The following is a 72089-nucleotide window of genomic DNA, read 5'->3' on the forward strand; positions in this document are numbered from 1 at the left end:
ATTATTTATCAGAACACAAACTACCTAAGTAGGATTTCATATTTACTCTTTGATCATTAAAGAAAAACAAGTCACCATTAATGAAATAAATCAAATTTTGCTAAGCTATTTTCCCAAGTGAGTAAAAGATTATTTTCAGCTAACTTCATGGTTGGCTGCATTTTCTGTACATAAAGAATGCCTAGAAAAATGACAGGAACTTATGATTAACAATTCGAGTTTTATTTATCATTAACTGAAAATCTCATTTTCTACCAGTTTATTCTTAAAACTACGTATATATTTTTTAAATAACTAAACACCTGTTTCCAAGAATACTGTTACCCAAACCTTCAGCTTGTTTACAGTGGTCATTTTCTTTGAATAAAATTAATTTCTATAAAGTGACATTCTTTTTAAGAGCTATTGGTACACAAATATAAAACAAAAAAGCTTACTTGTGTTTTGTTTTGCTTCACATTTGCTTTTAGATAGAGTTTCTTTTCATAGCCCTGGATGTCCTAGAACTCAAGTCTGTAAAGCCAGCTGGCTTTGAACTCAAAGATCTACCTGTCTCTGCCTCTCAAGTGCTGAGACTAAAGGTATGAACCACTATCACCCCCCGTTTTTTTTTAAACATTTTTATTCATTTAATTAATGAGTGCTCTGATGCAAATAGATTTGCAAGCTAGAAGACTGTATCAGATCCCCTTATAGATGTTTGTGAGCCACCATGTGGTTGCTCAGAACTGAACACAAGATCTCTGGAAGAAAGCACAGTGCTTGTAACCGCTGAGCTATTTCTCCTGCCCATAAAAAGCTTCCTTAAACACGGCCTATGAGTCAAAATAAGCACTATCTCTGCATTTCTCATTTCACTGATTTAAAATCCATAATTAGATAGCCATCTGGTTAACATTTACAAACACAAGGCAGTGGTTTGAAAATAGAGTGTCAAAGCCAGAGTTCACCAATTCTAAGCAATCACAAATACACCCGATTGAATTTTCGTCATGTATCAAAATAAGAATTCTCAGCTATTTTTCTGGCAAAGTTAATGATTTTTCAACTGGTATAAGCTTTTCAATACAACTGTGGTACTACTATGTATGTGTGTGTGTATACGTAGGTGTAAACATGTATATGTTATTAATAATATATATAAACATATCTATATATGAACATACATTCAGATATATGAATAACATGCATGCTCAGCCTAAAATAGAAAATCCTATGAGTAAAGACACAATTTGTTGTTTAATTAATAATCTACACAAATAATTATATTTACATATATATTCGTCTGACTATGATAGTTTTCTGAAGTAAACTCTTGTTTTAATGAATAAAACTGTCATTATTTTAAGAAGTTATGTTAGAATTTTCTAACAAAAGCAATGACCTCATCTCTATTTTAAAAATTATATTCATTGCCCTAGAATTATAAATTCATTGTATGACACTGTAATGAGGAAACAAACAATCTTCTTGGCTGCTAAATTTTTTCAAAGGGAACAATAATGTAGATTACAGAGAACAGAAATCCCAGCAGTAAATAATTCAACCCATTTCTACCTTCTCAACTACCTCCATTTCTTGGGCCACCAGACATGCTTCAAAGGCAGCTTCAAGCCTATGTGGCAAGTGTATAGTTTTATGCCATTGCTTTGAATAAGAGTATGGTATGTAAATAAATAGGTTTTTGGCCCAACACTGCCCTCTTGCCTTCCTCCATATATGCATTCAACAAGAACACACACACACACACACACAAACCACACACATATAATGTAGGTATTAATAAATTCAAAGAAATTAAAGAGTGCAGAAGAGGAAAAAGGAGGTAGATACTATAAAATGATTATAAATGTATAAAGTGATAAGTTAGGACAAGGATAAAAAAGATTAGCTACTGCCAGGGTCCAGCCTTGACACAGGATCAGTGATCTCAACTGGAAACAGGGATATCTGGAAGGTGCATAATAAATGTACACAGACTACTTTTGGGGGGTACAAACTGACAGGCAAATTTTCAAGTCTTAAAGTTTCTCTCTCCTCTCTCATTCTCTGTTCTTTCTCTCTCGCTCATTCTCTCACAGCTTGAGGGTACACACACTCTGCATTCTCTTGTGCTTTCCGTTTTTCTCCTGTGCTCTTCTCTTTCTTGAACTTTCATGCTCATACACACCTCTGTGAATTCCCCTTTTACTCTCACCACACAATTCAAACATCTCACACACACACCACATGTACTCTTTCACTCACACACACACTCTCCATACACACCTCACACTCTTCACTCACTTTTCACATTCTCTCTTTACTCACTCTTCACATGCTCTTCTCATGTTCTCTCTCTCCTTCCCTCCCCTCTCCTTCCCTCCCTCTCTCATACTTCATTCACTCTCCACATTCACCTCACATACTCCTCACTCGCTCTCTTCATGCTCTCTACTCACTCCCCTGCCTTTCTCTTGCCTCAGTCTTTTATTGATACTCCAAAGGAAGGAAAAAAATATACAATCATTGCCATATCAAACTCAAAAGAATAACCATGTCCCACAAAAAAAAAAAATATCAAGAATTGTAATTGTTCCCCATTTCCAAGACCTATAGTCAAAACAATAATAATTGCAAACTTATCATTATTTAAACTTTAACTTGTTATACTTCAGAGCTCAGAGCTCCAAGGACAGCTACTTGCATTTTCTTGTAAAACTCTAATGATAAATGACATGGGCAAAGCTACCAGGCAGTGGCAAGAAAGAATCAAGTTAACCCTTAGGTCAATAGTTCTGCTAGCTTTCTGCTTCTGCACATTACACACAATGACTCTCCTAAGAGTTCCAGTGTTTTAACGTAATTTAACTAATATGAGATTTTACATATTCTATTCTAGCTTATCCAGGAACCACTCTTAAATGTTATGCAAAACTTACTTCATAATTTTAATAATTTTTCCTTTGGCTTCCGTTCGGTGCCAGCTCCAGGCCACCTCAGGTGCGAACTCGTGGACAGTCCCATGGTCCCCAGAGGACTCTCCACACCACAGGCACCCTAGCACGCACAGGACCTTAGGGTCACTGGTGAGTGGAACACAAAGCCTGTTCCAAACCAATCGTAATGGGCCTGTGCCAGCAGCAGGGACACAGGAAACCTGCCTGACCAGTGGCTTGGGTTCTTTCTGGTCAGTGCTGGTATACCTTGGTTTCCAACACACCACAAAGCACCACAGTGCCCAGAGGAGACACCATTTCCAGGCTCTGTAACATGCCCAGGATCTTAGGATTTCAGGATACCAGGACCTTGGTCACACCAGGATCTCAGGGTCTCAGAGGAAGCTTGACTGCAAAAAACTCTGACACACCCAGAATCTCAGGTTCACAGGAGCCTGGAATCACAGAATCACAGAGAAAGCTGGACTCTGAGGAGTCCTGAATCATCCAGGATTATAGGAAGGACAGGCTCCAATCAGATATATTGAGGGCAACAAGCACTTGAGATAATCAGATGGCAGGAGGCAAGCGTAAGAAAAGAAGCAACAGAAACTAAGGTTACTTGGCATCATCAGAACCAAACTCCCCCACCATAATAAGTCCTGGATATACCATCACATCAGAAAAGCAAGATATGGTCAGGCAGTGGTGGCACACGCCTTTAATCCTAGCAATTGGGAGGCAGAGACAAGCAGCTCTCTCAGTTCGAGGCCATCCTGGTCTACAGAGTGAGTTCCAGGACAGCCAGGGCTAAAAAAAGAAACCCTGTCTCGAAAAAAAACAAACAAAAAAACAAACAAAAAAAGAAGAGCAATATATGGATCTAACGTCATTTTTCATGATGATAGGGGAAGACTTTAAGAAGGAAATAAATAACTCCCTTAAAGAAATACAGGAGAACACAGGTAAATAGCGAGAAGTGCTTAAAGAGGAAAAAAAAAATCCCTTAAAGAGTTACAGGAAAACACTACAAACAGGTAAAAGAATTGAATACAACCATCCAGGATATAAAAATGGAATTAGAAACAATAAGAAATCACAAAGGGAGACAACTCTGGAGATAGAAATACTAGGAAAGAATTCAGGAAACATAGATGCTAGCAGCAGCAACATAATACAAGAGATGGAAAAGAGAATCTTAGGTGTAGAAGATTCCATAGAAATCATGGACATAACAATAAAAAAATGCAAAATGCAAAGAGACCCTAACTCAAAACATCCAAGAAATCTAGGACACAATGAGAAGACCAAACCTAAAGATAACAGGTATAGATGAGAATGAAGACCAGTAAATATTTTCAAAAAAATTATAGAAGAAAACTTGCCTAACCTAAAAAGAGAGACGCCCATGAACATACAAGGAGCCTACAGAACTCCAAGTAGACTGGACCATAAAAGAAATTCCTCCCGACTCATAGTGATCAGAACAACAAATGCACTAAATAAAGATACAATATTAAAAGCAGTAAGGGAAAAAAAGTCAAGTAACATAAAAAGGCAGGCCTATTAGAATTACACCAGACTTCTCATCAGACACTATGAAAACCAGAAGATCCTGGACAGATGTTATACAGACCCTAATAGAAAAATCTCAATTACTATAGGTGGAGAAACCAAAGTATTCCATGATAAAAACCAAATTAACATAATATCTTTCCACAAATCCAGCCCTTCAAAGGATAATAAAGGGGAAACACCAACACAAGGACAGAAACTACACCCTAGAAAAAGCAAGAAAGTAATCCTTCAACAAACTTAAAAGAAGCCAGCCTCAAGAACAGAATCCCAACTTTAACAACAAAAATAACAGGAAGCAACAATTACTTTTCTTTAATATCTTTTAACATCAATGGACTCAATTCCCCCAATAAAAAGACATAGACTAATAGACTGGCTACACAAACAGGACCCAACATTTTGCTGCTTACAAGATGGAATATTAAAAGCAGTAAGGGAAAAAGGTCAAGTAACATATAAAGGAAGACCTATTAGAATTACATCAGACATCTCACCAGACTATGAAAGCCTTAAGATCCTAGACAGAAGTTATACAGACTCTAAGAGAACACAAATGCCAGCCCAGGCTACTATATCCAATAAAACTCTCAATTACCATAGATGGAGAAACCAAAGTATTCCATTACAAAACCAAATTCACAAAATATCTTTCCATGAATCCAGCCCTTCAAAGGGAAAACTCCAATATAAGCAAGAAGTAATTCTTCAACAAACCTAAAAGAAGATAGCCCCAAGAACAGAATCCTAACTCGAAAAACAAAGATAACAGGAAGTAACAAATAATTTTCCTTAATATCTCTCAATATCAATGGGCTCAATACCCCAATAAAAAGACATACAATAACAGACAGGCTACATAAATAGGACCCAACATTTTGCTACATACAGGAAACCCACCTCAGGGACAAAAACAGACATTACCTCAGAGTAAAAGGCTGGAAAACAATTTTCCAAGCAAACGGTCCAAAGAAACAAGCTGGAGTAGCCATTCTAATATCGAATAAAATCAACTTCCAACCCAAAATTATCAAAAAAGACAAGGAAGGGCACTTCATACTCATCAAAGGTAAAATCTTTCAAGAGGAACTCACAATTCTGAATATCTATGCTCCAAATACAAGGACAGCCACATTCATTAAAGAAACTTTAGTATAGCCCAAAGCACACATTGCACCGCACACAGTAATACTGGGAGACTTCAACACCCCACTCTAATCAATAGACAGATCCTGGAAAAAAAACTAAACAAAGGCACAGTGAAACTAACGGAAGTTATGAAACAAATGGATTTAACAGATATCTACAGAACAAATTACACTAAAACAAAAAGGATATACCATCTTTTCAGCACGTCATGGTTGGTACCATCTCCAAAACTGGCCACATAATCAGTCACAAAACATGCCTCAACAGATACAAAAATATTGAAATTATCCCATGCATCCTACCAGATCACCACGGACTAAGACTGACCTTCAAAAACAACATAAATAATAGAAAGCCAAGGTTGACCTGGAAGCTGAACAACACTCTATTTAATGATGACTTGGTCAAGAATGAAATAAAGAAATTAATGACTTTTTAGAGTTTAATGAAAATGAAGCCACAATATACCCAAACTTATGGAACACAATGAAAGCAGGCCTAAGAGGAAAATTCATAGCTGAGTGCCACCAAAAAGAAACTAGAGAAAACACACACTAGCAGCTTTACAGCACATCTAAAAGCACTAGAACAAAAGGAAGCAAATTCACCCAAAATGAGTAGGAGGCAGGAAATAAACTCAGGGCTGAAATCAACCAAGTAGAAACAAAAAGAACTATACAAAGAATCAATCCAACCAGGAGCTTGTTCTTTGAGAAAATCAACAATATAGATAAACCCTTAACCAGACTAACTAAACGGCACAGGGACAGTATCCTAGTTAACAAAATCAGAAATGAAAGGGGAGACATAGCAACAGAACATGAGGAAATCCAAAGATTCATCAGATCCTACTACAAAAGGCTATACTCAACAAAACTGGAAAACCTGGATGAAATGAACAATTTCCTAGACAGATACCAGGTACCAAAGTTAAGTCCAAGTCAGATTAATGATTTAAACAGTCCCATATACCCTAAAGAAATAGAAGCAGACATTAATAGTCTCCCAACCAAAAAAATCCCAGGACCAGATGGGTTTAGTGCAGAGTTCTATCAGACCTTCAGAGAAGACCTAATTCCAATTCTCAAACTATATCAAAAAACAGAAACACAAGGTACTGTACCCAACACATTCTATGAAGGCACAATTACTCGAATACCTAAACCACGTAAAGACCCAATAAAGAAAGAGAACTCCAGACAATTTCCCTTATGAATATCGATGCAAAAATACTCAAAATTCTGTCAAACTGAATCCAAGGACACATCAAAACAATCATCCATCACAATCAAGTAGGCTTCATTCCAGGGATGCAGGGATGGTTTAATAAACAGAAATCCATCAATGTAATCCACTATAAAAACAAACTCAAAGACAAAAGCCACATGATCATCTCGTTAGATGCTGAGAAAACATTTGACCAAATCCAACAGCCATTCATGATAAAAGTCTTTGATAGATTAGGAATTCAAGGCCCGTACCTAAACATAATAAAAGGAATATACAACAAACCAGTAGCCAACATCAAAGCAAATGGAGAGAAACTTAAAGCAATCCCACTAAAATCAGGGACAAGAACAGGCTGCCCACTTTCTCCCTACCTATTCAATATAGTACTTGAAGTCCTAGCCAGAGCAATTAGACAACAAAAGGAGGTCAAGGGATACAAATTGAAAAGCAAGAGGTCAAAACTATCACTATTTGCAGATGATATGATAATATATATGTGACCCCAAAAATTCCACCAGAGAACTCCTAAACCTGATAATCAGCTTCAGTGCAGTAGCTGGATATAAAATTAACTCAAACGAATAAGTGGCCTTTTTCAACACAAAGGATAAACAGGCTGAGAAAGAAATTAGGGAAACCATTCACAATAGTCACAAATAATATAAAATAACTTGGTGTAACTCTAACTTAGGAAGTGAAAGATCTGTATAGTAAGATCTTCAAGTCTCTGAAGAAAGAAATCAAAGAAAATCTCAGAAGATGGAATGATCTCCCATGCTCATACATTGGCAGGATTAATATAGTAAAAATGACCATCTTGATGAAAGTAATGTACAGATTCAATGCAATCCCCATCAAAATTCCAACTCAATTCTACACACAGTTAGAAAGGGTAATTTGCAAATTCATCTGGAATAACAAAAACCCTAGGATAGCAAAAACTATTCTCAACAATAAAAGAACCTCTGGTCAATCTCCATGACGGACCTCAAGGTATACTACTGCGCAATTGTAATAAAAACTGCAAGGTACTGGTACAATGACAGGAAGGTAGATCAATGGAATAGAATTGAAGACCCAGAAATGAACCTACACACCGATGGTCACTTGAACTTTGACAAGGAAGCTAAAACCATCCAGTGGAAAAAAAGACAGCATTTTCAACAAACGGTGCTGGCACAACTGAAGGTCATCATGTAGAAGAATGTGAATTGATCCATACTAATCTCCTTGTACAAAGCTCAAGTCTAAGTGGATCATGGAACTCCACATAAAACCAGAGACACTAAAACTTACAGAGGAGAAAGTGGGGAAAAGCCTCAAAGATATGGGCACAGGGGAAAAAATCCTGAACAGAACACCAATGGCTTGTGCTGGAAGATCAAGAATGGACAAATGGGACCTCATAAAATTGCAAAGCTTCTATAAGGCAAAAGACACTGTCAATAAAACAGAAAGGCCACCAACAGATTGGGAGAGGATCTTAACCAATCCTAAATCAGATAGGGAGCTAATATCTAATATCTAGAAGAAGTTGGACTCCAGAAAATCAAATACCCCTATTAAAAAATGGGGTACAGAGCTAAACACGAATTCTCCACTGAGGAATACCAAATGGCTGAGAAGTACCTGAAAAAATATGCAATATTAGGGAAATACAAATCAAAACAACCCTGAGATTCCACCTCACACCAGTAAGAATGGCTAAGATAAAAAATTCAGGTGACATCTAATGCTGGTGAGGATGTAGAGAAAGAGGGACACTCCTCCATTGTTGGTGGGATTGCAAGCTGGTACAACCACTCTGGAAATCACTCTGGCAGATCCTCAGAAAATTGGACATAGTACTACCGGAGGATCCAGCAATACCTCTCCTGGGCATATACCCAGAAGATGTTCCAACTTGTAATAAAGACACATGCTACACTATGTTCATAGAAGCCTCATTTATAATAGCCAGAAACTGGAAAGAACCCAGATGTCCCTCAACAGAAGAATGGATACAGAAAATGTTGTACATTTACACAATGGTGTACTACTCTGCTATTAAAAACAACGAATTTATGAAATTCTTAGGCAAATGAATGGATCTGGATGATAGCATCCTGAGTGGGGTAACCTAATCACAAAAGAACATACATGTTATACACTCACTGATAAGAGGATATTAGCTCAGAAGCTTAGAATACCCAAGATACAATCTGCAAAACACATGAAACTCAAGAAAAAGTAAGACCAAGTGTGGATTCTTCGTTCCTTGTTAGAATGGGGGACAAAATACCCATGGAAGGAGTTATAAAGTTCGGAGCAGAGCCTGAAGGAATGACCATCCAGAGACTGCCCCACTTGGGGATCTATCTTATAAACAACCACCAAACCCAGACACTAGGCAGATGCCAACATGCTGACAGGAGCCTGATATAGCTGTCTCTTGTGAGGCTATGCCAGTGCCTGGCAAATACAGAAGTGGATGCTCACAGTCATCCATTGGATGAAGCACAAGGTCCCCAATGAAGGAGCCAGAGAAAATACCCAGGGGTCTGAAGGGGTCTGAAGCCCCACAGGAGGCACATCAATATGAACTAACCAGTACCCTCAGAGCTCCTTGAAACTAAACCACCAATCAAAGAAAACACATGGTGTAACTTGTGGCTCTAGCTATATATGTAGCAGAGAATGGCCTAGTCGGTCATCAATGGGAGGAGAGGCTCTTGGTCCTGTGAAGGCTCTATGCCCCAGTATAGGGGAATGCCACGACCATGAATGGGAGTGGGTGGGTTGGGGAGTGGGTAGGGGGGATAGGGGATGTTCGGATGGGAAATTAGGAAAGGGGATAACATTTGTAATTTAAATAAAGAAAATATATAATAGTAATAGTAATAATAATAATAATTTTTCCTTTCTTGGGATCCTGTTAGCTCCATTTCATTTTCTAAAGTTTCTTCAAACTTTCTTTGCAAGTCAAGCATTAATCTGCAACTACCATTGTGCAGCTCTTCCATTGTTTCCAAGATAAGAACACACAGCATGCACCTGGGCCATTAAGATTTTACTGTGCAGTGTCTCATGCCTCAATTTTTAATTCTTTAAAAATCATTACATCAAGGAACACCCAAATTCACAGAATTCACCAGAGCAGAAAGAAAAAGAAGTAAGAAAGTCAGATATAATAGAATTATCCATAGCAAGGACAATTGAAAAGCAGTCACACACAAATAAATCCATGCAGTCTAGGGCTAAGGTTAGGAGAAACCCTGTCTTCAAACACACACATACACACACACACCCGCAAAAAAAAAAAAAAAAAAGAGCTGCCGCAGGCTACTGAGATGTCTCCATCCCAGCCTACTGCAGGCAGTCCCCTATTTCAGATGGCAGGTCCCCCGAAGGGATGTGTTTCCTGCTTCTCAGGGTTTCAGAAGCCATCCTTTTCTACAAGGAGCTGCTGCGGGCTTCTAAGATGCCTCCATCCTGGCCTACTGCAGGTAGGCCCTGTCATTGTATGTTGTCCCCAGCAAGCTACAAAAAATTATGTGATCAAATAATGGAGAACAAATTTCAGGAGAAAGAATCAGAGGAAGTATCAACAAGAATTAGAAGCATGTTATATGTTTATATATTATTCATTCAATTCTTATATTAACAATACAAGATTTGCATGGGTGTTTCAGTGCACACAGATACACTTTTTTTTTTTTCTGAAAAATCAAAACAAAACAAGAGTCCATGGCTTTATCAGATTCACAAGGAGCGCCCTACAGTCCAGAAGAGATCCGCACACCTGCATGCCAGTGACACATTGACATGTGGGTTCCACAGGAACCACAAGAAACAGCAGCTGTTTCCAGTCTTGTCCAATGAAGTAGTCAGAGCTTTTCTCATAAGATTAGAATGGCATGGTAAGCCTCCTCCTCTCACCAGCTAAGAAGCTATTAGAAAAATCTGCAAGTGACTATATTATGTAACTCTTGTGTATCTGGGAGTATATAAGGAGATTGGGCAATGTAACCTCCCCCACCATGAAGCAGGCTGGGTCAGACTCCATTGCCACTGAGAATTAGACCACCTGGGGTGGAGCCTTCCTGCCTAGACGGCTCTATTGTTCTTCCACCCGCCACTTCACCTCCAAGACACTGCTACCTGCTGAGAGGCCGCTGAGATACTCCAGAGGAACATCCTATCCTGTACCTCCCCAAAAGGCTGGCTCCAGACACCAAGAATGGACTGGTGGGGGATGGGCCTTCCCCCTTATAAGCATACTCTCTTAGTAAACTGGCCTTGAACAGAACCTGTCTTGGTCTCCATTAATTTCTCTCGCACTCTAGTCTCTTTCAGCCCCAGCCTGCCTCCCAGGTGTACCCGGTTCAAGTAGGCCGCGGGCCAGCTTACAACAGGGCAATTCAATGTTAATTAAGTTCACTAGAACAGGCTATCATTATGTAGGTCTAGCATCCCTCTCACAGTTTGATTGGGAAATACCCCTTTCCCCAACTCTTATGGTGGCACTATTTGGAGAAGGTGTCATCTTTAGGAGACAGAGACTGGCCGAAAAAAACAGACCTTGTCTAGAGAAACCTCTTCTTACTTCCTGTCCCTTAGGAATAATTGCTACTCTTTCTTTTCCTTGATTTCTCCATGATGTCTACCAACCATGAACTGAATCCCCTGAAACCATGAGGTAAAATAAAGCTTTCTTCCTTTTTTCCCTTTTAAATCACAGTGATGAGAAGACCTAATAGTCCCTATAAAAAACAAAAAACAAACAAACAAAAAAACGGAACTAGTGCATGCCAGGTGGTGGTGTCAAATGCCTTTTGGCCCAGAACTCAGGAGACAGAGTCAAACAAATCTCTGAGTTCATGGCCAGTTTGGTCTACAGAGCAAGTTCCAGGGCAGGGCTGCGCAGAGAACCTGTCTCAAAAGACAAAACAAACAAACAAACAAACAAAAAAGAGGAAAAACTATTTGGGAACACAAGGATAAGGTTAGATCTATGAGTCAGTGGGAGGAGGTGTCTCAAAAATCAACCCTACTACAGGCTTGATCTCAAAATTCCATTCTTCATCAATGAGCAAAGTTTTCTGCTGTGAATGAACTGCCTTTAGTGTTTTGTTTTGTCCCCCTCTCCCCTGCCCCGACAGCCCTAGAAAACCAATAAAGAACCCCAATAATTACTCATTCAACAGTTACTGAACTTCTGGATACAGGAAAGTAGAAGTAAACAAAAGCATTCCAGAGCCCTAAATGGAATAGAGCAATTAATAGGGAAGAAAGTAACATGTGCCACTTTATAGTGTTAAGTAACAGGAATAAAAGTAGAGGCAAGATCATAAATGTTGGCAATTATAAAGATGGTAGTGTACAAACTTTGACAGAATGTGACACACTTAAAAGATGATATTTGAATGAAGACAACGAAATTAACAGTGGACCATGTAAACAAGTATATAGAGCATTATATACAGGGGGTAAGAGTGTGAATGAAAATTCAAAAAGTGAATTGATGAGTAACTAGAGAGATCATGAAGCAAAGCAATAAGAAGTTGGGTCAAGGAAGTAAGCAAACCCAATCCACCCGAAGTTCAGGTAGGGAGATCCTGGATTTTCCTACAGATGAGGAGACAGTCCTGAGGAGTCTGTGGTGATCATCCAAGTAAGAAAGCTTAGATGAGGATGGCAGTAAATGTGGTTTGACAGACTTGTTTGAATATTATGTGTCTACATGTTGTATTACAGGTCAGAAAGGTCTTCAATTTGTGTCAATCCTTTTGACTTCATCCCTTGATTGGCAGGACTGCAGATCTGAGCCACTATTCTGGGCCAAACCTTATGCTCTTCTTTTTTTTTTTTTTTTTTTTTTGTACATATTCATTGTACAGTTGTGAGTTTCCTAACTTTCATGGCATTTTCATTAGTCCATAATGTAGTACTCCCAAGCTTCTATTTTTATTTTGTTCACATACCCACACTTCAGTGTGCATACACATCTCCCCCTCCCTCTCTGTGGGAAGCCACATGTGCCGTTGCAGGGTGGCGCTGGCCACCACGCATACATAGGCAGTAAAGTTGTTTTTGCCAAGATGAGGTTTTGAGAATTAACCAAAATTAACCAATCAGATGAGAGACAAGTTAACCCATCAGATGAGAGAGAAGTTAACCAATCAGATGTAGGCATGCAAATAAGGTGGTAAGCATAACCCAAGCACAACCAATCCGGGTGTGAGACACGCCTCTCCTAGGCCTATATAAGCAGCACCAATTCTGGGCTTGGGGTCACTTCGCCTCTGCAATCAAGCTCTCCCAATAAACGTGTGCGGAAGGATCCTGTTGCAGCATCGTTCTTCCTGGCCAATCGGGAGCACGCAAGACCTCCCCACCCCCGCACACACACAAAATCTAGGCTCTATGAACAAGAATAAAATACTTATATGTTATGCAATTTCCTGTGAAGACATGAACAAATATCTATTCATCCCACAAAGGGCAGATCAAATAAATTACTCCATCCAAGTGTAGGTTAGTGGACCAGGAAGTTTATTAGTTGTAAGAGTGTTCATGTTTGAAGGCAGCTGCCTCACTGTAGAGTTACAGACTTGAAAGCTACAACTTTCAGGTAGGTGGGCTGGTTGAAAGTCTCTACATCCCAGAAAGTTTTTACTGTTATGTAACAGTAACTATTACATAATCAGTATATGTGTGAATCTTGTATGTTTCAGCTTTCTGGGACATTTTAAGCTTTGCTTAGTTCCCCAGTCTCATAAACCTGTCTCCTCCCTCCAGGATGGTTTCAATTCAAAGGAAACTGCTACACAACACTGGGAATATGATTTCTAGGTTCATTACATTTTTCTTGCAGTGACAATTTCATTGTTTATGGCTAAATAAAACTTTACTGAATACATATATACCACATTTTCTATACACCTATCAGTTGATGGACATATGCCAAATCCATAACTTGTCTACTATGAATAGTTTAAAAAACATTAAAAAAAAACCCATAGCATGTTTAAATTCACAGAAGTGGTATAGCTAATACATATTTTTTTTTTGAGGAATATCATTTTGATTTCCATAGACTGATTCACATTGTCTGATTACCAATGTGTAATGGCCAGCACCCCTTCCCAGCATTTATTTGTCTTAAACTACTTTTAGAAATAATTTAACTCGTGGCTAGAGATATTTAATACAATAATGATCAAACAGAACATGTATAAATATTCAAGTTTTTAACATAATTTGATTGGCATCTGGCCATATTATTTATCTATTGAAATGATACTTGAGGAATGTTTCCAGAGGGCAGGGCAAATTCTCTCAAGCTATATCCATAATAAATGTCCAAGTTATGCTGGATGAATGCCTTTAATGTTGTTGACCTACATGCCACCAGTAACTATGTCTTGCCTATTCAATTCAAAAAGTCCTCTGATTAACCCTTGAAAAGACAATATAGTCAGAATGAGTTTTAAAGACACTTTTGATAAAGTATCAATAACATAGCAGTATTTTAAGCAATATAGTTTACTTTTATTCCAACAGATAGTTCTTTTAAAATGCAATCATGGAGATATTATGTTTTCTAGGAAATAATCTAATGATGTATGCCTACAATAATGACTTGTAACTTTACTTTTGATGGTTTCACACAAATATAGAATATATTGTGACCATATTTACCCTCTCCCATTATTCTTACTCCTGTTCATTCCATTCTTCCCAAATAAGTCCCATTCTGTGTTCATATCTTATGTGCAGGAGTGTATATTTATTTAAATAACCACAGATACTGTGTTCATGGCTACAATGGCCATGCAACATCAAGAAGACTGTATTTCATGGTATTTCTCTCTCCAACTTCAAGCTCATGCAATCTTTTCACTCCATTTTTATGCAATGTTTCCTAGGCCTTGAAGGTGGTGACATAGAGATCTTATTTAGGCATGAGCTTTCAACAGTTATTCTCAGGACTTCAAACAGTTTCAAGTCTCTGCATTAACTATTACCCTCTGCAAAACAAAACAAAACATTTCTGACTCAGAGTAGCATTATATATCTAGGAGGCATTTTGGTTATGTGTCTATTTGGCAATACATCAGTAGTACATTCTCCTTAGGGTCTGTGATCTCACCAGTCACATATTTTTACAGTACCAGGCATGAATTCATTCTCAGAAAATCAGTCTCATATGCAATTAGAAAGTGGTTGATTACACTTAGTAATTACTAATGTGATTATATTATTAGTATTGCAAAAGAAGGTACATCTTGTCTGGCACAGTGGACCTGTAGCACATAGAACTCACAGTTCAGAAAGATCATTCATGATTTTTCTCACCCACCAACCTGCATAGTTCTCTCTTGCACTCAGTTCTAATTGGATTTCTCTGAACCCTGTCTCCAAACTGTACTATGTCTTGATCTTAAAACCATTTAGTTCTAGTAGATAACCTAAAGCAATGGCAATATTATCTGAGGAGTTTCTGGGGGCTCTGTGGCCAATAATTCACAGGGAGGTATCTCATAATTGGTAAGTTACCCATACTCCAGTAAATAGCCCTTATCACAAATGTACAAAAGCAAAAATAAGTAAAAAGAAAAAAGAAAAAAAAAGATAGCAAGGGTTCATTAGGAGTGGAAAAAGAGGGTAATATGGAAAGGAAATATGGTTAAAATACATTGTATATCTGTATAAAATTGCCACAAAAAATTTTAAAAGTCTGTATGTCAGCCATGAAACTAGAAAGGAGATTATGAGAGAACAGATATTCACTGCATCTTTCTTATCCCTCAAATAAATATAAAACAGAATCTGAAATCAATATGGCACTATGTGCTGTTTAAAAACAATGCATAAGTCTTCCACATTTTAACATGCCTACCCCAATATTCTTGGTTGTTCAATATATATATAAACACAAAACTAAGCTTAGAACAGTTCTTCAGTTTAGACCTTGGCTATATGCTGAGCAGATCTGAACAGTAAATCTACCACCAGTCAATGGACATATAGTTGTACTGGCTATAATTTATGTCAACTTGACACAAGCTATAGTTATCAGAGAATAGAACCTCACATGAGAAAATGTCTCTATAGGGTCAGGCTGTAGACAACCCCATAGGACATTTACTTAATTAATGATTGATGTGGGATGGGTTATTGTGGGTAGGGCCACCCGTGGGCTGGTAGTCTAAAGCACTATATATAAAAACAAGCAAACAAACAAACACCAAGCTAAGTAAACCATGGAGAGCAAGTACTACCTCCCATGGCCTCTGCATCAACTCTTGCCTCCAAGTTCCTGCCCTGCTTGAGCTCGTCCCTCACTACTTTTGATGATTAAACTGTTACATGGAACTATAGACCCTTTCCCTATCAACGTTGCTTTTGGTCATGGTCTTTTATCATAATAACAGTGACCATAACTAAGTCAATAATCATTACTAAGTTGTTCTCCATTACAGTTTTTTACCTCCCCATGATGCAAATAAAAGTAACAGTACTCCTTAAATCTACAATAATCAAATGAGCTGATAAATGTAAAGTACCAAATGGACCTAGGAAATATTTATAAATATTTAATCCTAAAGCAAGATGGTATCTTCTCCAAAACAGGACTCAACTGATACAAGAAGACTGAAATTTAATCCCATGCACCCTTTTAGATCACCACGGACTAAGGCTGGTCTTAAATTCCAACAGTAACACAGATACAAATGGAAGCTGAACAACTCTACTCAATGATAACTTGGTCAAGGAAGAAATAAAAAAGAAATTAAAGAATTTTTAGAATTTAATGAAAATGAAGACACATCATAGCAAAACTTGTACGACACAATGAAAGCAGTGGTAAGTGGGAAACCCATAGCTCTAAGTGCCTCCAAAAATAAACTGGAGAGAGCTTACACTAGTAGTTTGACAGCAAACATGAAAGCTCTAGAACAAAAAGAAGCAAATACATCCAAGGGGAGTAGATGGCAGGAAATAATAGGACACAGGGTTGAAATCAACCAAAGAGAAACAAAAAAAGAACTGTATAAAGAATCAACAAAACCAGGAGCAGGTTCTTTGAGAAAACAAGATAGATAAATCCTTAGCCAGAGTAACCAGAAGACAGAGAGACAGTATCCAAATTAATAAAATCAGAAATGAAAAGGGATACATAACAACAGAAACCGTGGATATTAAAAACATCTTCAGATCCAACTACAAAAGTTTATACTCAACAAAACTGAAAAATCTAGATAAAATGGTCAATTTTTTAGACACCTAACAGGTGCCAAATTAAATCTGGATTATGAATACATCTAAACAGTCCCATAACCCCTAAAGAAAAAAAGCAGCAGTCATTAATAGTATTCCAACCAAAAAAAAAAAAAGCCCAGAATTAGAAGGGTTTAGTGCAGAATTCTATCAGACCTTCAAACAAGACCTAATACCAATACTCTTCAAATTATTCCACAAAATAGAAACAGAAGGAACACTACCCAATTCATTCTAAGAAGCCACAGTTATGCTTATACCTAAAACACACAAAGATCAAACAGGGAAAGAAAACTTCAGACCAATCTCCTCTAGAAACATTGATGCAAAAATAATAAAATTCTTGCCAACCAAATTAAAAAACAAATCAAAACAAGCATTCACCATGATTAAGTAGGCTTCATACCCAGGATGCAGGGATGGTTGAATATACGGAAATCCTTCAACATAACCTACTACATAAACAAAGTCAAAGAAAAAAAAATCAACATTTTATTAGATGCTGAAAAAGCATTTGACAAAAGTCAGCATCCCTTCATGTTAAGTCTTGGAAAGATAAGAAATTCAAGGCCCATACCTAAACATAGTAAAAGCAATATACAGCAAACCAGTAGCCAACATCAAACTAAACGGAGAGAAACTTGAAGCAATCCCACAAAAACCAGTGACTAGACAAAGCTGCACACTCTCTCCCTAACTATTCAATATATTACTCGAAGTCCTAGTCAGAGCAATTAGACAACAAAAGGAGGCCAAAGGAATACAAACTAGGAAGGAAGAAATCCAAATATCACTACTTCCAGATGATATGATACTATACTTGTGACCACAAAACTTCCACCAGAGAACTCCTAAAGCTGATAAACAATTTCAGCAAAGTGGCTGGATATAAAATTAACTCAAACAAATCAGTAGCCTTCCTCTACTCAAAGGATAAACAGGCTGAGAAAGAAATCAGGGAAACGGCACCCTTCACAATAGTCACAAATAATATAAAATATCTTGGTATGACTCTAACCAAGCAAGTGAAAGATCTGTATGACAATTGCTGCAAGTCTCTGAAGAAAGAAATGGCAGAAGAACTTAGACAAGGGAAAGACCTCCCAGTCTCATAGACTGGTAGGATTAATATAGGAATGATGGCCATCCTGCCGAAAGCAATCTACAGATTCAATGCAATTCCCCATCAAAATTCAAACTCAATTCTTCATAAAGTTAGAAAGAGTAATTTGCAAATTCATTTGGAATAACAAAAAACCTAGGATAGGGAAAACTATTCTCAACAATAAAAGAACTTCTGAGGGAATCACCATCCCTGACTTCAAGCTGCATTGCAGAGCAATAGTGATAAAAACTGTATGACAGACAGGAAGATCAATGGAATAAAATTGAAGATCTAGAAATGAAACCACACACATGTGGTCACTTAATATTTGACAAAAGAGCTAAAACCATCCAGTGGTAAGAACACAGCATTTTCAACAAATGGTGCTGGTTCAGTTGGTAGTCAGCATGTAGAAAAATGCAAATTAACTCATTCTTATCTCCCTGTACAAAGCTCAAATCAAAGTGGATCAAGCACCTCCACATAAAACCAGAAACACTAAAACTTATAGAGGAAAATGTGGGGAAGAGCTCCGAACACATGGCCACAAGGGAAAATTCCCTGAACAGAACATCAATGTCTTATGCTCTAAGATCAAGAACAGACAAATGAGACCTCATAAAATTACAAAGCTTCTGTAAGGCAAAGGACACAATAGGACAAAACAGCAACCAAAAGATTGGGAAAAGATCTTTACCAATCCTAAATCCAATAGAGGGCTAATATCCAATATATACAAAGAGTTCAAGAAGTTAGACTCCAGAGAATCAAATAACCCTATTAAAAAATGGGGTACAGAGCTGAACAAAAAAAAAATTTCAACCGAGGAATATCAAATGGCTGAGAAGCACCTAAAGAAATGTTCAACATGCTTAGTCATCAGGGAAATGCAAATCAAAACAATCCTGAGATTCTACCACATACCAGTCAGAACGGCTAAAATCAAAAACTCACCTGACAGCAGATGCTGGTGAGAAAGTGGAGAAAAAGGAACACTTCTCCATTGCTGGTGGGATTATAAACTGGTCCAACCACTCTGGAAATCAGTTTGGAGGTTCCTCAGAAAATTGGACATAGTACTACCTGAGGAAACAGCTATACTGCTCCTGGGCATATACCCAGAAGATGCTCCAACATGTAATAAGAACACATGCTCCACTATGTTCATAGCAGTCCTATTTATAATAGCCAGAAGCTAGAAAGAACACAGATGTCAACAGAGGAATGGATACAGAAAATGTTGTACATTTACACAATGGAGTACTACTCAGCAGTTAAAAACGAATTCATGAAATTCTTAGGCAAATGGGTGGAACTAGAAAATATCATCCTGAGTGAGGTAACCCAATCACAAAAGAACATACATAGCATGTACTCACTGATAAGTGGATATTAATTAGCCCCAAAGCTCAGAATACCCAAGATACAATTAACAGACCACATGAAGCTCAAGAAGAAGGAAGACCAAAGTGTTGGTACTCCAGTCCTTCTTAGAAGCGGAAGAAAATACTCACAGGAACAAATATGGAAATAAAGTGTAGAGCAGAGACTGAAGGAAAGGCCATCCTGAGATTGTCCCACCTTGGGATCCATCCCAAATACAGTTACCAAACCCAGACACTATTGTGGATGCAAAGAAGTATATCCTGAAAGGAGCCTGATATGGCTGGCTCCTGCGAGGCCCTGACAGAGCCTTACAAAAGAAGCAGATGTTGACAGCCAAGTACTGGACTGAGTGAGGGATCCCCAATAGAGGAGTTAGAGAAAGGACTGAAGGAGTTGAAGGGGTTTGTCCCATAGGAAGAACAGTATCAACCAACCAGACTCCCAAGAGCTTCCAGGGACTAAGCCATCAACCAAGGAGTACACATGGCTCCAGCTGCATATGTAGCAGAGGATGGCCTTGTCACACATCAATGGGAAGAGAGGTCCTTGGTCCTATGAAGGCTGAATAGATTACCCAGTGTAGGGGAATTGAGGCTGGGTAGGTAGGTGGGTGGAGGAATATCCTCACTGAAGCAGGAGGAGGGAGGATGGGATGGGGGGTATTTCCAGGAGGGGTCTGAACCGGGAAATGGTATAACATTTGAAATATAAATAAAGAAAATATCCAATAAAAAAATGAAAAAGAGAAGAAGGAGAAGTAGAGGGAGGAGAGGAAGAAGAGGAGGAAGAGGAAGAGGAAGAGGAAGAGGAAGAGGAAGAAGAAGAAGAAGAAGAAGAAGAAGAAGAAGAAATAATAATAATAATAATAATAATAATAATAATAATAATAATAATAATGACAGATGATATCAGGCAAGTGGAAAAAAATGATTTCTATCTGGAATAAGGAAATCATAGCCTAAAGTTTAAAAACCAAGTAAAAGCAATATAAACCTTATTTGCAATAATTAAAAAACAAAGCATACCAACTTTGTTGATAGTACTTGCTATAGGAAAGAGAAAAGGTAGAAAATGTCAAAATAGTGAAAAAAAAATCTGATCTAAACTATGCACTTTTAACTTGATTAAAAATAGAACAATAATGTTGTTCTACCTATATGGTTGCAGATCCCTTTAGCTCCTTGGGTACTTTCTCTAGCTCCTCCATTGGGAGCCCTGTGATCCATCCATTAGCTGACTGTGAGCATCCACTTCTGTGTTTGCTAGGCCCCGGCATAGTCTCACAAGAGACAGCTACATCTGGGTCCTTTCGATAAAATCTTGCTAGTGTATGCCATGGTGTCAGCGTTTGGAAGCTGATTATGGGGTGGATCCCTGGATATGGCAGTCTCTAGATGGTCCATCCTTTCGTCTCAGCTCCAAACTTTGTCTCTGTAACTCCTTCCATGGGTGTTTTGTTCCCAATTCTAAGGAGGGGCATAGTGTCCACACTTCAGTCTTCATTCTTCTTGAGTTTCATGTGTTTAGCAAATTGTATCTTATATCTTGGGTATCCTAGGTTTTGGGCTAATATCCACTTATCAGTGTGTGAGCTAGGGTATCCTAGGTTTTGGGTTAATATCCACTTATCAGTGAGCTAGGAATTTCATAAATTCATTCTTTTTAATAGCTGAGTAGTACTCCATTGTGTAAATGTACCACATTTTCTGTATCCATTCCTCTGTTGAGGGGCATCTGGGTTCTTTCCAGCTTCTGGCTATTATAAACCAGTACCCTGGAGCTCTTGACTCTAGCTGCATATGTATCAAAAGATGGCCTAGTCGGCCATCACTGGAAAGAGAGGCCCATTGGACACGCAAACTGTATATGCCCCAGTACAGGGGAACGCCAGGGCCAAAAAAAAAAATGGGAATGAGTGGGTAGGGAAGTGGGGGGAGGGTATGGGGGACTTTTGGGATAGCATTGGAAATGTAATTGAGGAAAATATATAATAAAAAATATTAATTAAAAAAAATAAAATAAATAAAAAAAATAGAACAATAAAAAAAATCTAAAAGGCAAAAATTTCTGGCACATGTCAAGCCCTAAAATTCCATAATTATTATTATTTTATTATAATGATAAGACAAATGATTTTTTATTTCAGTATTATACTCATATAGGGAAAAAAAATCACTTCATCTATTAGATATGCTTCAAGATTTTCTATGCTTTCTATAATTAAGCATGTTCAATTTAAAAAAAAACTTTTACTGAATTTTTGAGCACTTACAGCATTTAATGTTAGTAATAAAAACGATATTATTCTACTTCTTGCTATTTAACACTAACAGGACTAACTCCTGAAGACATGCACTATAACCATAAATAGATTCTCTCATCAATATGATGGTCTTGGTATCTTAATATATTATATTCACTTTAAATCTATTTAGTAAATAAAAACAAATGGGGATTAGCAATAGGTTCATAAAAAGAAAATGCAAATTACCAGTAACAATGCCATATTAACCTTACTTGTAATAAAAGGATGTAAATTTAAATCACTTTTCAGTTATACAGTTATCCAATACAAGGAAACAACAAAAACCAACAAACCAATCTTCAGGTAAAAGAAAGGTAAAACACAACTAGCTGAAGCATAAACTGAAGTTTTTCAAGAGCAATAAGGTAATACCTAAAAAGAGCAATAAGGTAATACCTAAAGCTATTTGTTTAAACCCTTTGAACCAATCACTCCTGTCTGCAGGACATAACAATGACTCTCAAAATGCCACATTTTCACTGTAGTACTGCTTACAGTAATGACAAAGATAATGAAAGCTCCTAACATGGAAATGAGTACCCTCTGGTAGATTTTCCTCAACCACAGTAGTGTGATGTCAATGAAACTCTCCCAAACCATACCAGGTATAACTGGTTTGAATATGCTTGGCCCAGGAAATGGCACTATTAGGTGTGGCTTTGTTAGAGTAGGTATGGTCTTGTTGGAGGAAGTATGTCATTGTGGGGATGGGCTTTGAGACCCTCCTCCTAACCACTTGGGAGCCAGTCTTCTCCTACCTTCTTTTGGAACAAGAGATACAACTCTCCGCTCCTTCTGGGCCATGACTGCCTAGACGCTACCATGTTTCCAGGCATAATGATAATGGACTGAACCTCTGAACCTGTAAGCCAGCCCCAATTAAATGTCCTTTATAAGAGCTGCCATGGTTGTGGTGTCTCTTCGCAGTAATGAAACCCTAAGACGACAGACTTAGTTTTTTCTCTACAATAGTTTACTTTTGACAGTGGTTAAAAAAAAAAAAAATCAGAATCATCTGAGTCGATGGAATCTTTGGGGGGATAATTTATCAAGATAAAATAAATGTTACAACTTTATGAAGATATAAACCTGGAAGTCTCAACAGCAGTTTGTGTTACTACAGTCAAGGCAAAATGAGTGTTGCAATGTTGATACCTTAAACAGATGTCATACAAGACAGTAACTTAGCACAGTAACTTATGCAGCAGAATAGTTATGAAAGGCAGGGGCATTTTCTTATAACTACAAAATACATGTCCCCACTTTTAGAAAAGTAAATATCGATTAATTTGCAACAAGTTTCTGGAAAGATAACAGAAATTTTAGAGTTCTCTGCAAAAAAAGTCTCTGGAAAGATAACAGAAAGTTTAGAGTTCTCTGAAAAACAAGGTGAAATGCTTGCCTTAAGCATGTTTACATTTTTCTTTCTAAGATGCACATTTATCCTTGGAAGATTCTGTCATTGTTTCTAATAATTACAGTTCTGGAAGGAAGAAGTGAGCATACTCAATGGAGCCAATGGAGCCACTGAACTGGAAATCTGCTCTTAGAAAGAATTTGTGTCTTTAAAAATGTTTTGTTAAATAAAATTTGATCACATCAGGCAATTTATTTCAGTAAATACACAAGATCACCCTTTTCATTTATTTTCCTTACTAAGAGAATCCTATCATGACTTGGTACCATTTCGTATTAGAATTTCTTCTGTGAAGCAAAAACAGTCCCAAAATGAAGGATCCTCAGGTGTCATAGGAATAGCAGATGCTACCAAATCATTAAAATTAAGAATGGTAAACTTCCTCTGGGATAGCTTAGAATCATCTTGATATGAAACCTAAGAGAAAAAAAGAAACAAAAAACAAAGATTGCCTTGTTTTTAATACTTTATATTAACTATATGATCAGTTTTAAAATTTTGAAATAATTCCAGTGATTAGTATTAAATTAAGGCATAGTAAAATTTCTATTGTTTTTACTCCTTATATTAGTGTTGTCAATAAAAAAGTGAAAGATGAACATGTTCAAACCACTACCTGCAATACTTTTTTTAAGATTTAATGATATTCTATATGCAGAAAGTCCAACCCAGTTGGAAAATCTAAAGATCTTTAATGTTAGTAAGCAGAAGTGTATCACCAGCAAAATTTCTGAAACACTCCTGAAGTGCAGGCCTGCTATGATAATCTGCTTTAACTAAATAGGAATGACCCTCATGCAGGAATTACTGAGAACCAACAAAGAGCCTGACTTCCTGTGACAAGCCAAACAAAACACAAGCATACAAAAATCATTGTATAACATTGCTTCAGACAGAATGTAGGTGGTATATAGAAAATAGAAAATGATGTCTATGTTTAACATTGGGCCCCAACTCCAAAATATAATTGTGTGTGTGTGTGTGTGTGTGTGTGTGTGTGTGTGTGTAGTATACACAATATATATATGTTTAATATTACAAACTTTGAAATCTAATCACTTTGAGCCCAAAGTATTTTAGATTAGGGGCAATCAATTCATATTAAACAATACTTGAGCTTTATAAATTATCTTAACAAAGTTTAGTAGACCATGCTATAACAGTTATCTCAATTTTATAGATGGGAAATTGAGGCTCAGGAAGATCAGACCACAAGCTACCTTACACAAGTTAAATTGTGAACTAAGATTTAGAACCTAGCTTTCCCATTATGCAGTAGGCTCTACTCAAAGAGGCAGAAGTACTAAAAGTACATCTAACCAATGGTATAACAGTGGCATGACAGTTATGGTAGTAACAACCACTTGGGGCCTCCAACAGAGTGAACTTCATGTTTGGTACTGTAAAACTGGGCCAAAAGCTCAAGATTGGAAAGAGCACAGGCCCTAGGGGAGGGCCCTAATATTGCTTTTATGTTAAACTGTCATACAAACTGCTTTCCTTTAAGTTAATATCCATAGATTTCTTGTGCTCTTCCCTTTGGTCTTTCTGTAATGGGTAACAACCAACAGGCTGACTGATAGCTGGACATATGCCATAATAACATAAATATCAGTGTGCTCATCTGTAGATGAAGCATCTATATTAATTTGCCCACATCTAAGGCTCAGAGAACATCAAGACGAGTAGACAGAAAGAATTTAAGAGCTGGCACATGAAGAGGAAATCTGTGAAATTCTGACTTCTGGACATGGAATGGTGGTGCACATAATTCACAGTGCCTACAGCTACCTACCTGTACAAAATCAAGCTTATCAAGATACCCAAACATACATAAGAAAAGAGCCCCTGATACCCAACCCTTGCTTGGGGAGGGAGTCAATCTACTTTGGGGATCATGACTTAAGTGGATATCCCCAACCCATGTATATATGAGCACCACAAACTGGAGTTAAGGTTTCCAACAACAACAACAACAACATAAAGCACATAAAGCTGGTAATGAGGTAGATGATTGTATAGAACGAATCACACCACCTCCTACTAAATATCAATTCTAAACTACTAATATTCTTAAAAGACACTTTGACAAAACTATTATAAAAGAAATTGTCTATGGCCTACATTATTTTTCTCAGACTAATGACCACAGGATTTGTGTCCACATACACACATATATATTCTCATATGCATTTCATAGAAACAAAGGCATAAAGTTTTGCTTACAGTATACCATAAAGAAATTATTTACAGAGCTACAGCTATATGTACATTTGAGTCTCTTAGTCTTTTACCCTCATTTACTAGATAACAATATCAGAAATACAAACCAATTATGATTGGAAGAACAAAGTAAGACCAACCTTAAGTCTCAATATGATATAAAGTCTCACATAAGCTCTGGGAAAACTTTAGAACATTAGGAATATGTTTAATTTCTAAGGTAATATCAGTATTCACCAACCTTCAGCCTGATGCAATTTATATTCAATAAAACCATAATTCATCTAAAAAATTATGATTACAACTAAGACACAAGTAATACTGAATACCTATTGGAAATATATTAGTACTATCAACATTTTCCTCTGTAACATTTAAGGGTATTTAAATATAAAGAAGATAACATGATCTTGTAAAGTTTTGTGGGTTTTATTTGTTTTGTTTTGTTTTGTTTTTGTGGGGGGGGGGAGAATACCAGCTAACTTTAACACATTTGCTAATAAAAAACAAACAAAAAAACCAAAACAAACCTTGTAAGCTATACCCCCTACCCTGATGCAAGATAAATTACAATTTTAATCAATTGTAAATAAAAGCATCATTGATTCACTGTTATTTTTTAGAAAGACTTTTAAAAAAAACGAAATCTTACATTTTGATGTCTAGATCCATCAGGCTTCCTAACAGCCACTGCAACAAAATGGTGTTCATCTATTTTGCTTTCCTAAAAAATAAAAACAGAATTCAGATTCTAAAACATAAATTTAGACATAATTTTTTTTACATTTAAAAAAAACTCATCTACTTTCTATACTTCTATACAAACTAAAACACTCTCTCACCTCTCTTGTAACCATGTATGGGGAAACAGGATTAAGTATTTCATATATTATCAAAGTATACACCTTGTCAATCTCTACTATGGCCATGTGTTGGCTAGATCTATCAACTCTGCACAAGCTAAAGTAATCAAAAAGGAGGAACAGCCTCAATTGGAGGGAAAAAAAGAATCCATAATATTGAGCTATATATACATAACCATACTAAGAGCAATGTATAGCAAACCAGCAGCCAACATCAAACTAAATGGAAACTTGAAGCAACCCCAGTAAAATAAGGGACAAGACAAGGCTGTCCACTGTCTCCCTACCTATCCAATATATTACTCAAAGTCCTAGTCAGAGCAATTAGACAACAAAAGGAGGCCAAAGGAATACAAACTGGGAAGGAAGAAATCCAAATATCACTACTTCCAGATGATATGATACTATACTTAAGTGACCCCAAAACTTCCACCAGAGAACTCCTAAAGCTGATAAACAACTTCAGCAAAGTGGCTGGATATAAAATTAACTCAAACAAATAGGTAGCCTTCCTCTACTCAAAGGATAAACAGGCTGAGAAAGAAATCAGGGAAACGACACCCTTCACAATAGTCACAAATAATATAAAATACCTTGGTGTGACCCTAACCAAGCAAGTGAAAGATATATATGACAAGAACTTCAAGTCTCTGAAGACTTGTAGAACTCAGAAGATGGAAAGATCTCCCATGCTCATGGATTGGCAGGATTAATATAGTAAAAATGGCCATTCTTGCTGAAAGCAATCTACAGATTCGATGCAATCACCATCAAAATTCAAACTCAATTCTTCATAAAGTTAGAAAGAGCAATTTGCAAATTCATTTGGAATAATGAAATACCCCAAATAGGGAAAACAATTCTCAACAATAAAAGGAATTCTGAGGGAATCATCCCTGACCTCAAGCTGTATTATAGAGAAATAGTGATAAAAACTGTATGACGGGCAGGATGATCAATGGAATAAAACTGAAGATCCAGAAATGAACCACACAGCTATGGTCACTTGATATTTGACAAAGGAGCTAAAACCACCCAGTGGAAAAAAAGACAGCATTTTCAACAAATGGTGCTGGTTCAACTGTCTGTCAGCATGTAGAAGAATACACATTGATCCATTCTTATCTCCCTGTACAAGGCTCACGTCCAAGTGGACCAAGGACCTCCAGATAAAACCAGATTCACTGAAACTAAGAGAAAGTGGGGCACAAGGGAAAATTCCCTGAACAGAACACCGATAGCTTATGCTCTAATATCAACAATAGGCACATGGGAACTCATAAAATTACAAAGCTTCTGTAAGGCAAAGGACACTGTCAATAGGACAAAACAGCAACCAACCAACATACAGGAAAAAGATCTTTACCAATCCTAAATCCAATAGAGGGCTAATACCTAATATATACGAAGAGTTCAAGAAGTTACACTCTAGAGAATCAAATATACCCAATTTAAAAATGGGGTACAGAACTAAACAAAAAAGTTTTCAACCGAGGAATATCAAATGGCTGAGAAGCACCTAAAGAAATGTTCAACATGCTTAGCCATCAGGGAAATGTAAATCAAAACAACCCTGAGATTCCACCTCACACCAGTCAGAATGGCTAAGACCAATGTGTGGGTGCTTTGGCCTTTCTTAGAAGGGGGAACAAAATACTTACAGGAGAAAATATGGAGATAAAGTGTGGAGCAGAGAGAGAAGGAAAGGCCATTCAGAGACTGCCCCACCTGGACATCCATTCCATATACAGTCACAAAACCCAGACACTATTGTGGATACCAAGAAGTCCTTGCCTGATATAGCTTTCTCCTGAGAGGCTCTCTCAGAGACTGAGAAATACAAAGGTGGATGCTCACAGCCAACCATTGGACTGGGCATTAGGTCCCCAATGGAGGAGCTAAAGAAAGGACTGAAGGAGCTGAAGGGGTTTACAACCCCATAGGAAGAACAACAGTATCAACCAAGCAGCCCCACCAGAGCTCCTAGGGAACTAAACCACCACCAGAGTACCCATGTCTCCAACTGCAATATGTAGCAGAGGATTGCCTTGTGAAGGCAAGATGCCTTAGTGTCGGGGAATGCCAGGGTGGGGAGGCAGGAGTGGGTGGGTGGGTGGGTGAGAGAACACCTTCATAGAAGCAGGGGACGGGATAGGGTGTTTCCTTGGGGAAACCGGGAAAGGGGATAACATTTGAAATGTAAATAGAGAAAATATACCATGAAAAGAAGGAGAAGAAGAAGAAGAAGAGGAGAAGGAGGAGGAGGAGCAGCAGGAGGAGGAGGAGGAAGAAGAGGAAGAGGAGGAAGGAAGGAAGGAAGGGAGGGAGGGAGGGAAGGAAGGAAGGAAGGAAGAAAGGAAGATTGGGCTGTAGGCAAGCCTATAGGGCATTTTCATTAGTAATTGATGTAAGATGGTCCAACTCATTGTGTTTGCTGGGTTCTGAGTTCTACAAGAAAGTGGGCTAAGCAAGCCAGTAGGCAACACCTCTCCATGGCATCTGTAGTAGCTCCTGGCTCCAAGTTTGTACTCTGCCTGAGTTCTACTCCTGATTTCATTTAGCATGGACTAAGTGGAAGTGTGAACCAAATAAACTCTTTTCTCCCCAAATGGCTTTTTATCATAGCAATAGTAACCCTAACTAGGACAGACAGTAACATTTAGAAAACACAAATCCCAACTGCTTTTATTATACCAGGCTGGATTCCAATTCACAGAGATCCCAAATACTGAAACTGAATGCAGGCACCATTATGTCTTGAAAGATAGTTTTAATGATCAGATTTTAATTACTAATTAAAAGGAATTGAATTACTTTCAAAGAAAGTTACACAAGCTCACAATGGATATGTACTCTACACTGTTGACATTCTTATAAATTTCAGGAACAATCTAGATTATTCGCACATACGTGAATAAATATGGAATGTCTTAGCTATAATAATTATAATAAATTCCTTACCTCAAAGGCCCATTCTTTTTCTTCTTCCCCATCCAAAATCAAACAGGTTTCCTTATAAACCTGACCAATGTCCATGTTTAATGGAGATACATCAAATTCAAGCCGCTGCATTTCAAATCCCAATCCAACTCCAATGGCTTTTATGAAGCTTTCTTTCAGTGCCTAGAGAGAAAAAGGGACATTTTCTCTTAGAGGATTCAATAGCTAAAACTTTTTATAACATTAATAGATATAGTACATTTTGATTTCTATGTTTGTTACAGCTATAAAGTTGTAATTGTTTTATTTTGCTCATTGTAATAGCACCGAAAACAATCTTAGTAGCAGTCTGTGTAAATTATTCAAGATCTCTCAAGTGTAAACTGTAATGACCAAACAATGCCATCCTCAAAGGGTTGCTAAGAGAATTAACTAAATTATAAGAACTGTGATGTGACATTTTCTGTTAAATAAGGTTCATGTGTTTCTATAGAGTTATATAGATTTTTTAAAAAAATCCCAAAGTTCTCAAGAATCTGTCCATTTGTATCAAGCACTATATGGTATTAGCAGTAACTACAAATCTTTCACTCTTATTTCTAGTGAATATAATGGAATAATTATAGAATTACAAAGGAATTGTACCCAGTGCCGGTAAAACATATCCAGCTGAGTCCATTCATCATTAAAACTTCTGATTGTTTCCCACTCCTTTTTGGTAAACTTTCTTTTCATGATATGAAAGAATTCTGGAATTGAACCACGACCTGCCAAATCAGCGAATACAGAATTAAAAATTTATTCTATTAAAAATAAACATAAAAACAAAACTTAAAAAGCTGTTGTATGACTGAAACTACTGAGGACTACCCAAACAGGAAAGGCAACTTATTCAGAAAACAATCCTAAGTGAGGGTACAATGTAGCTCAGTAGTAGAGTGCTTGCGTGGAATGTGCAAGGCCCTGCATAGCCAGGCGTGGTGGCACACGCCTTCAATCCCAGTACTTGGGAGGGAGAGGCAGACGGATTTCTGAGTTCGAGGACAGCCTGGTCTACAAAGTGAGTTCCAGGACAGCCAGGGCTATACAGAGAAACCTTGTCTCAAAAAAAAAAAAAAAAAAAAAAAAAAAACAAAACAAAACCCAAAACAACAACAACCCAAAATTCCTATTACTATAAATAAACAAAAACAACAAAAGAAACCCTGCCTCAAAAGACCAAAAAAACAACAACAAAAAAACCAAAATTCCTATTAGTATAAACCAACAAAAACAAAAGAAATACTTTTCTATTGATTGTTAATTTTGATATAAATTAGAAATTAAAAGAATAACTCAAGATAACAAGCATGTGTTAGCCTAAAAGAACCAGTTTAATAAGAATTTGTGAAATTAGGAGTTAAATAATTAAGCAGAAAAACCCTAGCTTCTGAAACATGTTCCAAAAACCTGAATAGTTGACAGTCAAACTTGTTCTAAATTTTAAACATCTAAAAGAAAATGTCATACATAAGTATGACAACATATATTTCAGAAATTCATACTAATGTTATATTTTGACCCTTCAACACTACTAAAGGGAAAAAGAAAACAACTGTTGTATAATATTTTGTAACTAGAAGGTAGTTCAACAATGTATACTGCTTACTTGAAATGACTACTGTAAAAGCAAAATCAATATATACATCTAGACACTCAAGGAGATCTGGAACACAACAGACTGTACTCTTTTGTACTATTTAGAACTTCTGCAGTAACCACATACCTCGCCTAGAGTAAGTCAGAGAAGGAAACATTAAAAACCAGTTCTTGTGCAAAAATGTTTAGGACTCTCCCAAGTTCCAACTTCAATAGTCAAGTCTCGAAACAGGCCCTCCTTCCTTAACCCAGAAATCTGGAGGACTTGAGATCACAACTATGGCTCTATGACCTTGAGAATGGTATAACAAGAGACTATGACCATTTGGGGGCATGCATCCTTTTAGTGATCCAAAGCTCATTTTCACTTTACTGAGAATTACTGGATGCCTCTCAATAATAACTGATTCATTCGCTGTTTCTGGCATCTAGTCTTAAAAAAGTGAAAGGGCTAAGAAAATGGTTCAATGAGTAGTTTGCTAAGGAAGTACAGATCTGAGCTTAGATTACCCAGCACCTGTAAAAGGTACAGAAGCTGCCAGTATCTATAACCTAATACTGTCAGAAAGGGTATTTGTCAGGGCACGGTTGGGAGGTGAAACTGATCCCCAGAGCTCACTGACCAGCATTCTGATTCAGTGAGAGATTATGTCACAAACATTAAAAAAGGTATTAGTGACAAGAGGAAACTGATGAAAACTTTTGGCCTCCAAATTTACAAACCCATACAACCCACATCCACAAAATTTAAAAGATAAATTCTTCTCAAGTAGACTCCGGCATAAGTAGCATATATGAAATAAAGAGGAAGAATATCTTAATTTGTATTTGGGATACTGGCAATAAAGAAATACTATAACTCATTACTTATGGCTGAAAAAAATACCAGTGTGTACACTTTCCTATATATTTAAGCACAAAATAAACAGCAGTCAATGGTGAATCTCTAAATACCTAACTAAAGGACAGCAGCACTACCCTGTGGTGTTATGGGGGAATGCATACTGGCCAAATATTCTATTTTACTCCATAGGAAATTAGAAGAAAAACGTTAGAAAATCCCAGTAGAAAAACAAATTTGTCTCTCAAAATACCAGCATCATTACTGGGCAGACACATAGGCAAATTCTTAATATTATTTATATATATTGATTTCTACTACAATATATGTAATCATCCTATAAAATATTAAGAACACAGGTATGTGTACGTATATATATACATATATGTATATATGTGTGTGTATGTATGTATATATATGTATGTATGTGTATGTATATATATATGTGTGTGTGTGTGTATATATATACACATACATATGAGAGGTATAGGACTGAAAAATGTGAATTGTCACTTAAGTGTTGAAATACTTGATCCTTCTTAAAGCTTAGTTACTAAAGAAGAATGTCAGCTACTAACTAAATGTTCTACATAATCAAAATCACATAACTGGTCTATTTTAAACATAATAAAACCCCATAACAAAATCACCAACAACCAACACATTTTGCTACTATTGTAGGCCTATAAACAAAACAGTCTATTATAGTACCAGAACTTCAAAGCCTATCTATATCATTCTAAAACAAGGTGTCCGGTACACATGTATTATAATAGCACTGTAGTGGCTATTCCTGGTTGTCAACTTGACTATATCTGGAATGAACTACAATCCAGAATTGGAAGGCTCACTAGTGATCCTAATCTGGAGGCTGGGAGATAGAAGTTTTTAACCTGGATCTTGGTTTGCAGATCTTGAAGCTTAGTGGCTATGGATTCCAGATTAAGACAGGGGAGATCTCCGAGTTCAAGGTCATCTGGGACACCTTTAAACCTTCTGCTGGAGACTACATATGGACATTGGAAGAAGGAAGGCTCTCTCTCCTTCGCCTGCTTGCCATTTGGGACTGAGCAACTGCTAGATCCTTGAACTTCCATTCACAGCTGCTACTGACCATTGTTGGGAATTGGACTGCAGACTGTAAGTCACCAATAAATTCCTTTACTATATAGAGACTACCCATAAGTTCTGTGACTCTAGAGAACCCTGACTAATAAAAGCATCTCAGTTAAAACTTACCATTCAGCTACAAAGAAAGCTCAAATGGTTAAGTGCTAACATTATATATATAATATATAGACCTGAGTTCAATGGTCGTCAGAACTTATGTAAAAAATACCAGCCCAGTAATACAAGTATACAGCCTTATAATTCCAGTGCTGGGGAGGAGGAAATATGTGGAACCCTAAGGCTCACAGGATCTAGCTAGTTTAGCTTAATCAGTAAGCTACAGGTTGAAAAGATCCTGTTTCAAGAGGTAGGTGGCATTTCTGAGAATGACAGCTGCTGTGGGGTGTCCTCTGGCCTCTATACATAATATCAGCACACATACATTTAAAAGCAAAGCAGTAAAATTATCCATTCTTCTCAAAGAATATGACTTATCAAGGGGAAGATGGAGGTAAGGAGGAGTTGAGCAACATCTAATTAAAGGAAATAAAATACTGTAACAGACAGAAAACAATGATCAAAGAAAACTAGAGAGAAATGAGAAATAGTAACATGCCTGAGAATAGAAAGTACAAAAGAACACAATAACAGTGTTATGTTTAGGAGTTTGAATTCTATTATATGTCTAATGAGAACCTATTTCACAACTTTAAAACTGTGTCCTTCTCAAAAGATCACTTAGCTCTACCTAGAGAACCAGTTAGGAGTATATAATACTTCAGAAGAAAGGGTATGAGAGGAGACAAGAAACAGGCTTTTCCACTCTTTAGTATATCCAGGCCTAATTTGCACCAACTACATTTAATTTATACTTATAATGCAATAGCTCCTCTAGAGAGCAATTCTGTTAACAAAATCTTTTGGGATGAAAGTCAATGTACTTCAGGATAGACTTGAACTCATAGTCTTGCTTCTGCTTCTACTTCCAAAGTGCTGGGAATACAGAAGCTTTTCAGTATACCTAATAACACTCATTTTAAATTACTTGAGTTAATTAAAATTAGAATTGTTTCTCAAAATATTTTAAAGTTATTTTTATTGTGGCAATTACTATCTAAAATATTTTATAATAGAAAAACAAATATGAAATTGCAAAATCATGCAAATAGAATTCTTACTATTTCCTGAACTTAAATATTTTTATACTGTTCATGGTTATTTTGTAAATACTGTTAAATTGAATCATTAAACTATACCTTTACTTCACCTAAAACTGTAAACATCTTTAACTGTAAATAAAGCTTAAGAAATGAGAAAAATACTTGATCAGAAATGTATACTACTGACAACTTGTGCTAAGATCCCACAGTTAAATCTATTGGGAAATGAACAGTACTTAGCCAACATGGCTAAGTAATATGGGAATTAACACTCCTATGTAATATTTCTTATGGACACACACACACAGAATGTGGGTAAGAGAATTGTCTCCTTCGATATGCTAATAACACTCCTCTATGCTGACTCTGTCTCAGGAATTGTCAATGTGTAGTACAGAGTAGGTTTCCCCTTCTATCAAAAATTATAACTTCATCATTCACCAAGACTGAAGAATATTCCTTGATGAACTACCTCACTTATTCTGGTCTAATAAATTGCCAGTGCAGCAAACAGGTATTTACTTCTCATCATCACTAAGAAAAGAAGCACCCAATCACAATTTGAAAATGAGTGGAATGGTAATGACACAACACTAGTGCCAACTGAATGGATCTCTTCCTCTGTGTTATTGGAACATAATAAGCTTTGAGCCAGTTAAACTATAAAAGGAAACGGTTATAATCAAAATTGATGGGTGTCAAAGGATTAATAAAGTATTAACAAGAGACAGAATCTTCAATATCTGCTTAATACTTTCCTACTATTTAAAACGTCAATTAATAATGACTTCCTTATTCAGTACTGACCACAGTCAACCCCTCACAAAATGGGTTGTAAAATCTGTTTATTTCCAGATAGGCACTAACTGTGCTATCTATCTTTTTTCTAAGTGTCTAATGGCCTCTCCACTAACTTCTAGTTACAGAAAAAGCTCCTATGAAGCTTCCCCAGAGCTACAAACCCATGTGGACTATTCACAAAAATAAGCCTGACTCCTCTACAGTAGCAGTTACTTTAGAACAAGCCTTCAACAATACCATTAAGTCCTTTCATTGGAGCTGTGCTTCAAAAAGGCTTCTTAAAAATTCATGCTGAAGCTTAATTGCCAATACAAGAGCACTGCAAGGCCATAGCGGGTACCACCTTCATTAATAAACTTATTATCCCAGTCCTCAAGGGTTTCCTTGAACTCAGAACAATGAGCTTAAAGAAGCTCATCTTTGTAATTCAGCCTCGCTTATTTTGTAACAAGAAAAAAACAAAAATACTTAGAAAAATGATGATACCTAAAGAAAATGTAGCTAACAATTTAAAGGGGTTAAAAGGTACAGTAATATAGAATCTACTGTCTCTATAGATAAAAGTTAAAGGAAATGCATCCTTTTTGGTTAAATGTTTTATCAGTAAATTAAGTACTGCCAGTAAACTTACAACTGCCTAATAGTTAAGATCTGAGACATAAAACACTTAATATGTCATAAAAGTGAACCATCACCTGGAAAACTAGTCTTCATGATATCAATGCCAACCTGTACCTCAGGTTCTGCAGCAAGAACTGCATAGTCCCCTTGGTGAGAGATGTTAAAGTTGAAATTGGGATATGGATTCAACGAGTCTTTCGCAAGAACCGGCTTTCCCTTTGAAGTTCTCTGCAGACGGATATGATCCCAAGGGATATTCAATTTCTCTGCAACTAATTTCCTTATCATCAAACGACCAGCCTGTTCAGACATAAAACACACGGTGTGTATTGCTATCTACTAATCGCATAAGTACACTGCTTAGAAAGTATATTTATGGCTTCTAAGTTTCAAAGTATAAACACATTCATTAGTAAACAGACGATTACTCCATAGGCCCCGCCTCCAATTTTAGGGTAAGGGTCTCCACAGGCAACCTCACAAGGGAAGACTAGATGTGAGTGACCCAGGCCTCCGGGATACGAAGGCTGAAGACGGTCGCACGCACTCCGGAGGCTCCGAGACCGCAACGCCACGAGCGCACGTGGGAGTCCGCAGCCCGGCCCGCCTCCCAAAAGTCGCAGGCCTCAAGTACCAAGGCTGCCTTGGCGTCGCGGGCAAACACGAACTTGCCGATGCGCTCCTTCTCCTCCGGCTGGATAGACCGCATCGCCAGAAGCCATTCGGCTCGACTTGGCAGCCAGGTACCGCAGGAGAATGCCCAACGAACGCCCTCCATGGATGGCACCACGCACAGCCTCTTAGCGGGGAACACCATACGACCGGCTCGGTCCGCTGATCCTCAAGCCAGGTAGAGCAGACGCTGACGTAGCCACGCCCCGTCGCTCCGGAGTCTGCGCAAAGGGGCAGCACCTCGCAACAGACGTTACCAGGCTCCACCCCTTTTCAGGCGTCTGTGCGAAGTAGCTGGACGCCCGGCTTAGAAGTTTCACAGACCCCCCCACCCCCACCTTTAGTTCAGGGTTGAGCGTGGGGGCGTGGCCTGACGCAGCTTCGCCCCCAACCTGTACGTCTCCTACGGAAGCCGGCAGGGCGGTTTGGGGCGGAGATTCAGAGTCAACCCAGAGCTCTGCGGCACGGCGTGACGTCTTGTGAGCTTAGCTCGCTCTCCTCGGAAAGGGCGGGACCAGAGTTTCTCAGAACCGTTTTAGCTGCTCACTCTGGAGAAAGAGCTAACGAGACAGTCGCACAAGCCAATCGCAGCCGGAGTTTACAGGCTGGGCCTGGGTGGAGACTTCACCGACTGCAGTTGCAGGTGGGTGAGCTGTGCGGTTTGAGGGAGGAGTGGGCTTGGACCGGCTTGGACCGGCTTGAATCTGGCTGTTGGAGGCAAGGCTCCTACTACTCTCGGTTGTGGTGCATCTCGTGAGCGCTCCGGAAAGGAAAGGTCCGCAGCGAGGAGCCTTCTGCACAGGGAGTTCTATATGGCAGCCGGCAGGGAGGTGACCCTTCCCTTCGTTTGCCAATGGGCCCTCCGCAGACCTCCCTGTCTACCCCGGGCCAACCGAGAACAGAATCGGTGGTGCAAGCCCTCTAAGCTTTGCTGTGCCCCTCAAGGGTTCTGCGCACCTTGATGCCTCATGCTGTTCTTCCTGCCGTCACACCAGTGCATTTCTGTTTCCTTGGTTGCTTGTGTAGATGGATGTCGGTGCTCTTCTGTGAACATCCATTTGAACAAAGTCGAGGACGAGTTAGGGTCCATGGAAAAGTTGGTCTCTGCAGATGAATGTGGATTTCGTGGATGATGGTAGATAGGTGTCATGCTGATTCAACCTTTCTAAGGTGGCCAGAAAGTATCTGGGAAAGCTAGCAATAATCTAATCTACACAACCACTGTCCATTAGTTCTGTATTCCTAGAGATGGGTATAGTCTGATCTGTACTTATTCCCATTAACATTTTTTGTGATATTACACACCCCTCGAGTCTTCTGCAGCTACATGGCAGTTTGAGTCACTCACACACAGACATTGCTATCTTGATATAACCCCTTATCTGTTAAAAGAGTGAGTGAGGTGCTATTTAAGATGTGAATATTGCAAAGACCTCATAATGTGACAAGGTATCTGAAGCACACAGAAAAAGCTACAGTAAGCAATGTGGGGATGAATAAAGACAGCAAGCACTAATACCCTTATCAGTAATTATAATAATTCAAGTTCTGTTTTTCATCCTATGTAGCTAAGAATCCTGTTATAGTGTCTTTCCCCGTGTTTTTGATGATAGTGTGGTGACGTGGGCCAGAGCAGTTCAAGTAGGACAAAAGAGGAACATGACTAGGTTCATGATGACTGGACGTAATGGTACCAAAAGAGTATTGTCAAGCTTGTTATCCTGGATAAGGAGTAGAAAATTACAGTGGTGCCTAGGGGAGAATAGGAAGTCAAGAGATGGGGATTTTTTTGTTGTTGTTGTTTGATATGTATTTAAAGATAAGAGTACTGGAATTGCATGTTATGCTAAGTGTCTAACAGAGAAGGAGAAATTTCTAATGTGTATGCCAGTGACAGACAGACAGAAGATGATGGCCATTCTAGCAATCACTCCAGAGGGATGGACCATATTTGCTTTTTGCCATGTCACTGAGCTGGAGATGCAACTTCGTATTAAAACTCGTGTCTAGTGGGGTGTAGAGATAGCTCAGCTGTTAAGAGAACTGTCTGCTCTTCCAGAGGGCTTGAGTTCAATTCCAAGCAACCACATGACGGCTTACAACCATCTACCCTGGGATCTGATGATGCCCTCTTCTGGCATGCAGGTGTACATACAGATAGAGCATTCATTTACATAAAATAAGTAAATTAAAAACAAAAAAAACCAAAACCCTCATGTCTAGTTATGCACTGTCCTGGGTTTAAAATAGTACCTTCCACAATAATTACTCTAAATGTTCCAACAAATAACCTTCTTTCAACTTATGTCACTTATGAGCTACAAATATATTCTAAAACTGGAACATCAAATTACTGCCACATTAGAAGTTAATGGTTCTTGACTTTAGAATCATAGGTCCTTTACTTGTTTTCTGCATCTCTGTCTTCTGTGGACAGTAATGGCTACCTCTAACTTTTTAAAACCAAAAGACTCCTTTTTCATTTGAGGGCTTTATATAATTTCTCTGTTGATTTACCTTCTCATCATTTAGGTGTCAACAATACATCCTCAAAAAGATTAGTATTGTAATGGATGAGGGCAAGCCCTCCAGAGTCAGAGTATTTGAGTTTACATACCAGCTTCCCACTTACTCATTGTATGTGACCTTGTGCAAAGTACTTATTTCCCCATCTATAAAATAGAGATAATAATAGTTTTTGATTTGTATAAGTAGCTAGAGGATTTAAAGAGCATACAAAATATGCAGAAGTAGCAGCACTAGATAATAAACACAAAAAGAAAGAAAATATAGAAAGTGTAGGTGTATGTATGTCTGTCATATTCTCCAAAACAGCTCTCGTTCCACTAGATCATATCTGTTCCTTAATTGGCACTGAAGCCTACTTCTTCAGGATTCCTGCATAGACAGAAGACCAGCTGAAACTGAGCAACTACTAGATTACAGATAGCTATTTTTGGTTTAGCCTGTAAGTCCTTCCAAAAATCCAGGTTATAATATATAATCCGGTGTGTGTGTGTGTGTGTGTGTGTGTGTGTGTGTGTGTGTGTGTGTTTGTGTGTGTGTGTGTGCATGCAGAGAGAGAGAGGCGGGAGAATTATTTTATAAGTTCTACGGTGCTAGAGAATGCTGATTAATACAGTGCTTTTACATAACTTCTATAGTAAACTCCATATCTAGATATTAGTGACTGGATGCTCTAATGAAATAAAGTCCAGATGAAGTAGAACACAGCCCATCCTTATTTTAATTTATCTTATAAATTACTTAATAAAATCATTACTTTATAACAAGGATTTATTGCTAAGCCTAATTCTTGAGCTATTAAAATTTTAAACTAATTTTTATAATTTCAATATAGTCTGTTTTGAAGTCACTTCCATGAATACATAGCATATGTGTTCTTCTGCATAGTAGTTGTTGATGAAGGAATAGCACAGAGAGAGTGTGTGGATTAATTTGGAATCATGCTTTAAGACACAGGATGCGACAGCTCACTCCTGTGAGAGGTTGAGTAAAGGATTGCCAACTAAAAGTCAGCCTGCTAAATATAGTGAATTCTTCCAAATGCCTCTGGCAGTTCTCTCTCTCATATCTACAGTGATAACTTTAACCATATTGTAGAGTAATGTAGCACTTTTCTTTACTGTGCCCCCTCACATGTACCTGGTGCAGAAACCCAGGATGCATATAAGAGTTTTGTCAAAGATGTATGCAAGAGAGGTGCAGTATAAATAAGAGGAAGAGTTTTTTTTTTGTTTTTTGTTTTTTTTTGTTTTTTTTTTTTTTTTTTTTTTTTTTTTTTTTTTTTGGTGCATAAGAGAGAAAATATCCAGAGGCATCTGAAAGAGGCCAAAGCAGACAGAGACAGAGACAGAGACAGAGACCGAAAGAAAGAAAGAAAGAAAGAAAGAAAGAAAGAAAGAGAGAGAGAGAGAGAGAGAGAAAGAGAGAGAGAGAGAGAGAGATTGAACATGGCCAGTAGGGTGGCTATGGCCCAGGCTCTCTGATAAAGGGAGACTAGCCAAAGATAAGAGAATAGAGAGAGTGAGAATAGCAAAAGCCCAGAATAGTGAGAATAGTTGTAAGGAGGAGGAGTAGCTGAGGGCCAGAAAGGCCATGAATGAGCAGGCAGCTGGGAGCTTAGCATTGAGGAAGAAGTGAGAATGGCTAGGATGCTAGTGTGAGGAGATGGAGTTTCCTTTAAACCTGACAATTATAATAAGGTAATAGAAACCTCCTTGAATTCAAAGCTAGCCAAGGCTACATTGTGAAACCCTGTCTCAATGGTGACACCAATTTACTGTGGCACCTTTTGAGCAAAGCCTTATGAGATCTTATAAGTGAATTTCTCTCTTTGTTGTTGCTGTTTTTATTTATTTGTTTGTTTATTCTATTTTTTGAGGTAAGGTTTCTTCGGGTAGCCCTGGCTATCCTGGAACCAGCTCTATAGGCCAGGCTTGTGTCAAACTCAGAAATCCACCTGTCTCTGTCTCCTGAGTGCTGGAATTAAAGGTGAGTGCCTGCCATCACTGCCCAGCTGTAAAACTGCTTTCTAAACTTTTGGTTGATGTTGAAATGGAGGGGTGGCATGCTTTAAAAAGCATGGACTTCTAGTGTACAAATGTGTTTCTATATATTTTGTGTTCTTAGGCATGTTATTTTATCTGAACTTCAACTTTGTTTTAAAGAAAGCATTATTAGTAACAGACCTAAAGAGTTACTGTCAACCTTGAGTGAGAAGACCATAAAGAGTATCCAAAGTCCTAATGATATAGCCTGGAGTCTCAATCAGGTTGGTTTCCTCTGCCAGTTAAAAAACTCAAGCACAGCAGGTAGCTGCTGAGAAATCTCACACAGGGCAAACAGGAGCAGATGGAATCGGCAGTTGAAGAGCAGCATGTACTGAGTATGAGCAAACATACTTACGCAGCACCACAGAGAAAAAGACGCCCTTTCAAACCAGTAAATCCAATCTCTTCGCAAGAACTAAGGAGTTTAAAGTCACTGAAGGGTTTTCTTCTCATAATTAAGGTTTTGACAGTCTGAATAAAGATAGGATGGTTGATTGGCCAACAACTGTTGTGTAACCTGTCCTGAACCAGCCTTGAACTTGTTGAAACAGCAGTGGGCCTGCATGTAGAAAGCAAAATGGCTACAGAGTCCTTATTTTATGCTGCGAGGCTTTTGTCTTAAGTCAGGAGGGTAAGGAAGAAGCCATCCATCTTGGAAATGTTCTACCTTTATGACCTAAACATGGCCTCTCTCCCTATCTTTCTGTGTACAAGGGAGTCTGCCTGACCCTTAGTTCCTCACTTGTACTGCCAGGATGGTTGTATCACTGGGCAGCTACAAAAGTTCTAACCATTTGTTGGTCTGCCAATATTTACCTGTTAACAGGAGTGGAAGTTTTACATATATAGTCATTGTCCAGTTTACTGTATAAGGATCCAAAGACTTTGGTTTGAGATATGGATACAGATGCTGAATTTAAACTCTTATTGTCAGAATTCCATTTTACATCTGATTTTTTTCTTTGTGTACTGACATATTGCATGTTTTTCACATCCAAAACAAAAGAATAGAGTTACAAAGTACCTACTTACTCTTCTAAGCCTGACCTTGCTGAATTTGTTTAAAAAATAATTGATGGACCAAAGACCAAAGAAATGGTAGTGGGTAAAACACTTGTCTTGCAGCCATGAAGAATTGATTGTGATCCTTTTCTCATATCAAGTGCATTTGTAATCCTAGTACTTAGAAGAGATAGGAGGCAGAGAGATGAGAATCCCCACAAGTTTGTGGGTCAGCTATCCTGATGTACACAGTGCCAAATAACAAGAAACTGCCTCAAATAAAATGGAAGGTTGGGCACAGATACCGGAGTCTGTCATCTAATCTCAACATGCACTATGGCACATGCAACACCACCACCATCAATAGAAAAGAACATTTATGCAAACCATGTCCTTTCCTTTTAAACCCATTGTAATGCTCCACACTCCCCACCTCTAATTCTTCAATGGTTCTTATTTATACTTTAGCTTAAAGAGGCCATTGACGATGTCAAACATCAGATGACTCCAACCACAGCTGCCTGCAATCCAACTAGCTGTAGTCCTGTGAAAACCCAAAGCAACAAGCTCCAGCTAAGCCCCCAGTCCCCTGAAAGGAATAAATGGTCCTAAGCCACTGAGTGTTGGGAGATTTTAAAGCAGTGGATAATCATGAAAGAGAGACATTGGAGGATTTGTTTTCCCAGTCTCTGATTTCCCTAGTTCTCAGTCTTTCTTTTCTGTTTCTCATTTCTATAATTTTAGCTGTTAACACTTTTGTGTTTGTAGCTGAACTTGTTATTTGAAAAGTTAATGAGTATCTGGCTCTGCTGTTTTGCATTCTTTACCTTATATTAAGAAATTCCTTTTACAATACTTAGTACCAGTATGCTGTTTTTCTTTCTGCTTTCAAATAGGTCAAGTAGGACCAACATTTGCTTTTCTTTCTTACTAACAGCCATTGTCTTAGTTAGGGTTTCTGTTGCTGTGAAGAGACAGCATGACCACAGCAACTCTTATAAAGTAAAGCATTTAGTTGACACTGGCTTACAGTTGGGGATTAGTCTTTTGTCATCATGTCAGGAAGCATTAGGGCTCACAAGTAGACAAGGTGCTGGCACAGGAGCCAGATTTCTAAACCCAGATGGGAAGGCCACAGGGAGAAAGAGTGACGCTGGTCCTGGCTTGAGCATTTGAAACTTCCAAGCTCACCCCCAATGATACATTTACTCTTAACAAGGCCACGCCTATTCCAAAAAGGCTATACCTCTAATAGTGTCACACCTTTACAAGCCTTGGGGGCCACTTTTATTCAAACCACTATAGCCATAAAGTGGCTAATACCACCAAACTGGTGGCTTTTTCCCCCCTTAAGCCAGTTCTCTTGTGAAAATCAGGGTTAGGGTTAAAGGTAGAAGATTTGTAGTATGTACATCACCATCAGCATTTTAATCCTGATTTAGCTACAGGACATCATGCGTAGAAGGACAGGGATGTATAGAGTATATACTAAAATAAGAACTACTTCAAGAGTAATACTTTAATAACAATAGGATGAGTCATGTAGTGAAGGCCTAAAGAAGGGAAGTATTCATATAGTTTAACAGTCACTCCTACAACCATAAATGTCAGGTCTCAATTGCATACTTCTCTATTCAAATACACATTTATGAAAATTCAAAAATAATTTAGTATTAAATATCATGAAAAATAAATGTTTAAAGTAAGGTTTACTATCATATTGCTGTTGTTGAATGTTATAATTTCACACCATGAGTACATTTTTTAAAAAATTCATTATGGGGGATTGTGACAAAGATGGATGTCAGAAAATAGTTTGGTGGAGTTCTCTTCTCCCACTTCATATGGGGCCACCGGCTTGCATGGCAAGAGTTTTTACCTGATAAGTTATGTTGCCAGAGGTCAAATTAAATCTGAAAATATCATTAGCTTCCTATCACACTTTTTTTTTTATTCTAGCTCTAAGAACAGGTGGAATTAGCTATGGATAATTCATACAATTTAAATGAACAAAGCTCATGGAATGGAATCTCATCTGAGAAGAAAAAAAATTACCTTGCATCAGAAGATCATGGACAGAAAATCTTAAGTGTGCTGCAGAGTTTTAGAGAACAGAATGTCTTTTATGACTTCAAAATAATCATGAAAGAAGAAATAATCCCATGTCATCGTTGTGTGTTGGCTGCATGCAGTGACTTTTTCAGGTACTGTACCCCCATCTATGCCTTAGATTTTATATATGAAATAAATTATATATTATCTTTATCAACCATACTCATTGCCCCCTGAGCATGCTATAATAATGGTTAATTCTTAATAAAAAAGACTTAATTAGAACTCAATTATTAATAGCTTTTGAATAGGGAATCTTCTCATTTTTTGACCATGAAAAGATTGCTTTATTCCCTGAAAATATTCTCAACAAAGAACATCATAAACAAGGCTTTTTTACCATTAAGAAATCAATATGTGCACAAAGTGGGAATTACTGCAAAATTAAGAGACTTCTTTTAGACATCTCACATGGTCAAAGTTTAAAAATGATTTAAGAATGACTTAAAAAACTGTGCAAGTACAAGTGTCTTTAAATGTTATAACCAGCCGGGCGGTGGTGGCACACGCCTTTAATCCCAGCACTTGGGAGGCAGAGGCAGGCGGATTTCTGAGTTTGAGGTCAGCCTGGTCTATAGCGTGTGTTCCAGGACAGCTAGGGCTATACAGAGAAACCCTGTCTCAAAAAAAAAAAAAAAAGTTATAATCTATATACAGGTTGCACTACTCCACATGAAGGAATTTGCTTACTATGGAAGCAAACGCCAGCTTTAGAAAAACACACAGTTGCTTGAAAAGAACAGTCTTTACAAGAAAGATTTGAACTTTGCCCTCTGTGATTGTTAGTCAGAAAAACATAAAGCAATTCAGTCTTTATATAGAAGACAAACAGAGCCAGGTCACATTTCTTTCTCACTGTTAACTTCTGAAAGAAAAACAGTACTACTTTTTAAAACTACTTCATGTAGTCTGTCAGTATAGAACAGTGTCACATTATATAAACAACCCTGTAATGAGATTTGATATCTAAAACTGTATAGTTTACTAGCCTCAAATGTAATATACTGTATGTTAGCTGCATAACAGTGGTGAACTTGATCTTTTGAAGGAAGGCATTAATGTTCACCCAATTGTTATTTAGCTTTAGCATAACTGGTAGTATGGTTCAAATAGCATTGGAAAAATTATTGAAGCAGTCACACGGTTTCTAAAATATTGCTTGAAATCCAATAATACCCAGAACATTTCACATTCTTTTTCTCCCCTCAAGACAGTAAAGAATCAAATGAATGGAGCTGCAGTGGTACAAATAACCCTCCCACCCGCCCACCCACCTCCCTGTTACAAGACCACTAGGAAATTAGTTCCAATACAAGTCATTAACAGAATCACAATGAGCAATGAGGCCACTAACGACAATCGTATTTACAAGTATAAGCATCTAGAAATTCCCATTTTACAAGTAAAAGTTCACATAGATCATTACAAAGTCTCACTAAAGTTTATCTGGTTCAAACAAAAGCATCACTTAGAAACAAGCTATCATTAAAATAATTAAAGGAGATTGTTAAAAGATGAAGGTTCATCAAACTTCTCATAAATTCACTAATGAAAGTAAAATGGACCCAGACAGGTCTTTAGTTTGATCCTTGAATTTGAAGATGCACCAGTGCACATGGTAGAGCTCTAGAAGCCACCTGCCAAAGCTACATCACATCTGTGGAGGTGCCACAGTTAGAGGCTGAGCACTGAGATGGCATATAAAGCCCTTTGTGGGACTACTACTGTAGTGGTAGTGTTGGCAATTTAGACACTCGATTTTAAGGCAGCATTTGAATGGAAGCAGCTGACTTTTTATAATAGTCCCTTCAGTGTTATTATGCCAGGACTTCAGTGCTGACCAGATTCTCCCAGACTGAGGTGCTGAAGATGTGTCACATTTCACAGAGTCGGTAACTGGGCTGTAGGCTAGAGCAGAAATGTTTTCTTTCTCTTATCCTAAATACTTCAGGTTCACATACTATGTCTTTGTGTCAAAACTGGAATGTTTGCAGTGGGGAAGTTTTAGCAGCATACACAAATACTAAGATGGAAACATTAGTGCTGAGGTGTCTGACAAAGTGATTTGTACTACAAATGCAAACTGAAACAAAGATTTGAGAAGAACAGAGGATTACAGAAACATGCCAGAAAACTCTAAGCCCAGATCACTCGAGATAAGCAACAGGATGCTAAGCAAGCACAGAAGTGGTACAGGCAGACAGTGACAAATGGCAAGGGTTCTAAGAGACGATGAATCTAAAAGCCAATTCAACAGAGCTGATGAAGTTCATGAAGAATCTTAAACTGCAGTTGTAAAAACAAGAGTTCTCCCAGGATAGTTTCCCAAAGATCTTTAAGATTAGTACCTTGAGCTATTCTGGGTAGGACTCATATGGGGTTAACTTTGAGGAATCCGTGAATGATACCATCTTAGCAGAAGGTGAAATGACAAGTTGAAAAAGATTGAAGCTGAGTTACGCCATTTCCTAGGGGAGGAACTGCAGCCCAGAAGACTTTTTTTTTCCTCCTTCCATGCATGTAATATCAGCATTGAGGAAGCTGAGAAAGGGAGATTGCCATGATGATAGTAGGTTTCTGTTGCGATGAGGTCAGATGTATTATTACAATACTGTGGAAATTGTCTCCTGGCCAATAAAGACACGGGTATCTTTTGGTGACACTCTGCAGTCAGTCATCCTAGTCATACTGCAGTAAACTCAAGTCCTAACTGCTACTCTACATTAGGAAGAAATATTAAGTAGGGTTTTAATCTCCCACCAAATTGGTAAAAACTGAGTAAGATTTAATATATGAAGCAAAATAGTAATTATATTGCATTTATGATTTGTTTAAGTTGGGGACTGAACCTAGGGCCTTATGCTGTTCTATTTTGAATCATTAATTCAAAACCTGCATTATAAACATGTAATTCAAAATCTGCTGTATTGCCATTAGGGTAAATAATATAAGCTAGACTTTATTTAGTAAGCAGTTCTTGCTATCTGCTGCTTACCGAACGCCTGCCTCTGTGGGGTTTTGCTTTGAATTTTGAGATCAGTGATTCACAATGTCCTCGATCAGGGAGGCTCCAGCAGTCTTGAACTAGCTGTTTTCTTAGTGTAACTCTTTTCTTTTTGTTTCTTCATATATTCTGAGGCATGCTTTGAGCTCTACTGGGACCCCCACTGTTAGATTCTGTTGATCCTGGGCCTCCTTTGTCTTCCCTTCTTTTGAGCACAGCTTTCCTTCCATGTAACTTTTAGAGTGTTCCTTGTCCTTATAGATGTGGCCTCTTCCCTAGGTCCTGTGAAGGCTCTATGCCCCAATATAGGGGAATGCCAGGACCAGGAATGGGAGTGGGTGGGATGGGCAGAAGGGGGAGGAGGAAGGGGATAGGGGATTTTCGGAGGGGAAACTAGGAAAGGGGATGACATTTGAAATATAAATAAAGAAAATATCTAATAAAAAGATAAAAAAATAAATGTGGCCTCTTATTTACAGGCCTCTGTCTATTTAATGGTTTAAATACTTAGTTTTTTAGTATATATGCCCTAATCTAAATCCCAGTTCCCCTGCTTACTATTCATGTGACCTTATACAAATCACTTACCCTTATCAGACCTAGGTCTCCTTACTAGTGACAAGGAAATTAGAAAAGTAAAAAATAAGAATTAATACATGATGTCATTCTGGATATTATAAAGGAACTTATATATAAATGGTTAGCATATTTTATTTTACATATAGTTAATGTTAGTCAATAAAGTTCTTGTTCCATAACATAGGAAAACACAGTATTTCTGAGTATTCAGCATGATTTTCTTACAATGTTTTCTAGCTACTTCAACAAAAAGTTCTTGTAAACATTTGAATTTGCAATCTTCTGCTCTTATCAAACTTACTTTTTAGATAAATAGTTCTAGGTGTTAATTTTTTGATGCTAATTCTTTGGGTTTTGTTTTTTTTCCATGTATACAATGTGTGCAGATGGGCAGTTGTCAATTATAAAGCTAAATATATTTAAGAGTATTAGTAAATAATACACAACAAAATGTAGCTTCAAGCACTTTGCTCACTTTTGAGTCTGCTTCTCATTGTTAAAATTGCTATTAAAATAGAATGATAGCTTTCATTTTTAATTTTAAATATTTTTTAGGTTTCTATCGTACATATTTATTGTATATGATATTGTATCATACAAGGGTATTACACACAGGTATATATTGTTTATATAGAATATCCTCCATGCCCCTCCTGTAGACCACCTTGTTCCCTGAGTGATTTCGCTTTATGTCATAAGCACAAACAGAATTTTGTGTTTCCATAGAAAAATCTAGAAACAACAAACAACAAAGTGTGTATTTGTTTCTTTGGGATTGGTTTAATTAGCTTAATATAATTTCTTCACTTGTATCCATTTTCCTGCAAACCAAGTGACTTCCTTTTTCTTTGTCTGAAAACTATCTGCTGTGTACATTATGTCCATTAGAAAAATCTGTTCTGTTGATGGACACCTAGGTTCCATCATTGAATTCTAAAAGTTCTTTCTTCTTTATTTCTTTTTTTTAAATTGGGTATTATCTTTATTTACATTGCAAATGTAATTACCCTCTTTCCTGCCACCCTAAAAACCCTATCCCAGCCCCCTCCCCCTGCTTTAATGAGGGTGTTCCCCTACCCACTTCTACCTCCCTGTCCTGGCATTCCCCTATACTGGGGCATTTGGCCATCATAGGAACAAGAGCCTTTTTTCCTATTGATGATTAACAAGGGCATCCTCTGCTACATATGCAGTTGGAGCCATGGGTCCCTCCATGTATACTCCTTGGTTGGTGGTTTGGTCCCTGGAAGCTCTGGGAAGTCTGGTTAGTTGATATTATTGTTCTTCCTATGGGGTTGCAAACTCCTTCAGCTCCTTCAGTCCTTTCTCTAACTCCTCAATTGAGGACCCCGTGCTCAGTCCAATGGTTGGCTGATAGAATCCACCTCTGTATTTCTCAGGCACTGGCGGAGCCTCTCAGGAAACAGCTATATCAGGCTCCTTTCCGCATGCACTTCTTGGCATCCATAAATAGTGTCTGGGTTTGGTGACTGTATATGGGATGGATGTCCAAGTGGGGCAGTCTCTGGATGGCCTTTCCTTCAGTCTCTGCTCCATGCTTTGTCTCTGTATTTGCTCCCATGAGTATTTTGTTTCCCCTTCTAAGAAGGACTTTGACCCTCCTTCTTATTGAGCTTCATATGGTCTGGTGAATTGTATCTTGGGTATTCCGAGCCTTTGGGTTAATATCCACTTATCAGTGAGTACATACAATGTGTGTTCTTTTGTAACTGGATTACCTCATTCAGGATAATAGTTTCTACTTCCATCCATTTGCCTAAGAATTTCATGAAGTCATTGTTTTTAATGGGTGAGTAGAACTCCATTGTGTAAATATACCATACTTTTTTTATCCATTCCTCAGTTGAAGGACATCTATGTTCTTTCTATCTTTTGGCTATTATAAATGAAGCTTCTAGAAACATAGTGGAGCATGTATCCTTGTTTTATGTTGGAGCATCTTTTGGGTATATGCCCAGGAATGTTATATCTTGGTCCTCAGGTAATAATATGCCCAATTTTCTGAAGAACGGTCAGACTGATGTCCAGAGTAGTAGTACCAGCATGCAATCCCAGCAACAACAGAAGAGTGTTCCTGTTTCACCACATTTGCTGTCAACTGAGATTTTGATCTTAGCCATTCTGACTGGTATGAGGTAGAATCTCAGGATTGTTTTGATTTGAATTTCCTGATGAATAAGAATGTTGAACATTTCTTTAGGTGCATCTCTGCAATTTGATATTCCTCAGTTGAAATTTTTTTTTTTTTTTTGTTTAGCTCTGTACTCCATCTTTTAATAGCATTATTTGATTCCATTGAGTCTAACTTCTTGAGCTCTTTGTATATATTAGATATTTGCCCTCTATCTGATTTAGGATTTGTAAAGATCTTTTTCCTGTATGTTGGTTGCTGTTTTGTCCTATTGACAGTGTCTTTTGCCTTACAAATGCTTTGTAATTTTATGAGGTCCCATGTGCCTATTGTTGATCTTAGAGCATAAGCCATTGGTGTTCTGTTCAGGGAATTTTTCCCTGTACCCATGTGTTCGAGGCTCTTCCCCACTTTCTCTTCTGTTAGTTTCAGTGAATCTAATTTTATCTGGAGGTCCTTGATCCACTTGGACTGGAACCTTGTACAGTGAGATAAGAATGGATCAATGTGCATTCTTCTACATGCTGACAGCCAATTGAACCAGCATTATTTGTTGAAAATGCTGATTTTTTTTCCCCCATTGGATGGTTTTAGCTTCTTTGTCAAATATCAAGTAACCGTAGCTGTGTGGGTTCACTACTGGGTCTTCAATTTTATTCCATTGTTCATCCTGCCTATCCTACAGTTTGTATCACTATTGCTCTATAATACAGCTTGAGTTCAGGGATGGTGATTCCCCTAGAAGTTGAGAATTGTTTTCCCTATTTTGGGTATTTCATTATTCCAAATGAATTTGCAAATTGCTCTTTCTAACTTTATGAAGAATTGAGTTTAAATTTTGATGGTGATTGCATTGAATCTGTAGATTACTTTCGGCAAGATGACAATTTTTACTATATTAATCCTGCCAATCCATGAGCATGGAAGATCTTTCCATCTTCTGAGATCTTCTTTGATTTCTTTCTTCAAATACTTGAAGTTCTTGCTTGGATAGAGTCACAGCAAGGTATGTAATATTTTTTGCGACTCAAATGAAGGATGTTACTTCCCTGATTTCTTTCTCAGCCTGTTTATCCTTTGAGTAGAGTAAGGCTAGTGATTTGTTTGAGTTAATTTTATATCCAGCCACTTGGCTGAAGTTGTTTATCAGGTTTAAGAGTTCTCTGGTGGAACTTTTGGGGTCACTTAATTATACTGTCATATCCTCTGCAAATAGTGATTGATATGTTGTTGACTTCTTCCTTTCCAATTTGTATCCCTTTGATCTCCTTTCCTGTTCTAATTGCTCTGGCTAGAACTTTGAGTACTATACTGAATAGATAGGGAAAGAAGGGCAGCCTTGTCTATTCCCTGATTTTAGTGGGTTGCTTCAAGTTTCCCTCCGTTTAGTTTCATGTTGGCTACTGGTTTGCTGTATATTGCTTTCACTGTGTTTAGCTATGGGCCTTGAGTTCCTGATCTTTTCAAGACTTTTATCATGAAGGTGTGTTGAATGTTGTCAAATGCTTTTTCAGCATCTAATGAAATGAACTTGTGTTTTTTTTTTTCCTTTGAGTTTATGTAGTGGATTACATTGATGAATTTCCATATATTAAACCATCCCTGCATCCCTTGAATGAAGCCTTCTTGATCATGATGGATGATTATTTTGATGTGCTCTTGCATTCGGTTTGTGAGAATTTTATTGAATATTTTTAATTTGATATTCATAAGGGAAGTTGGTCTGAAGTTCTCTTTCTTCTTTGGGTCTTTGTGTGGTTTAGTTATAAGCATAAATGTCGCTTCATAGAATGAATTGCGTAGTGTTCCTTCTGTTTCTATTTTGTGGAATAGTTAGAAGTGTATTGGTATTAGGTCTTCTTTGAAGGTTTGACAGAATTCTACACTAAAAACATGTGCTCCTGTGCTTTTTTGGGTTGGGAGAATTTAATGACTGTTCCTATTTCCATAGGAGTTAAGGGACTGTTTATCTGATCCTGACTTAACTTTGACACCTATCTAAAAATTGTCCATCTCTTCCAGATTTTTCAGATTTGTTAAATATAGGCTTTTGTAATAGGAGCTGATTATTATTTTTTTAATTTCCTCAGTTTCTATTGTTATATCTCCCTTTTCATTTCTGATTTTGTTAATTTGGGTAATCTCTCTATGCCCTCTGGTTAGTCTGGCTAAGGATTATCTATCTTGTTGACTTTCTCAAAGAACCAGCTTCTGGTTTTGTTGACTCTCTTATAGTTCTTTTTCTTTCTACTTAGTTGGACGCACTTAGACCTATGAATTTTCCTCTCATTACTGCTTTCATTTTTGTCTCCTAAGTTTGGGTATGTTGTGGCTTCATTTTCATTAAATTCTAAAACGTCTTTAATTTCTTTCCTTATTTCTTCCTTGACCAAGTTATCACTGAGTAAAGAGATCTTCAGCTCCCATGTGTATGTGGGCTTTCTGTTGTTTTTGTTGCTATTGAAGACCAACCTTGGGCTGTTGTGATCTGATAGGATGCATAGGATTATTTCAGTCTCCTTGTATCTGTTGAGGCCTGTTTTGTGACCAATTTTATGGTCAATTTTGGAGAAGGTACCATGAGGTGTTGAGAAGAAGGTATATTCTTTTGTTTTAGGATGAAATGTTCTATAGATATCTGTTTCTGTTAAATCCATTTGCTTCATAACTTATTTGATTTTCACTGTGTCTCTGTTTATGTTCTGTTTCCATAATCTGTCCATTGCTGAGAGTGGCTTGTTAAAGTCTCCCACTATTATTGTGTGAGGTGCAATGTGTGCTTTGAGCTTTAATAAAGTTACTTTTATGAATGTGGGTGCCCTTGCATTTGGAACACAGATGTTCAGAATTGAAAGTTTTTCTTGGTAGATTTTTCCTTTGATGAGTATGTACTGTCCTTCCTTGACTTTTTTGGTAATTTGGTTGAAAGTCGATTTTATTGGATATTAGAATGGCTACTGCTGCTTGTTTCTTGGGACTATTTGCTTGGAAAGTTGTTTTTCAGGCCTTTACTCTGAGATAGTGTATATCTTTGAAACTGGGGTATGTTTCCTGTATGCAGCAAATTCTGGATCCTTTTTACATATCTACTTTGTTAGTCTATGTCTTTTTATTGGAGAATTGAGTCCATTGATGTTGAGATATTAAGGAAAAGTGATTTTTGTTACTGTTATTTTTGTTGTTAGAAGTAAAATTATTTTTGTGTGGCTATCTTCTTTTGGGTTTGTTGAGAGAAGATTACTTTCTTGTTCTTTCTAGGGTGTAGTTTTCCTCCTTGTATTGACGTTTTCTATTATCCTTTGTAGGGCTAGATTTGCGTAAAGATATTGTGTAAATTTGGTTTTGTCATGGAATATCTTGGTTTCTCCATCTTTGGTAATTGAGAGTACTGCTGAGTATAGTACCCTGGACTTGCATTTATGTTCTCTTAGAGTCTGTATGACATCTGCCCAGGATCTTCTGATTTTTAGGGTACCCAATGAAAAGTCTGGTGTAATTGTGCTAGATCTGCTTTTATATGTTACTTGACCTTTTTCCCTTACTGCTTTTAGTATGCTTTGTTTTGTGCATTTGGTATTTTGATTACTATGTGAAGAAGTTTGGGGTTTTTTGGGGGGCTTGTTCTTTTGTTGTTTTTTGTTTTGTTTTTCTGGTCCAGTCTATTTGGAGTCCTGAAGTTTTCTTGTATGTTCATGAGCATCTGTTTCTTTAGGTTAGGGAAGTTTTCTTCTATAATTTTGTTGAAGGTATTTACTGGCCCTTTAATCTTCACTCTCTTCTAAATCTATTATTCTTAGGTTTCATCTTATTGTGTCCTGGATTTCCTAGATGTTTTGGGTTAGGAGCTTTTTTTGACTTTTGCATTTTCTTTGACTCTTATATCATGTTTTCTATGGTATCTTCTGCACCTGAGATTCTCTCATCTATCTATCTCTTGTATTCTGTTGGTGATGCTTGCATCTATGGCTCCTGGTCACTTTCCTAGGTTTTCTATTTCCAGGGTTGTCTCCCTTGTGATTTCTTTATTGTTTCTACTTCCATTTTTAGATCCTGGATGTTTTGTTCAATTCCACCATCTGTTTGGTTGTTTTTTCCTGTAATTCTTTAAATGATTTTTTTGTTTCCTCTTTAAGGGCTTCTACCTGTATTTCTTTAAAGGAGTTATTTATATCCTTCTTAAAGTTATCATCATCATGAAAGTTGATTTTAAATCCAAATCTTGCTTTCCCGGTATTATGGGGTATCCAGGACTTGGTAGGGTGGGAGAACTGGGTTTTGATGATGCTAGTAACCTTGGTTTGTGTTGCTTATATTCTTGCATTTTGCCTCTTGCCATCTGGTTATCTGTAGTACTACCAGGCTCTGACTAGAGCCTGTACCTCCTGTGACCCTGGTTGAGTCAGAACTCCTCAGAGTCCGACTGTCTCTTGTGATCCTGTGATTCTGGGATCATGTGTTCCTGAGATCCTGGGTGTGTTAGAGCTCCTGGGAGTCAAGCTGCCTCTGGGATCCTTAAATCCTGATATGACCAAGCTTCTGAGATCCTGGACTTGTAAGAGTACCTAGGAGTCGAGCTTCCTCTGGGTGTTGAAGGACTGGATGAGGTACCAGTGCCCAACTGGCTCAGACTGGAAAGAACCCAAGCTACTGGCCAGGCATGGATTGCTGAGTCCCCAGATCCTGGGGATCCCAGTTACTCCTGTTGTTGGAGCAGATGTTGTAGCCTTCTCACCTATGATCCTGGGAATGTTAGAGCACCTAGGACTAAAGCATCCTCTGGGTATTGTGGGACTGGGTGTGAACCTAGCACCCAAGATATGCTCAGGGCAGTGGCTCAGACCAGAAGACAATTTTAAACTTTCAAATAGCAGAAGTGACAAGTCTTTATTAAATTTTATTAAATTATATTAAATTATTAATTGGTTTGTTTTGCTTATATTCAAATGAAAATAGGTACAAATGTGGCTAGAATTTTTTAAAGCTTTTTTTTGTGTATATGAGCAGGTATTATTACAGATGTTTTGTGAACCATCATATGCCTGCTGGTAATTGAACTCAGGACCTCTGGAAGAACAGTGCTCTCAACCACTGAAAGGCCATCTCTATAGCCCTGTGGCTAGAATTTTAATCATTTATAATACCGACAGTTTGAGAAAACTAACTACATTGAGAGAATGTAAAATAAAATGTCAGAAAAGTTTACACTACATAGCAAAAAATATGATTAAGATATAAAATCAAGGAACATGTCGTATAGAAACCGCTTATAATAACATGCCATATCTGAGAAATATGTAGGAGAGTAAAGTATAGGAGTTTGATCCTATATGTGTCTTCTGCAAGGGTGTAGAAGCTGATACCAAACTAAAAATACATAGAATCCAGGGACTGAAGAAGTTCAGCAGTTAAGAGCGCTAACTACTCTTCCAGAAGACCTGGATTCAATTCCCAGCATCCGTATGGTAATTCATATTCCAGTTCCAGAGAATCTGATTCCCTCTTTTGTCCTTCATGGACATTAGGCACATACTTGTGCACATACATACATGCAGACAAAACCACCCGTACACACAAATAAAACCTTAATAGGTTGGTAGACAGATACAGAGACAGACAGAGATGTGAGGAAAGGAATACTATTAGGAACCATTTGATTTCTTGAAATAATAGCAGTTAATACTCTGCAATGATTAAGTTACTTATTCTTCTAAACAACCTTTTTAATCCTTATATTATGCAAGACTGCATCATATATATAATTACAAATTAAAATGTCTAAACTGGCATACATTGTTAAAGAACCTTGTGTTAAGATATAGTATAATTATAACTTTTGTCACTACATTTATTTGGCTTCATATTAAGAAATATATTGAGCAGCCTGGGAAAAGGGCTCTTTATCATTGTTTTCCTATTTTATTAGAAAGATCTCTCATATTCTTCAAGTAGATCTTGTGCTCACTAATTGACTTTATTTATTCTCTGCAAAAAGTTAGCCCCAATTCCACCAAGTTCAAGCATTTGGATACTCACCGATATAGCACCCAAAGTATTAGTCTTAGTTACTTTTCTAAGTTTTTGTAAGACAACATGACCAAAACAATTTATAAAAGAAACTGTCTAATTAGGCTTACAGTCTCAGAAGGTTAGAAATCAGTGATGGGAGAGCCAAGGCACAATAGCAAGAATATGAGAGAACAAACTCTTAATGGCACCACTGCTTTGAAACCTTATATCTCTCCCATTGACAAACCTCTTCCACAAAGCCACCCCTTTTAATCCTTCCCGGATAGTCATACTAACTGGGGACCATGTATTCAAACATTACCCAATGAGGGGTGGGGGCAGGTCATTCTCAGTCAAATCACCACAGCATTTTTTATATTACCAGCACAGTTATGAAACCAGGATAAACAGTAAAATACATTTTATTCTCTGAGTATATACCTCCAAATAACTTATATTTTTGTCTCTCCTGAGTTCAAGATAGTACCAATCCTTTAGATTTGCCTTTTAATTTCCAAGCCGGCAAAATTACTCAAATTTAAGGAACAGTCTCTATCTTTCTGTGGTTGTTACTACAAAAATATAGGTTTAGCTTTTTGGCTTTGTAATTGTCTAGGCTTTGGATATTACTTCCCTGGTTCCCTTTTCACTATGAATCTGATTTGACAGATTTCCCCACAGAGCAATACAAAATCATTGGTAGCAGTGGGCCTCTCATTTTCTGTGTTTCATGTAAATTTTTTAAGCCCAAGATCTTGAGCAGTTCATATTGAGAAATTTTAGTTATTATCACAGATATAATTAATTTGCCTTTGAAGAAAACTGAGTTATATGTAAGAACTAACTAGTGTATAAAATTTGAACCACTTTACAACCTTTTTTATTTCTTTCTGTGTATCAGCTACACTGTTATATGTTTTTGTTATGAAGGTTACATAATAGTCAGCAGATAAGTATTATACCATACAGTTATTTTAAATGTTAAAGTAATTCATTAAAATCCCATTAATCTTATAAATGCATTCTAAATTAAGTAAATAGTAAAGAAGCATGTGTGTAGTGGTATGGGAAATACTTATAATTAAAATATTTGTTTACTTGTGCTTCTTTTTTTCTTAACTTTTTCAGGGCTATGTTCGAAGTAAACATGAAAGAAAGAGATGACGGAAGTGTTACCATTACTAACTTGTCCTCCAAAGCTGTAAAGGCATTTCTTGACTATGCCTATACGGGAAAAACAAGAATAACAGATGATAACGTGGAAATGTTCTTCCAGTTGTCATCCTTTCTTCAGGTTTCCTTCCTGTCCAAAGCTTGCAGTGACTTTTTAATAAAAAGCATTAGTCTGGTCAACTGTTTGCATTTGTTATCTCTGTCAGACAGCTACGGCTCTGCCCAGTTGTTCAGTCACACTTTATATTTTGTGCAGCATCACTTTCATTTGTTGTATAAATCCAGTGACTTTTTAGAAATGAATTTTGGAGTGCTGCAGAAGTGTCTGGAATCAGATGAATTGAACGTACCTGAAGAAGAAATGGTCCTAAAGGCTGTCCTCACATGGATTAAGTACAACTTAGAGTCCAGGCAAAAACACCTGCCTCACTTGATTACCAAAGTAAGATTACATCAGTTATCTGAGGACACACTTCAAGACTATTTGCTCAATGAAGAGTATTTACTCAAAAGCACAAACTGTTTTGACATAATCGTGGATGCCATTAAGTGTGTACAAGGTTCTAGTGGCCTCTTTCCTGATGCTCGACCATCCACAACTGAAAAATATATATTCATCCATAAGACTGAGGAAAATGGAGAAAATCAATATACATTTTGCTATAATATTAAAACTGACTCCTGGAAAATATTGCCACAATCACATCTGATTGATTTGCCAGGATCTAGTCTGTCTAGCTATGGAGAGAAAATATTCTTGACAGGTGGTTGCAAAGGGAAGTGCTGTAGAAGGATTCGACTTCATATTGCACAGTCTTACCATGATGCCACTGACCAGACCTGGTGCTACTGTCCAGCTAAAAATGAGTTTTTCTGTGTTTCAGCCATGAAAACCCCAAGAACCATGCATACATCAGTCATGGCTCTCAATCGATTATTTGTTATAGGCGGAAAAACTAGAGGGTCCCAGGACATTAAAAGTCTCTTAGATGTTGAATCTTATAATCCACTGTCCAGAGAGTGGACATCAGTTAGCCCTTTACCCAGAGGCATCTATTACCCAGAAGCCAGTGCATGCCAGAATATCATTTATGTCCTTGGATCTGAGGTAGAGATTGCCGATGCTTTCAACCCATCACTTGATTGCTTTTTTAAATATAATGCTACAACTGACCAGTGGTCTGAACTAGTAGCAGAGTTTGGGCAGTTTTTTCACGCTACTTTAATTAAAGCTGTCCCAGTAAACTGCACCCTTTATATATGTGATCTTTCCACCTATAAGGTTTATAGTTTTTGTCCTGATACTTGTGTTTGGAAAGGAGAAGGGTCTTTTGAGTGTGCAGGTTTTAATGCAGGTGCAATTGGAATTGAGGATAAGATTTACATATTAGGTGGAGATTATGCACCAGATGAGATTACAGATGAAGTGCAGGTCTACCACAGTAGTAGGTCAGAGTGGGAAGAGGTGTCACCAATGCCAAGAGCTTTAACTGAATTTTACTGTCAGGTCATTCAGTTCAACAAATACAGGGACCCATGGTATTCAAATCATTTCTAAAAGTAATATTTGCATGAGAGCTCTAAAATTGCAACTAGTAGAATTGGTTAAAAATATGTATATCTCAGCACACTGAAATGTTCCTTATATTAAAGAATGACTATAGATGTATGCTCTCAATAAATAGACAGTTTCCAGAAGTTTAAAATACAAAATGCATTTTATCAAAGTTTTGTTAAATATAAATTCATGTTCAATAATCCAGATTACATAGTATTTTCTTATATAAATAAAAATTACAGATTTATGCTTATTTACATTAAACGATGGAAAAAAGTCTGTGTAGAAGGGAAAATTTTCTTGAAGTGAAAATGCTTATATACTGCATATTGTGTGACATGAAGATAAATTAGAAGTAGATGAGAAATTCACATTGAACACTCTGGTGTAAGAATTCTTGAATCCCTACTATTTTCTGCTTGCTGGTTAAATGATTTCATTTCACCTTTGTGTGGCCAGAAATTTTCCACAATATACTTTTTCAACTTTCTGGTCAATATACTAAGAATAGTTTGGCTTTATTATTATTGTATATAATATTATATACATGCAATATATCTTTGTTATTAAGAATGTATTGGAGCAGGTACCCAGATTCCACCAAGACTAGTCTGTACAGACATCCGGGCATCTTCCCTGCCAGAGGATCGGTGTCCACCCTGCCAGGGAGGGCTTTGCCGGAGTACCTGAGGGAGCCATCTTGGTCCCTGGATCCCACTGAGTTGAGTCTGCACAGGTGCAAGTGTGGACTAAAGAAGCTAACAGCTTCTGGGACGGGTCCTGTTTCAGGCCTTCATCTTCTGCCAGGAGGCAAGTCTGAACGCCAGATATCTGTGCACGTTTCCTAAAAGGGGAGAACCTCCCTGCAGAGAGTGCTCTGACCACTGAAACTCAGGAGAGAGCTAGTCTCCCACGACTGCTGGTAGAGAAAACAGAATCATGAGAGGAACAACTTCTAACCAGAGACAATTAAAACAACTGACCCCAGAGATTACCAGATAGTGAAAGGCAGACATAAGAATCTTACTAACAGAAACAAAGATCACTCACCATCATCAGAACCCAGCACTCCCACCTCAGCCAGTCGTAGGCACCCCAACACACCCGAAAAGCTAGACCCGGAATTAAAGGCATAATTCATGATGATGGTAGAAGACATCAAGAAGGAATTTAATAACTCACTTAAAGAAATACAGTAGAACACTGCAAAAGAGTTACAAATCCTTAAAGAAAAACAGGAAAACACATCCAAACAGGTGATGGAAATGAACAAAACCATACTAGACCTAAAAAGGGAAGTAGATACAATAAAGAAAACCCAAAGTGAGGCAACACTGGAGATAGAAACCCTAGGAAAGAAATCTGGAACCATAGATGTGAGCGTCAGCAACAGAATACAAGGGATGGAAGAGAGAATCTCAGGTGCAGAAGATTCCATAGAGAACATTGACACAACAATCAAAGAAAATGCAAAAAGATCCTAACTCAAAACATCCAGGAAATCCAGGACACAATGAGAAGACCAAACCTACGGCTAATAGGAGTAGATGAGAATGAAGATTTTCAACTTAAAGGGCCAGCAAATATCTTCAACAAAATTATAGAAGAAAGCTTCCCAAAGCTAAAGTAAGAGATGCCCATGAACATACAAGAAGCCTACAGAACTCCAAATAGATTGGACCAGAAAAGAAATTCCTCCTGACACATAATAATCAGAATAACAAATGCACTAAATAAAGATAGAATATTAAAAGCATTAAGGGAAAAAGGTCAAGTAACATAAAGGCAGGCCTATCAGCATTACACCAGACTTTTCACCAGAGACTATGAAAGCCAGAAGATCCTGGACAGAGGTTATACAGAAACTAAGAAAACACAAATTCCAGCCCAGGATACTATACCCAGCCAAACTGTCAATTACCACAGATGGAGAAATCAAAGTATTCCTCGACAAAATCAAATTCACACATTATCTTTCCATGAATCCAGCCCTTCAAAGGATAACATTAAAAAAAAAAAAAAATACAAGGACAAGAACCACATCCTACAAAAAGCAAGAAAGCAATACTTCAACAAACCTAAAAGAAGACAGCCACAAGAACAGAATGCCAACTTTAACAACAAAAGTAATAGGAAGCAACAATTACTTTTCCTTAATATCTCTTAATGTCAATGGACTAAACTCCCCAATAAAAAGACATAGAGTAACAGACTGGCTACACAAACAGGACCCAACATTTTGCTGCTTACAGGGAACCCATCTCAGGGAAAAAGACAGACACTACCTGTAGTGGCTATTCCTGGTTGCCAACTTGACTATATTTGGAATGAATTACAATCCAGAATTGGAAGGCTCACCAGTGACCCTTATCTGGAGGCTTGGAGATCCTTATCTGGATCTTGGTATGAAGATCTTGAGCCATAGTGGCTATGGATTCCAGAAGATTGAATCTCCGAGATTAAGGAACACACCTTTAATCTGGGCCACACCTTCTGCTGGAGACAATATAAGGACATTGGAAGAAGGGAGTCTAGCTCTAGCTCTTGCTCCTTCGTCTGCTTGCTGCGTGAGACTGAGTAACTGCTAGATCCTTGGACTTCCATTCACAGCTGCAACTGAACAATTGTTGGGAATTGGGCTGCCGACTGTAAGTCATCAATAAATTCCTTTACTATCTAGAGACTGTCCATAAGTTCTGTGACTCTAGAGAACCCTGACTAATACACTACCTCAAAATAGAAGGCTGGAAAATAATTGTCCAAGCAAATGGTCTGAAGAAAAAAGCTGGAGTAGCCATTCTAATATCTAATAAAATCGACTTCCAACCCAAAGTCATCAAAAAAGACAAGGAGGGGCACTTCATACTCATCAAAGGAAAAACCTTCCAAGAGGAACTCTCAATTCTGAATATCTATGCTCCAAATTCAAGGGCAGCCACATTCATTAAAGAAACTTTAGTAAAGCTCAAAGCACACATTGCACCTCACACAATAATAGTGGGAGACTTCAACACACCACTTTCATCAATGGACAGATTATGGAAACAGAAACTAAACAGGGACACAGTGAAACTAACAGAAGTTATGAAACAAATGGATCTAACACATATCTACAAAACATTTTATCCTAAAACAAAAGGATATACCTTCTTATCAGTACCTCATGGTACTTTCTCCAAAATTGACCATATAAACAAAACAAAACAAGCCTCAACAGATACAGAAATATTGAAATTTTCCCATGCAGCCTATCAGATCACCATGGACTAAGGCTGATCTTCAATAACAAAATAAATTATAGACACCCAACCTTCATGTGGAAAGTAAACAACACTCTTCTTGATACCTTGGGCAAGGTAGGAATAAAGAAATTAAGGACTTTTTAGAGTTTGATGAAAATGAAGCCACAACATACCCAAACTTATGGGACACAATGAAAGCATTTCTAAGAGGAAAACTCATAGCTCTGAGTGCCTCCAAAAAGAAACTAGAGAGAGCACACATTAGCAGCTTGACAACACACCTAAAAGCTCTAGAACGAAAGGAAGCAAATTCACCCAAGAGGAGTAAATGGCAGGAAATAATCAAACTCAGGGGCGAAATCAACCAAGTGGAAACAAGAACTATTCAAAGAATCAACCAAATGAGGAGCTGGTTCTTTGAGAAAATCAACAGGATAGATAAACCCTTAGCCAGACTCACTAGAGGGCACAGGGACAGCATCCTAAATAACAAAATCAGAAATGAAAAGGGAGACATAACAACAGATCCTGAAGAAATCCAAAACAACATCAGATCCTTCTACAAAAGGCTATACTCAACAAAACTGGAGAACCTGGATGAAATGGACAAATTTATAGACAGATACCAAAGTTAAATCAGGATGAGATTAATGACCTAAGTAGTCCTATATTTTCTAAAGAGATAGAAGCAGTCATTAATAGTGTCCCAACCAAAATACTAGATGGATTTAGTGCAAAGTTCTATCAGACCTTCAAAGAAGATCTAATTCCAGTTCTTCTCAAACTATTCTACAAAATAGAAACAGAAGGTACTCTACCCAATTCATTCTATAAAGCCACAATTACTCTGATACCTAAACCACAGAAAGACCCAACAAAGATAGAGAACTTCAGGCCAATTTCCCTTATGAATATCGATGCAAAAAATCCTCAATAAAATTCTGGCTAACCGAATCAAACAATCATCCACATCAAAACAATCATCCATCCTGACCAAGTGGGTTTCATCCCAGGGATGCAGGGATGGTTCAATATACGGAATTCCATCAACGTAACCCATTATATAAACAAACTCAAAGACAAAAACCACATGATCATCTCCTTAGACATGGAGAAAGCATGTGACAAATCCAACACCCATTCACGATAAAAGTCTTGGAAAGATCAGGAATTCAAGGCCCATACCTAAACATGGTAAAAGCAATCTACTGCAAACCAATTGCCAACATCAAAGTAAATAGTGAGAAGCTGGAAGCAATCCCACTAAAATCAGGGACTAGACAAGGCTGCCCACTTTCTCCCTACCTATTCAACATTGTACTTAAAGTCCTAACCAGAGCAATTCGACAACAAAAGGAGATCAAGGGGATACAAATTGGAAAGGAAGAAGGCAAAATATCACTTTTTGCAAATGATATGATAGTATATTTAAGTGACCCTAAAAATTCCACCAGAGAACTCCGAAACCTGATAAACAGCTTCAATGAAGTAGCTGTATATAAAATTAAATCAAACAATTCAATGGCCTTTCTGTACACAAAGGATAAACAGGCTGAGAAAGAAATTAGGGAAACAACACCCTTCTCAATAGTCACAAATAATATAAAATACCTTGGTGTGACTCTAAGGAAGTGAAAGATCTGTACGATAAGAACTTCAGGTCTCTGAAGAAAAAAATTAAAGAAGATCTCAGAAGATGGAAAGATATCACATGCTCATGGATTGGCAGGATCAATATAGTAAAAATGGCTGTCTTGCCAAAAGCAATCTACAGATTCAATGCAATCCCCATCAAAATTCCAACTCAATTCTTCAACGAATTAGAAAGGGCAATCTGCAAATTCATGTGGAATAACAAAAACCTAAGATAGCAAAAACTCTTCTTAAGGATTAAAAAAAAAAAACTCAGGTGGAATCATCATGCCTGACCTAAAGCTGTACTACAGAGCAACTGTGATAAAAACTGCATGGTACTGGTATAGCAACTGACAAGCAGACCAGTGGAATAGAATTAAAGACCCAGAAATGAACCCACACTCCTATGGTCACTTGATCTTTGACAAGGGAGCTAAAACCATCCAGTGGAGAAAAGAGCATTTTCAACAAGTGGTGCTGGCACAACTGGTGGTTATCATGTAGAAGAATGTGAATTGATCCATTCCTATCTCCTTTTACTAAGGTCAAATCTAAGTGGATTAAGGAACTCCACATAAAACCGGAGACACTGAAACTTATAGAGGAGAAAGTAGGGAAAAGCCTTGAAGATATGGGTACAGGGGAAAAATTCCTGAATAGAACAGCAATGGCTTGTGCTGTAAGATGGAGAATCGACAAATGGGACCTCATAAAATTGCAAAGTTTCTGCAAGGCAAAAGACACCGTCAATAAGACTAAAAGGCCACCAACAGATTGGGAAAGTATCTTTACCTATCCTGAATCAGATAGGGGAGTAATATCCAATATATATAAAGAACTCAAGAAGGTGGACTCCAGAAAATCATATAACCCCATTAAAAATGGGGCTCAGAGCTAAACAAAGAATTCTCACCCGAGGAATACCGAATGGCTGAGAAGCACCTGAAAAAATTATTCAACATCCTTAGTCATCAGGGAAATGCAAATCAAAACAACCCTGAGATTCCACCTCACACCAATCAGAATGGCTAAGATAAAAAATTTAGGTGACAGCAGATGCTGGCGAGGATGTTTAGAAAGACGAACATTCCTCCATTTTTGGTGGGATTGCAAGCTTGTACAACCACTCTGGAAATCAGTCTGGCGGTTCCTCAGAAAATTGGACATAATAGTACCTGAGGATCCTGCAATACCTCTCCTTGGCATATATCCAGAAGATGTTCCAACCCATAAGAAGGACACATGCTCCACTATGTTCATAGCAGCCTTATTTTTAATAGCCAGAAGCTGGAAAGAACCCAGATGCCCCTCAACAGAGGAATGGATACAGAAAATGTGGTACATTTACACAATAGAGTACTACTCCACTATTAAAAAGAATGAATTTATGAAATTCCTAGGCAAATGGATGGACCTGGAGGTAATCGTCCTGAGTGAGGTAACCCAATCATAAAAGAACTCACACAATATGTACTCACTGATAAGTGGATATTAGCCCAGAAACTTAGAATACCCAAGATATAAGATGCAATTTGTGAAACACATGAAATTCAAGAAGAATGATGACCAAAGTTTGGACACTTTGCCCCTTGATAGAATTGGGAACAAAACACCCATGGAAGGAGTTACAGAGACAAAGTTTGGAGCTGAGACGAAAAGATGGACCATCTAGAGACTGCCATATCAGGTGATCCATCCCATAATCAGCTTCCAAACACTGACACCATTGCATACACTAGCAAGATTTTGCTGAAAGGACCCAGATATAGCTGTCTCTTGTGAGACTATGCCGGGGCCTAGCAAACACCGAAGTGGATGCTCACAGTCAGCTATTGGATGGATCACAGGGCCCCCAGTGGAGGAGCTAGAGAAAGTACCCAAGAAGGTGGGGGCATCTGTGGAACAACAATATGAACTAACCAGTACCAACCAGAGCTCTTGTCTCTAGCTGCATATGAATCAGAAAATGGCCTACTCGGCCATCAGTGAAAGAGAGGCCCATTGGTCGTGCAAACTTTATATGCCTCAGTACAGGGGATCACCAGGGCCAAGAAGTGGGAGTGGGTGGGTGGGGGAGTGAGTGTGGGAGCGTGTGGGGGTCTTTTGCGATAGCATTCATTGGAAATGTAAATGAAATAAATACCTAATTAAAAAAAAGAGAGAATGTATTGGAGCACATTGTTTTGCTAAGCCATTGCAATTAATTTTTTTTTTTTAATTTCTGGTCCTATTTGTTTTTTTCTGTCATCTTGAGACTTAGCTTTTAGTAACATCTTCGCACTCATTTTCTGGTTCACATTTAATAGTTTTACAGTTTTTATTATCATTCTAAATTGCACCAAGACTGAGTGACCTCACTGATTCTTTACAGTCTGAAATGATACTTTAAAAATACTTTTTCTATAATATAGTGCCTGTTCCCCAACAAAGAGGATATAGAAATTTTTACCTCTAGAGAAGTTGGTTATTATTAAGTCAGCATACAAAGTAGCTGGTTTTATTGTCACATTTTATGCATGTTTGTCATTATACTTTAGGTCCTATTCTATATCCCTCTCCCACTGCTTCCATACATCCTGCAAGTCCCACACTAGATGCTTTCTTCCTGCCAGATAGTAGTTCCCCTTTTGTTTCCAGTTCACATGCTCTCCTCCCTTAAAGTCTCTTCCTTCAGAGTCATTTTTCTATCTACGCCCCTCTCAAGCACACACACACAATATATATATATATATAAACATCTAGATTTAGTATGAGAGAAAACATACAATATTTGTCTTTCTGGATTTGGCTTATTTAACTTACCCTATTGACCTCTAGTTCCATCCATTTTCCTACAGATGCTCTGATTTCATTCTTGACAGCTGAGTATAATTTCATTGTGCATATACTCAACATTTTCTATAACCATTCATTGATGGACATCTAGGCTGATTCCTGAGTGTTGTGAACAATGTAACAATAAACATAAAAGTGAACTAACCCTTTGTGTGGTTAACCAGGAGCTGCACTGAGGTTCCAGGTTTTAATACCTTACCTGGCATGGACGTTAATTTTATTTAAAGTGTTCCAAGTGAATTACTCTCTCAAAGAAATGGTAGGACTTTTGATACCTATAATTTCAAAATGTATGTTTATGTCAGCATTAACGAGAACATGAGTATCCTTGTTTCTGAGAAAAGTTCTGCTTTGCAAGAGACACGCTTATTTAATTGCTCTTAAATATAAGATATTAAACATTAATATCTACTAGATATTGGCATTTTAGGTTTTAAGACCCCTGATTTACATCTCAAAAATCATTTAGTTTGCACAACTCAGAACTAGTGTGGCTCCCTATGCTGCACTGTAAATCTTAATTTGTAGTGACTGTGCAATTAAAATTTACCTAAATGAAAATCCTTCTACTTTACCATATGTATTTTCAAAATCATAGTATATTTTCATGTCCTTTCAAAATCAGACTCTCAAATGTCAGTCACAGAGTATATGCTGTTTAAGCACATAGTCAGGGGACTCTGCTCTTTCTTTTGTGTACTTAATAAAAAGAAAGCTCATAGTTGTTTTTCTGGCATTCTTAAAGCCAGTAACAGTGAGTCACCTATTTGGGGTATTTCTTACTGAAGTGTGCTTAAATAATAGTATTAGTGAATCTAGGGATTATTCATTTCTTCCAAAAAGAAAAACCTAATCCCCTCCCAACAAGCAAAACAATTCCCTCCCAACAATGTTACATTATCAAATCCTCTTCATTTCTGCTATTCTCATTGACCATTGGTTTATGGTAATATCTCTTGACATATCTTTGTTATCAAGAACCAACTGGTTCCATCTACTTTGGATTTGTTGCTTTTGCTTATGCTGGTTTGGGACTTAGTTCTATTGCTTTTTAAACATGTTCATTATGTTATTAAGAAAATACTATATCTAGTCATAAAGCCCATTTCTTTATCACCACAGGCATATGCTTGGCTCCACTAGTGTCATGATTCCACTTCATCTAACTGCACTGATGGGGAAAAATGGCCCTATAATCAGCATCTCCAGGACCCTATCCACATTGGATCCATAACTAAACCAGTTACATCATCTGTCCCATGACTAAATTGGTATATCCTGTGGCCTTGCTACCTAAGAACAGAATTTATCACTATGGCTCTCGGCATTCTGGTTTTCCAACCTGCAAATCTCTGTAATCTCTGAAGTCTATTCTCAAAGTATAGCATCTTTTTGACTTCTTGCAGTTTTTTTCTTCTCAAACTCAGTTCTTTCTCTTTCTTCCTTCTACCACTCAGCTCTTAACTGAGTAAAAACAAGGACCAAATAAAAAAAAATCTATAATTTTTTATTTCTTTGAGATGGTACTTATATAAACAAAAGTGGTGATCGCCTGTCTTTATATCTTAAAAGTTAAAGTGTGTTTATAGATTACATTTGATATCCTAACCCCTACTCAGATCCATACCAAAATAGAGAATTTAATCAGGATGATAATAAACAGTAACTCTCTTAAGTTAGAGACACATAATCAAAGTGAAAATAATCTTGGTATAAAATATGGTGAGGAAAATCTTTCTACCTTAAACATTTTGAACACATGATTTTTGCCTTAGAGTTTATAGTTCAGTGCTTTCAGAAGCAAAGAATTACTATATTGATTCCAAATGATTATTTTTGAATGTTCTGCTAACACTGAAAGTAACTGCCAACAGTGATGTGAACGTCCATACTTGCTCTCAAGTTGTTGTCTCTGCATGTCAGACATTCATGTACTTGGAACAGAACTCTTACTACTGCAAAGTGCATCCTCATTTTCCTTCTTATTTAAGGGCTTAACACCTTGACTTCTGCACCAGGGGCCAGGTTGCATTTTTCTTCATAAGGTTGCCACAGAGAATTTCTCTTCATTGTGGTGCTGTTGTTGGATCGAGCCTAGTGAGCTTTGTGGAATCTTTCACAGGAGGAATTTACCTCACTATCTAGTACCAGTGAAATTGGTGATTCAAAACATTTTATTCTTGTCTACCTCTCTAGACCTTAGTAGTCTCATAGAGTCCATAAAAGTGGTTCTCAACCTGTGGGTCACCTAAGACCTGGAAAACAGATATTTATATTACAATTCATGATAGTAACAAAATTGCAGTTATGAGATAGAAGCAGCATTAATGGAAATTTTTGTTATTAGTGTTTTCAATTTTTTAAAATAGTTTTAAAAAAACCTTACAGAAAGTCTACAAAAAATAAAAACCATAGATAGCAGTTACACTTTTAAGAGCAGGACAGTTTGCTCACAGATTAGTATAGACTACCCTTATGATGAGTCTAAATTTGGAGAGTCATTGTGCTATTAGTCCAGTTGGGTACAACATGATATTTTCATAAGACAAGACCATAGTTCCATAATTATCAATCATGAAACACTATTCACCTCATTACCTTCAAGAACATTCCTAACCATACAAGTCTAACTAGCTCACTAAATTGTGTTACTGTTCTTAGGGGTAACAAAGCTGCTGAAATAATTCAAAGTACAGCCTTCTATTAGTAAGAATCACACTAAATAAATATTTCTTTATATTTTTCTTTATATATTTACTTAGAATTTTACAGAAATTGAGATGTATCTTCATTTCAGGATTCAGCAATTAGCACAGTACCTATAATAGAAATATGTCCCAGAAACTAATTCTATTAGCAACACATGAAGCAAAATGTATTTTTAAGTTATATCATGAATATGTCTGATTCTTCCACACCTTTAGCCAATTGTTTTCTGAAGGTGATGTTATAGCTTCTAAATAATTTCTCTTCCTATTTTTCTAGTAGTTCATTATCTATTGTTCAGTAGCTATAACAGCTAATCCTGTTTCCTTTAAGTGGCAATAATGGGTAAGACACTAAGTACAAATTCCATTAATACGTTTGCAACCGCCATTTTCTAAGTGTAATTGCTTCAGTGATATTTTTCCACTTGGGGTAGGTCCCCAGTGCTATTACACAGGTAACTTATTTGCTTTCTCTGATAATGAAATGTGGGGCTCCTGCCATATGCTATGAGAAATAAAATGAGGGAGGTGGGGGAAGAAAATAACGGGAAATAAAATGAACATTTTTTTCAGGTTTGGATTAACCTTATTATATAGTAAAACATCACAGTTCTGTAAAATGTTAATTTATTGAAATGTGTAACAAAAATATATTCTATCATTATCAGAAATAAAACAGAAAAGTGGACGTCAAGACTCTTCTCTTCTTAACTCTTTGTACATGTTCTAGGCTGATATGCAACCATGATAGGTCTCATTATTGAGAATGTAGCATTTTTGTGGAAAGGTTTTAGAAATTCCCTCTGCTACAGAAAAAACACAGTAAGTATCCATGTCCAGAGATAATAAAAACAGAACCTCTTTGCAAATACACGGGATTAGCGGCTGATGAACTCTTTCTCAAGGAATGCTAGGCCTATGCTATTTTCATATAGCTGTCATCCATAGACTTATATGTTGAATCCTTGGTCCCCAGATAATGATTCTATTTGGGACTTGAAAGGACTTGTAAAACACATAAGGTCTTTGTGCTCACAGATAAACACTGGGAAAACCAGAAATATTAAGTACCAGGCTTGTCTCGTCAACAAAAGGGATGTGTATATTTTCCACCTCAGAAAGCTGAAAGTGGGTGTAGTTAACCTGGTTACCATTGCTATCTGTAGGACCTAGCCATACCTGAGTCTCCTAGGCTATGTTTATCCCAAGTTTTTTTCTCACTAGACTTTATCTTGAACATTGCTTTTCAGTCAATAGAACCCATCCTTAAGGGAGATGTCATATGTTCTTTATAGATTTGTGACCTCTACCTCATCAATATGATGGGGACCACACCATATGTATGCTCCTAAGATATAGAAAACTATCTGCATTGTAGAGCCACATGTACTTTGCAAAAAAGTGATTTTTCTGTAGCCATACCTTAACCTTTATTGTGCACAAGGGATTGAAATAATGATTAGCAGGAAACTTTTTCCCAAAATTTTACTGTATATAAATATGTCTAAATCGAGCTGCCCTATGTCCAACTCTATGTTTGAAGCAGTACTGGCTAATTAGGTCATGTTGAAGTGGAATTCTTTCTTTCCTCTCATGATCGTTTCTTTAAAAACAGCATGTATTTGTAGGGACCCCCACAAGTACATCTTCAGATTGGGGCCATCCTATCTCATACCAGAAGCTCATAGTATAGAGTTAAAAGAGAGAGCCAAAGCCTGAGAGTCTAAATGGATAAGTGTTATCTGGTGGGTCCTTGCTTCTATAATTTGTTTTCTGCTAGCACCCTTATCACTCATGTTTTTAGTTTTCCTAAGTGATTATTTATAGTTTACAAAAAGACCTTGACTTGTAAGCCCATATTTCAAACAAGAAATAGTTTTTATCCCTAAAACCAAAACTTTTAAATATATATATATATATATATTGATTTGTTCTTTGACAGTTCTTTCTCTCCCTTCCTCCCTCCTCCCCCTCTCTCAAATATTTTTTTAACTGAACCCAACTAGTGCTGCCTATACTCCTCTTGTGTAGGTAATCATAGATGCAGTGAGTTCCTGCATGCAACCACCATGTCTCCGGCTCTTACATTCTTTGTGATTTCTCTTCCACAATGTTCTCCAAGTTTTTTGAGAATTGATAGTGTCTAATTATCTCAACAGTCATTTATTCTCAGCACTTAGACCTGTTGTAAGTATGAATAAACTACTGCCCACTGCAAGAAAAAAACAAAAACAAAACCAAAAACTCCTCTGATCAGTGTTGAGAGCAGCATTGATATATTGACCAAATACGTAGAAGGTAGTTTAACAACATGTATATTTAACAAAACATCAGTATTAGGTCCCGGTCCTTGAGCTGTGGGCTTTTGACCAAGTTTTTAGTCATGGGCATGGGTTACCTCCTGCAGTTGGTTACTGTCTTAGTTACAGTTTCCATTGCTGTGAAGAGACACCATGACATAGGCAACTCTTATAAAGGCAAACCTTTAATTGGGGCTGGCTTACAATTTTAGAGGTTTACTCCATTATTATCATAGCAGGAAACATGGAAGCATGCAAGCAGACATAGTGCTGGAGAAGGAGATGAGCATTTTGCATATTTATCAGAAGACAACCAGGAGAAACTGCCATACTCAGGCAGGTATGAGGAAGCTCTCTTCTGCAAAGGATAGGAGGAGACCTCCAACGCCCACCCCACCAGTAATACACTTCCTCCAAAAAAAGGCCACATCCATTCCTACAAAGTCATTACCTCCTAATAATTCCAGTTTACAAGGACAGAGCAAATTCAAACAACAATTACCTTTATTACAGTCATGTCACTATTGCATCTGAAGGCTCAACTTGCCTGAGAGCACAGTACTTTGACATGTGAGAACCACTACTGGGTAAGATAACTGATGAATTTTCTCTCTCATCAAGAAACTTTTCCACCCTTGGAAAGTGAAAGTGTTAGTTTCTTTACTGGTTGCTGTTATAAAAATCCCAAGAGGTATTGCAGGATCCTCCGGTAGTACTGTGTCCAATTTTCTGAGGAACCGCCAGACTAATTTCCAGAGTGGTTGTACAAGCTTGCAATCCCACCAACAATGGAGGGAAGGATGGACCATCTAGAGACTGCCATATCCGGGGATCCATCCCATAATCAGCTTCCAAACGCTGACACCATTGCATACACTAGCAAGATTTTGCTGAAAGGACCCAGATATGGCTGTCTCTTGTGAGACTATGCCGAGGCCTGGCAAACACAGAAGTGGATGCTCACAGTCAGCTATTGGATGGATCACAGG

General features: G+C 37.6%; 2 protein-coding genes across 13 annotated transcripts; one reads left to right on the forward strand and one right to left on the reverse strand.

Annotated features, from left to right (window-relative positions):
- Positions 1–21721: 21721 nt before the first annotated feature.
- Positions 21722–36546, reverse strand: Aasdhppt (aminoadipate-semialdehyde dehydrogenase-phosphopantetheinyl transferase). Of its 8 annotated transcripts, none has more exons than NR_136940.1 (6): positions 36217–36423; positions 35623–35848; positions 30023–30144; positions 29399–29560; positions 26227–26298; positions 21722–23768 (listed from the first exon to the last, which is right to left on the reverse strand). NR_136940.1 is itself a non-coding variant. In NM_026276.3 (6 exons), the coding sequence occupies exons 1-6, from the start codon at positions 36363–36365 to the stop codon at positions 23604–23606; spliced, it is 930 nt and encodes a 309-aa protein (NP_080552.3). In that variant the 5' UTR covers positions 36366–36423; the 3' UTR covers positions 21722–23603. The 8 variants fall into 8 exon arrangements, 6 of the variants coding, with proteins under 6 accessions (NP_080552.3, NP_001313288.1, XP_017169025.1 ...); NM_026276.3 differs by having other exon boundaries at positions 36183–36423; XM_017313536.2 differs by having other exon boundaries at positions 22886–23768; positions 35663–35848; positions 36217–36492.
- Positions 36547–36671: 125 nt separating this feature from the next.
- Positions 36672–58758, forward strand: Kbtbd3 (kelch repeat and BTB (POZ) domain containing 3). 5 transcript variants are annotated; one of them, XM_011242368.2, is made up of 5 exons: positions 36859–36995; positions 39071–39188; positions 40631–40735; positions 43756–44000; positions 56778–58758. In XM_011242368.2, exons 4-5 carry the CDS (start codon positions 43780–43782, stop codon positions 58378–58380), a joined length of 1824 nt encoding a protein of 607 aa, XP_011240670.1. In that variant the 5' UTR covers positions 36859–36995; positions 39071–39188; positions 40631–40735; positions 43756–43779; the 3' UTR covers positions 58381–58758. The 5 variants fall into 5 exon arrangements, with proteins under 5 accessions (NP_001158046.1, NP_081238.2, XP_011240670.1 ...); XM_030244559.1 differs by having other exon boundaries at positions 36864–38365; positions 40626–40735; NM_026962.3 differs by lacking the exon at positions 39071–39188 and having other exon boundaries at positions 36745–36863; positions 56778–58661.
- The last annotated feature ends 13331 nt before the right edge of the window (positions 58759–72089 follow it).

Source organism: Mus musculus, chromosome 9 (assembly GCF_000001635.26).
Source record: "Mus musculus strain C57BL/6J chromosome 9, GRCm38.p6 C57BL/6J".
Taxonomy (NCBI): Eukaryota; Metazoa; Chordata; class Mammalia; order Rodentia; family Muridae; genus Mus; species Mus musculus.

Bases quoted from the DNA above. Each gene is read 5' to 3' on its own strand.
- Aasdhppt (NM_026276.3), bottom strand. From the start codon at position 36,365: ATGGTGTTCCCCGCTAAGAGGCTGTGCGTGGTGCCATCCATGGAGGGC. The intron at 26,299-29,398 runs GTAAGGAATTTA...TTTATTTTTTAG, and splicing joins AAAAAGAATGGGCCTTTGAG to GAAAGCAAAATAGATGAACA. The intron at 23,769-26,226 runs GTAAGATTTCGT...TTTTTCTCTTAG, and splicing joins ATGGATCTAGACATCAAAAT to GTTTCATATCAAGATGATTC.
- Kbtbd3 (NM_001164574.1), top strand. From the start codon at position 43,780: ATGGATAATTCATACAATTTAAATGAACAAAGCTCATGGAATGGAATC. The intron at 44,001-56,777 runs GTACTGTACCCC...TAACTTTTTCAG, and splicing joins GCATGCAGTGACTTTTTCAG to GGCTATGTTCGAAGTAAACA.